We start from the raw sequence: 71,476 nt of genomic DNA, 5'->3' as shown, positions 1-71,476 counted from the left end.
ATGTGCTTGGCTTTAAACATGTCTACAAGTGTTTCCAGGATTGGGGATTAAATTGGCAATTGCCAGGCTGTAATTACGTATTAAAGAGAGGCTACCTTTGTCCTAAAATCAAATGGAATTGTGTCTTGCAAAAATCAGCAAGAAATGAATTTGCAGTTATTTTACTAGAAAGCCTTTTCAAGCTTGGTTAGCAAATTAAAGTCCATCTGGCCAATATAACTCCCTTTGAACTATTTGACTGCAGTCTATTCTCTGTATTAAAATCAAATCAAACCATATCTTGCAGCAGCAGTTGCTAAGTTTGTAAAACTCTAGAGATTGCAATTCAGCCTACTCTGGCGTGGCTGGTAAATTAAACTGTTGCTTGCCTTTCTGGCAAAGATAACTTCCTTTGAATTACGTGACTGTAGTTGAAAGGCTCATTTGAAAAACCTCCCCTCCCTAGTCACCACAGACCTTTGATCAGAGCAACAGACAATACATCCAAACTGAGGCCCAGCATCAGCTCCTTCTCGATGGCATTTTTTGTGTGGCTCACATCAAATAGGCCCACACAACCCTCCCTTCTAACATCCTCAGTTCTATTGCTATGCTTGGCCACTTCTCCTCCCACCTGTATCTAAGGCAGCTCAGTTCTCTTTGCAACTCCCACTCAACCCCTTTGGTCAGCCCTCCCCTGTGACTGGCAAATCAACGCTATAGTACCTGATGTCACACAGCCCTCCCTTAACCTCCACTGTACTTCTCACCTAGCAGGTAGGAAATCACACATTTACTTACCCAGGTAGCATGCCTACTCGTCACAGACTTCTGGGAAATAGGATTGTTTCCAACCTGTGAATGCCTCTTCTCATGAGACTCCCAGACCCAATTCTAGACCATGGGCTTTAGGCCTTGGCTACACTTGCAGATGTACAGCGCTGTGAGTTAAACCTGACTTCGTGCAGCTGAGTAGGGAAAGCGCTGCAGTCTGTCCACACTGACAGCTGCCCAGGGCACTGTCGTGGCCACATTTGCGGCAATTGCAGCGCTATTGGGAGCGGTGCATTATGGGCAGCTATCCCACAAAGCACCTTTTCCCATTCTGGCGCCGTGGGTTGTGGGAAGGGGACATGGGTGCGGGGCATTCTGGGTCCTGTCCCAACGCCCCATGATGCATCGCTTCGCATCCCAGAAATCCCTTTGTTTCCGTTCACCTTTGGCGCCATCTTTCAACGGTTTCTGTGCAGCGCGATCTGTCTGCGAGAAATGGAGCCTGAACTGCTGAGGCGTATGCTGACTTATCTCGCCAACACGTCACGTTTGTTTGTCTAACTATTCCTTAAGATCCAAAGTGACAGTGAGAGTGAGGGTGAGGAGTCCGACGATGCTATCGAGCCGCGTAACGCGTACGACACGAAATTGCTTGTGGCATTCACGGACATGCTCAGCACCATGGAACGCCGCTTTTGGGCTCGGGAAACAAGCACCGAGTGGTGGGATCACATCGTCATGGAAGTCTGGGATGATGAGCAGTGGCTGCAGAACTTTCGGATGAGAAAAGCCACTTCCTTGGGACTGTGTGAGGAGCTTGCCCCCACCCTGTGGCGCAAGGACACGAGATTGAGAGCTGCCCTGCCAGTGGAGAAGCGGGTGGCTATTGCAATCTGGAAGCTGGCAACTCCAGACAGCTACCGGTCGGTCACAAACCAGTTTGGAGTGGGAAAGTCGACCGTTGGAATCGTGTTGATGCAAGTTTGCAAGGCCATTAATCCCATCCTACTCAGAAGAACTGTGACTCTGGGTAACGTGCAGGAAATAGTGGATGGCTTTGCACAAATGGGGTTCCCTAACTGTGGAGGGGCGATAGATGGGACGCACATTCCTATTCTGGCACCACCCCACCTAGCATCCGAAGGGGTATTTAATCGGAAGGGGTATTTCTCTATGGTTCTCCAGGCGCTTGTGGATCACCGTGGGCGTTTCATTGACATTAACACAGGCTGGCCCGGAAAGGTGCATGACGCACGCATCTTTCGGAACACTTGGCTGTTCAGGAAGATGCAGGCCAGGACTTTTTTCCCAGAGCGGAAGATCACGGTAGGGGAAGTTGAAATTCCCATTGTGATCCTTGGAGATCCCGCTTACCCGTTAATGCCATGGCTCATGAAACCCTACACAGGGAGCCTTGACAGCAGCAAGGAACGGTTCAACTACAGGCTGAGCCGGTGCCGAATGACTGTGGAGTGTGCCTTTGGCCGTTTAAAGGCCCGCTGGCGATCTCTGTATGGGAAGCTGGACTTGACCAAAAACAGCATCCCCGCGGTTATATCCGCGTGTTGTGCCCTCCATAATATTTGTGAAGGGAAGGGTGAAAGCTTCACTCAGGCATGGACCTCTGAGGTTCAACACCTGGAGGATGAATTTGCACAGCCAGAGAGCAGGGCTATTACAGGGGCCCAGCGCGGGGCTGCAAGGATTAGGGATGCCTTGAGGGAGCAATTTGAGGCTGAAAACCAGCAGTGATATCTGGTGCCCTGCACGGGAGTGAAGTGCAGTAGTTCCAATCTTTAGGAATCAGTGTTTGCTAAGCAGACAAGCAGACTTGCAGTGCCTGTTTATTTCCTGGGCTAAGGAGTCTTTTACTTTATGCAATAATAAAGAATGTTTTCAAAGCCAAAAAATCCATTTATTGAAAAGAAAAAAAAATTATTTATTGAAAAGAAACAAGGGGGTGGAGTAGGGAACAGTACAATCACCGATTCGCGTCTGTCCTGTCTGGTGTGCTGTGCAGTGAGTGCTGCACTTCAGGATAGCTATACTGCATGGTGATGGGGGTTGAGTGCAGAGGGTAAGGGTCGTGGTTTTCAGGGCTGGATGGTGAAGATGCTGGTGTTGGAGGCAGCGGGTGGCGTGAAGAACACGGAAGTTGCGGAAAGTGGGTTGGAGGTGACAGTGGGGCACAACGGAAAGAGTTTTGGGACAAGGGCTGTAGGGGGGGCTGGCGTTTGCGTTTGCGGTACTGCTCCTCTTTCTGCATGGCTACCAGCTCCTGGATAGCGTCTGCTTGGCACTCCAGGATGCTTATGAGTCGATCCGTGCTTTGCTGCCGGTGCGCGGTGCTTTGCCGCCTGTGCGCTGCGTTTTCCTGGTGGATCCTGCTTTCTCTCTCCCTCCAGTTCTGTGCTTTCTCATTCTCTTTAATAGATTGCCGCATCGCTTCTTGCAGCATGTCTTCTTTGCTTTTTCGCGGTCTCTTCCTGAGTCTTTGCAGTCTCTGAGCAGGCGATAAGAGGGACGGCTGAGGTCTCATGGTTGTTGCAGCTGTATAGGCAAAATGCAACATTTAACAGAGGCAGCATTGTTTATACCAGACAGAGTAATGATTCCCCCCACACTTAAGGAGTAGAAAACACACAGGGTCTACACAATAGCATAATTTTCCCGTCCGAAACAGAGCACACATATCCCACGGGAGCCTCAAAATGGTGAGTAAGGGGGACTGATTGTTTCAGGGCTGCACTGTCCTCTGGGTTTCTGTGCCTTGGGGAGAGCCAACAGCTTCAGGGGGCACCTACACTGAACACTGTCCCAACATTTTCCACAGGAGTTCGTCCTGGACAATATCTCGCTGCTGAGGGTGACCTGGGAAGCAAGGGAGGGTCTTCTACTGCAATGCGGCTTCCGCCCTGGCCCATATGCAGCTTGCCTGTGTGCAGCAATCGTCCCCCCGCCCCTCGCGGCACAGTGGCGCGGACACGTTAGCCTGGCTGGGACAAGGACCACGGTGGCTCTCCCGATAAACCTGCGCAAGCGCATTGCACACGTTATGGATGAGACATTCGAGGAGATTACCGAGGCCGATTACCGCGATGTGATAAACCACAACAATGCACTATTCCGCATCTAGGCATGTATACCTAACCCTCCTCTCCCAAAGAGCCCACACCGAAAAAATTCCTTCCCGAAAAAAAAAAACGCTTACCGGGAACCTGCTCTTCTGTTTGTCCTCCACCAAGTACCGGCCGCTGCGACTGGCTACCTTCCTCCTGGCTCGAGAAGAGCTCCTGGCTGCATGGCTCCAGGGATTCTGGGGTGTCTCCATCCGGCCCACCACCATCACTCCCGTTTTCCTCCTCCTCCTCTTCCTCCTCCCCCCCCCCACCAGCTCTGAAGTGTCCATGGTGGTGCTCGGAGTGGAAGTGGGGTTAACCCCAAGTATTGCATCCAGCTCTTAGTAGAATCAGCAGGTCGCGGGGGGAGCACCCGAGCGGCCGTTTGCGTCGCGGGCTTTGCGGTAGGCACTCCGCAGCTCCTTCACTTTAATCCTGCACTGCAGGGCGTCCCGGTCATGGCCCCTTTCCATCATGTCCTTTGATACCTTCCCGAAGGTATCGTAATTCCTACGGCTGGAGCGCAGCTGGGACTGGACAGCTTCCTCCCCCCAAACACTGATGAGGTCCAGCAACTCGCCATTGCTCCATGCTGGGGCTCGCTTGGCGCATGGAGGCATGGTCACCTGGAAAGATTCGCTGATAGCACTCCACGCCACTCCGGGCTGAGCAAACAGGAAGGGGATTTTTAAAATTCCCAGGGAATGTAAAGGGTGGGTCACATGGTTGGTTACCTGAGGCCAGGGCAGTAGAGTTTGAACTGATGACCAGAGTGGCTAGAACAGGCATTGTGGGATACTGCCGAATAATTCTGGAGGCCATTCACAGCGCATTGGGTGGCCACACTGGCGCCGCAGCGCTGCAGCGGCAGCACAATACACGCTATTACTATCGGGGACGTGGAGTACATGCAGCGCTGCAACCACGGAGATACAGCGCTGCAAATGCCTTGCCAGTGTGGACGGGGAGTGAGTTACAGCGCTGGGGGCGGCTTTACAGCGCTGTAACTCGCAAGTGTAGCCAAGGCCTTAGATTCACTTAGACAATCACACAAACTTTTATACGGAATCTTTTGAGATTCATCCATCACTAGTAGCAACCTTGTGAAATTAAGCTCAGCCTATACTTTTAAAGTGTAAACAATGCTATAGAATTGGTAGTAAATACTAACTCTGAAACAAGAGTCATAAGCATTCAGAATTTTAAAAAGCTTAAAAATGTTAACTGTAGATTCTACAACTTTATTCAAGAGATTTAATTTTGGGAATAGCTGTTAAGGGACAGCTTTGGTCCAATTATGGTCAGTAACATTTCAGACTTTCTGACTATAAGCCACAGAAGTCTGAAATGCTACCTGTGACACCCACAAACAATTCAGGAGAATGGGTTGCTTTTAGGAATCAAATAAAGAGTTTGGGTGCCATCTAGAGGCAGCTATTTATATAAAACGTTTTAAAACCTTTATTGTGCAGTCACTGTACACAATGACTATAGATAATACGTGCAACACAGCGAACAAAATCCATGACTCGAAATGCTTCATATCTAAAAGGAAGTTCAAAAGGATTTATTTCCCAAAGGTTCTTACTGCTGTACAAAACTGATATCCGGTTACGAAGAGATACCATAGTACAATTTAGTTGTTTAGATCAGTGGTCTCCAAACTTTTTTGATTGTGCACCCCATCAGTAAAAAAATTTTGAGCACGCACCCCCTGCTCCCGGCAAAAAAAAGCAAAAAATAAAGATAAAAAAGTTGCTCGGACTTCCGGCCGAACTGCCGAAGGGAAAAAAAAAAAAGTGGCGCTGCTCTGGCGGCGCTCCTCCTGCCACGCACCCTGAAGGATCCTCTTGCGCACCCCTTGGGGTGCGCGCACCCCACTTTGGAGACCACTGGTTTAGATGTATAGAGGTGATAACAAGGTGCCCATCCTTATCCTTGCCATAATATAAAAATAAAGCACAACAATTTAACAATCCACCACAAATTCCTTTCCCCTTTGAAGAATTCCCCACCCCTGCAATTTCAATTCCCCTTTCAAAAGCCTGTGGAGACTAAAATAAATATTGAGGTTCAGATCCTGGTCCCCTATTCTGCTCTGGCAGTGGGAAACAGGTGGAAAGTCAGATTAACTGGCTGGTTGGGGATTCCTCTGGCATACAGGGAATATTGAAGGCGTGTCCAGGAGAAAATGGCAGGGCTGGAGCATTACAGCACTCTAGTGATCCCCAGCTAACAGACTGTCCTCTGGGGACTGTTACCAGCCAGTGCAACTTCAAGCAGCCCTTAGCTGCTCTAAGTTGTTCTGGGAGCTGAACTGACCCCACCCTCATCAGCTATACCAACTGCAACTGATGATTCAGCCCTCTGACTATGGGAGTGTGGTGGGTTTTGCTTGTTTTGTTGTTTTGTCATTTATGTCAGTCTGTGGAATCTTAAGAGGATGTCACTAACCTTAAATTCCAAGACCTTCCTCACTATGGAAAGCCCAAGAAAACAAACATTGTGCAGGGGTTCTCCATGTGGTTTTGGATTGCAGAATCCTCATCCTCCCCACCACCCTCATGTTTTTGCACCACAACTGTGGGCCCTCCTGTGGGGGGTGGGAGGGATTTCCACATTGAATCCACAGTCGCAGATCCATCATACTTGTCTATGGCTTTACCCTGGCTCAGAACAACTCATTGTGGCACCACAGGTCGACCCATCACAAAGCACAACTATAAACAAATATCCATCCCACCCCTTCCCCCACCATGCTGACTCTCTACTCTTTAACAGAACACTAGTTCCTCTCCCTTTCTATCCCTACATGCTGGTGGAGTTGGGAGAAGGATTTGGCCCATATTTATTAAAATCTTTTTTTACATGGCTTTTCTAGCAGAAACCCCTTAGAGACTATGAGCTGGATTCTGATTCATGTGCACAGAATGGCAACAATATCATGCTCATGCACTGCAATGGAATGTGTGTGTGTACACTTTCCTTTCCACTCTGTAAAGGAAGCACATTTGATACATTGGAACTAACCCTATGGTAGTTTACTGACTTCAGTGAAAGCTGTGCATCTGCATCTGAGGCACTTAATGATTATGACAAAGTTAAAATGTGATACAAGTGAAACCCAGTTACTTAATTTTTATTCAGTAACAACCAGGCACTACCAGAGATTATAAAAAAATCATCAAAACATCTTAAGTATGTTTTCCCCCCCTTATATTTATGACAAACTTGATAAATCAGCTGATGGTTTTCTTCTTAACCTTATTTATTATTTATATTAAGGTAGCACTACTTATATTAAGGCCCTGATTGGGATCTAAGTCCCACTATGCTGGACACTGTACAAACATAGGCCCTGTTCCTGCAAAGTCAGTCCATAATTGGGGGGGCATGGATCAGCATTCACGTCACACTCCCCAGCAGTACCAAGCCTAGGCTGGGGAAGCTAATGATCCAAACAGCAACATACAAAGAATGGGTACAGGGAGACAATCGGATATATACATTTGCTATATTTCAAAGATCAGTAACTAAATATCAAAATACCTCAACTGCCCCTCAGTCTAGGTATTTAAATGTTGACTGATTTCTTGTAAGCATCATAACAGAAGTCTCAGAAGGATTCAGGTGAGGAGAAAGTAATAACCCTAAGGATCATTTGAGAGTGGGTATTCCATGTATAAGGAGAGACAGGGAAGAATGCATGAAGACATATTTTGGAGGCACAGTTAGGACAAAAACCTTGAACTTGGTACAATGAAGGAGGGGGAGCAGGTGGAGGGATTCAATGAGGTGGGTGAAATGGATAGCTTCAGGAAAAGAATGCTAATGTTAAACTTTTTGTTTAGAATAGAGAAGAAATGTGTGTACCAGCAAGGTCAGAGTGAAAGAGGTGTAAGTAACAAAGACAGGAGACGGTGACAACCTGGATAAGAGGTTTAGCTGTCTGGACAGAAAGAAAAGTGGAGCTTTTAGAAATGTTATGGAAGAAGAAGTTGCAAGTTTTGGAGGCAGCCTGGCCGTGCAGAATGAGACAGAGAGGAGTCAACAGAAAGAATGGTGGTAGTCAGCAGTGACAGAGAATTGTGGGGGAGTAGAAAGAGCTTGGGAGAGATCGGGGGTTCCATTTTAGTCAAATTCACGGGAGGGAAGCAGCAAACAAAACATAATGATTTAGATCTGCTGTGGAATTTAGCTTAGCTATGGCAAAAGAAATGTGATGCTGGCAAAAATAAACAACACAGTGGGCTCAATAACAATAAATAATTGCGGAAAATGAATGGAATTTCAACAGAAGTTGGAAATGGAATTCTTCAAAAACTTGAAACAAAATGTTGAGGAAAGCCCTATAAAACTTAATCTCAACAGATGAAACACAGTAAAGTAAACTAAAAACAAGTACAATGATATCATGCAAGTCTGATAAGATACCTCTTAGCATACTGAGGGTAGGTCTACACTTACCTGGTAGTTCGGCGGCGAGTGATCGAACTTCTGGGTTCGACTTATCGCATCTTGTCTGGACGCGATAAGTCGAACCCGGAAGTGCTCGCCGTCGACTGCGGTACTCCTGCTTGACGAGAGGAGTACCGCGGAGTCGACGGGGGAGCCTGCCTGCCGCGTGTGGACCGAGGTAAGTTCGAACTAAGGTACTTCGAACTTCAGCTACGTTATTCACGTAGCTGAAGTTGCGTACCTTAGTTCGAATTGGGGGGTTAGTGTAGACCTGGCCTTAGTTATACTCTAAAACATATGGCCCCAATTATAAAAAGATTTACATACATGCTTAACTTAATGCATATGAACACCCACAATGACTTCAACAAGGCTACTCAGAGGATAAAATTAAGCATATGCCTAAATCTTTGCAGGACTGGTGCCTAAGAGACCAATCTTGCTCCCACTGATGTCAATTGGAGTTTTGCCATTGACTTTAGTGTGAACAGCATCAAGCCCCGCAGAATATTATTTTAAAAAAAATAAGTTGCAACTACTAATATCTGTCTAGCTATCTTATGTTTTTATGTAGCAGTTATCACATGTATAAGGCCACTGTTCTGGTACCACCTACCATGTACTTAATTTTATGCCCATGGGTAAAGTTAAGCATGTGTGTGTTTGCAGGAACAGTTCCTAAATTAGGAAAACAAGGTAAAAATTTCCTTTCTCTATTGTTACCAGATCTGCCCGTTACTTTGGGGGTATGCTCATTTATTCGGGTTACTCTTTGGGGGGGGGGGGAGTCTGTAATTCTATCAATGTACTGCTTGTGTCACTTGTGTTTTCATATGGAGCTCTACTTCTCCCTTATGCAAGTCCCCTCCCAATGGAACTATCCTGCAGGACCTAGGTTCCCTAGGGCTGGGTTCCTCCAGCCCCGGACCTGGATGAACACACACACACACACACACACACACACACACACACACACACTAACAGAGCAAGTCTGAGCGGACCGGGTCAATCAACACTTTCAAGATGACCCCTTATCTGTCCCTGGACTCAATGGGCTGGATGAAGCAGCACTTTCAAGCTGCCCCCCGTTATGTGCCTCTGGGCTCAATGGACTGGGTCAAGCAGCACTTTCAAGCTGCCACCCTTATGTGTCCCAGATTCAGCATGTCCCTATCCCCACTCTCACATCACAATTGTACTGGTAGTAACATAGTAACTGGTTGATGAGCAAACCACACAGTCAGCGGCGCCAACTTTCTCCGGCGCCGGTGGATGCCCGCGCCCCCCCGGCCCTTTCCCTGCCCCTGGCCCTGCCCCGACTCCACCCCATCCCCGCCCCCATTCCAACCCCATCCCCAAAGTCCCTGCCCTAACTCCGCCCCCTCCCTGCCCCTACTGGATCCCTTCCCCAAATCCCCACCCCGGCCCCGCCTCTTCCCCCAGCGCACGGTGTTCCCCCTCCTCCCCCCTACCTCCCTGCCCCGTGAATCAGCTGTGTCGCGGTGCAAGGGCTGGGAGGAAGGAGAAGCAGGACGCGGCGGCGCACTCGCGGAGGAGGCGGAGGTGAGCTGAAGCAGGGGGGCAGGGCGGGGCCACAGGGAGCTGCCGGTGGGTGCTCAGTACCCACCAATTTTTTTCCATGGGTGCGGAGCACCACGGAGTCGGCGCCTATGCCACAGTATTTTGGGTGCTGCAGGGATCTTTAGCTTAGGTAAAAGAAGCGTTGCTGTAGAGTAAATGGGGAAAGCTAAAAACACAAAAGAGTAAAGTTCAGCAAGAGAGAGAGAAGCCACCAGCTTAACCATAAAAGTTATTTATTGAATAATAGTGATAACTAGACAAGGAGAGCCTAAACCAACATAATATACATTATTAAAGGTTAATACCTAAGGTAGAAAGGAAAACAAAGAGAGTAAGAAGGGGATCTCACCCACTCCATGAGGCTTGAACTGGTCGGGGTTCCCAGGTGATGGTGGCAGCTCAGGGTCCTGAGTGCTGGAGACAGGCAGAGCCCCCAGCACGATCAGTCAGGAGAAGATGGAGTCCCAGTGGAACTGATGCATAGTTTGGATCTAAGCATCAGAACACTTACTTGAACATAGGTAAGGGTTTTTGTAGAGAAACAACAGTGGTTCAAGGGAGAACACTAGATTTGTTTATGGGTAAACTGATGACTCAAGGGTTTTCTTTAGGCTAGACAATAGGAGCTGATCACTCTTGGCTATGGGTGGTGTTTTCTTCCAGGGAGCTCACAATGCAGCTAGGCTGCTTCAGTATTTTGGATATCAATCAAGGATTTATTACTAGAATTGGTCTGATAACTGCTGAGCTGGGTGTGGGCAGGTGTACGTTCATTAACATCTGGAGCAGAGATTCCCATGATGCAGTGCTTCCTTGCTTTTCTGGTCCCAGAGTTCAGTGCGGTTCTCTGTTCTTCATTCTGTATGCTAATCCTTGGCCTATCTTTCATGCAGATGAGGATAGGGAAGTTGTCTCTGCTCTCCATTCTGTATGCAAATGGAGATGTCTTAATCTTGTCACCCTTGTCAGGAGGGGTCTAGGTGTGTCTCCCAGCGCCCTTCACTGCTCTCTGATCGGTTTTGGTTCAAGCAGAGTCTGGTGGGTGTGTGTGTGTCTTTCATGAGTCAGACAGGCTAGATACTGCGCCCTGGTTCCCCAAGAAGACAGAGCTGACTGGTATCACTATCCTCAGCAACATATAATAATAACAACAACTAATGGGGAAATGTTATAGAATTATTTTAAATCTTAGAAAGGTAAATATCACCTGAATTATATTTTAATGAAGCACAGATGATAGGACAGATGTAATTTAGAATTCTGAGCTAAGATTCTAATAGTTCAAGTTTAACAGCAGACAGTGGGCATCACAGCAGGAATTAGCCCTAACAGAGCCAATCATATATCTCCCTGTATATTGTGCTTAATTTTTATTTTTTTAACTATTTTTTTAACTATGAAATTCCCACACTGGTGTATGACTCTTTCAACCTGAATTCCCAGGTAAACTGGATTGAGCCGCAAAGCTTTGTCAGCAAAAAGTTGCATGTACACAGATATAGGCTCTGATGATTATTATAAGATGTTATGGTGATATGCCCATTAAGATTCTGGTATATAAATTAGCAGAGAATATTTCAACCGCTATCTATACTAGGAAATGTTACCAAAATATTGCCACTAGTGCTACAAATGGTTCAGTTGCACATGTTCTAGTGTCAGCCCTAGTGTAGGCAAGGATCCAGTGGCTTCTGGCATTTTTACTGTCAATTAAACCTGCAGCAGGTAACATTAGTGCAGCTGAACTAGTGGCAACACTGTTTTTTTGGTAAATTTCTCCAGCGTGGACATGACCTAAAATGGTCTCCAGAAATTATATGCTGCAAGTTTGACACTATTATAAATGTGTGACTCTGGAAACCACTGGAGCATGACTTAGGCCCTAGTTCAGCAAAGTACTTAAGCCAATTTATAAAGCACAAGCCTTGTCTACACAAAAAAAGGTACTATATTATACTGGTATAGTTAAATGGTACAGCCCACTTAGCATGCACGTCATTATACTGGTATAAAACTGCTTACAACTGTATAGCTTAATCCTGTATGAGAAGATGAATAAGCTATACCATTTTAACCATTTTTATACTGGTATAACTAAGGGTTGTAGTGGCATAATTATATTAGTGAACAATCACACCACTAACCAAAGTGGTATTATGGGAACAAAAAACTGTATGTAGATCAGGCCTTAAGTCCTAATGAACTAGCTGACCTTGGGGAAGCTGGTTCCCTTTTCTTCTGCAGCTCCTAATCAGAGGGTTCCTGATTTTATGAAGGTTTGGGTGGCTTTGGAGACATTAATAAAATCAGAGTTCCACCATATTACAAAACTAGGGTTACCATATTTCAGCAAGCAAAAAAGAGGACGGGAGGAGCCCCGCCCCCGTCCTGGCCGCGCCCCATCCTGCCCTAGCCCCGCCCCTGCCCCTCCCACTTCCCCCCCTCAGAACCCCCAACCCTCCCCTGCTCCTTGTCCCCTGACTGCCCCCTCCTGGGACCCCTGCCCCTAACTGCCCCCTCAGGACTCCACCCCCTACCTAAGCCTCCCTGCCTCTTGTCCCCTGACTGCCCCCTCCTAAGACCCCCCCCAAATGCCCCCCAGGACTGTACCCCCTACCTGTACCCTGACTGCACCAACCCTTATCCACACCCCCACCCCCAGACAGACCCCCGGGACTCCCACGCCCCATCCAACCACTCTCCACCCCCTGACAGCCCCCCCCAGAACTCCCGACCCATCTAAACCCCTCTGCTCCCTGTCCCATTGACTGCTCCGATCCCTCTCCCCACCCCTGCCACCTGACAGCCCCCCCCAGAACTCCCAGCCCCCCCCCTCGCTCCTTGTCCCCTGACTGCCCCCTCCTGGGACCCCTGCTCCTAACTGCCCCCCAGGACTCCACCCCCTACCTAAGCCTCCCTGCCTCTTGTCCCTTGACTGCCCCCTCCTAAGACCCCCCCCAAATGTCCCCCAGGACCGTACCCCCTACCTGTACCCTGACTGCACCAACCCTTATCCACACCCCCACCCCCAGAAAGCCCCCCCCCGAACTCCCGACCCCCCCCGTCTCTTGACTGCCCCCTCCAGAACCTCCCTGCCCCTTCTCCGACCCCCTGGCCCCCTTGTTGTTGGCCTTCGCCTAATGTCTCTGTGAACTTGCTCAGGAACGGCCTGAGCCGCTCGTCCCGGCAGGCTGGCTGGCAGGGGAGGAGGAGCTCCAGACTGCCGGAGGCGATCTGCGAATGCAGGGAGGGAGGGAGGGAGTGATCTCTGCTGCAGGGGGGAGGAGGAGGGGCTCTCTCTGGCTGTCGGAGCCCCATGTAAGTGGCACCATCCGGCCGGCTGCCCTGTTAGCCGCGCGCGCTCTGGATGGGGGGGAAGTCCGGACATTTACAAATTCCCCCCGGACGCTATTTTTAGCTCAAAAAGCCGGACATGTCCGGGGGAATCCGGACGAATGGTAACCCTAACAAAACATTTTAAAAATATTTGAATGTTTCCCTGTGAATTCATTAACTAAACCATTAACTTCTGCATATGGGCCAGTGGCTAAGTTTGAAAATCCATTCAATATACCTTCAGTGGGACTGCTAAGTTATCCTTTAAACTTAATACAAAATAATAAAATCATTGCTTCCACCTGAGCTGGATCCCCACTGGTATAAAAAACGGGGAGGCTAGCAAGGCATTTTCCTCTGGACCCCAATTCTCTCTCTCTCTGGGTCGCTAGCATCTTGACTTTGTTGATTTTCAGGGCATGCTACAAAGACCACCTTTTATCCCTTACTGCAGTAGGTGATGGGAAGGGCTGCCACACTCTGTAGGAATCTGGGAGGAGACTAATTATTTTTATTATGTTTATGGTGTTCCTGGGTTTTCTGACTTGATCTTGGGGTAACTGATGGGTCTGTCTATTTATATGTAAATTTTTAAATGATTGCCAAGGGACCCAGAGTGTTGGATTGGCACTTTTTTATTGAACAGAAATAAAAATCTAAATAACTAAATACTGTTAAATATCAGCTCTGTGTTCTTGGGGAACCAGGGCACAGTACCCAGCCTGTCTGACTCACGAAAGACCTATCCTTCTGCTTGAACCAAACCTGATCAGAAGAAAGACTTACAAAAAGCAATGAAAAGGCAGTGGAAGATACACCTAAACCCCTCCGGACAAGGGTGACAGGTTTAAGGAAACTCCCCTAACCTCAGCTGTATCGAAGATGGGACAGGGAGGCATCCCTATTAGCATACAGAATGGAGAACAGAAATTCCAAGGCAAGAAACGCACGGAACTCTGGGACTGGAAAAGCAGGGGAGCACTGCATGATGGGGAATCTCTGCTCCAGATGTTAATGAACCCACGCCTGCGCACACCCAGCTCAGTAGTTATCAGACCAATTCTAGTAATAATCCTTTATTGGTATCCAAAATACTGAAGCTGCCTAATCACATTGTGAACTCCCCCGAAGGAACACCATCCATAGCCAGGAATGATCAGTTCCTATTGTCTAGCCTGAACAAAACAACTTTGGTATACTCCCTTGAGCCATCAGTTTACCGATAAACAAACCTAGTGTTCTCCCTTGAACCATTGTTCTTTCCCTACAAAAACCCCTTCCCATACTCAAGTAAGTGTTCTGATGCCTGGATCCAAACTCTGCATCAGTTCCATTGGGACTTCATCTTCTCCTTACTGATCATGCTGGGGGCTCTGCCTGTCTCCAGCACTCCGGACCCTCAGCTTCCCCCACCACCTGGGAACCCTGATTGATTCAAGCTTCACGGAGTGGTGAGAACCCATCTCTCTCTCTCGGTATAGTCTTCTGACCCTGACTTGTTTGATCAGTTATAGTTTTCTAAACCTGACTTTTATAATTAAATTTAAGTTAGATTTAATATTGTAACTGTTTTGTTTGTTTGGCTCCCCTCATATGGTTATTACCTGGCAATAAATAACTTTCATGGTTAAGCTGGTTGCTTTCTCTCTTTCTCTCTCTCTCTGCAGCAATGCTTCTCATACCTAAGCTAAAGAGCCCCGCAGCGCCCAAAAATCCTGTAGGGTTTGCTCATCAAGTGGGTTATTACCAGAACAATTGCAACGTGAAAGTGGGGATAGGGACGTGCTGAACTTGGAGCATATGAGGGTGGCAGCTTGGAAGTGCTGCTCGAACCAGCCTGCTCAGGCGTACTCTATTCCAGTGCAGTGCCCATGGCATATGAGGGTGACAGCTTGGAGATGCTGTTCGACCCAGGCTGCTGAGTCCAACGGCATATGAGGGTGACAGCTTGGAAGTGCTTCTTGACCCAGCCTATTGAGTCCAGGGATATATAAGGGGTCAGCTTGGGAGTGCTGATTAACTCGGTCTTCTCAGACGCGCTCTGTTAGTGTGTGTGTGTGTGTGTGTGTGTGTGTTCTTCTGATTCTGGGGCTGGAAGAACCCAGCCCTGGGGAACCTAGGTTCTGCAGGATAGCTCTATTGGGAGGGAATTTGCAGAAGGGAGAAGTAGAGCTCCATATGAGAATAAAAGGGACACAAGCAGTACATTGATAGAATTACAGACACCCCCCCCCGCCAGAAGAGTAATCCTAATAAATGAGCGTACCCTAAAGTAACAGGCAAATCTGGTAACAATACACAAAAAGAACAATGCAATTGACTATACATAAAGTACAGATAAATACATAACATAAAACAAACTGTAAATAGAGGGAAATATTTCTTCTGTAATCTTTTTATTATAATAATCATAGGTGTTACTTGTAACAGCAGAGGTAAAAGAAATCAGGTGAGTATGACACTTAAATTGTAAGTGTCCCTTTAACACTGAAGTGAAACATTTATTTTACAGTCCTCACAGAAAGACCTTTAACTCGAGAATTCCTGTGTGAAAGATGTATTGGTGTTTCCATTTATTTGCTCCTCTTTTTTATTCCATATATTTTAAGGCAAGAATTAAGCTCTCTGCACAGTTTGCTCACAAATGCACAGGCAATGGCTTTGCTGTACAGAACCGACACAGGCCGCGCCTCTGCTTGCCATCCTACAGGATGCTTCATTATATTAGCTATCAGAGGGGTAACCGGTTAGTCTGGATCTGTAAAAAGTAACAAAGAGTCCTGTGGCACCTTATAGACTAACAGACGTATTGGAACATAAGCTTTCATGGGTGAATACCCACTTCATCAGATGAATGTAGTGGAAATTTCCAGAGGCAGGTATAAATATGCAGGCAAGAATCAGTCGAGATAACAAGGTTAGTTCAATGGGGAGGATGAGGCCCTCTTCTAGTAGTTGAGGTATGAATACCAACAAGGGAGGAAAAACTGCTTTTGTAGTTGGCTAGCCATTCACAGTCTTTGTTTAATCCTGAGCTGATGGTGTCAAATTTGCAAATGAACTGGAGCTCAGCAGTTTCTCTTTAGCTTGTTTCCTTTTCAGCATTTTTGTTTTTAAGTGCCTTGGTACAAGGAAGCCTGGGAAAGAGCAGAGGCGAAGAGGGGCAGCTTGGCAGTCCAGTGTTGGCGGGGGGCGGGGGGGAGGGGTTCAGTGGTGTCAGGGGAGGGAAGACAGACAGTATAAAGCAGGGGTCTCAAACTCAAATGACCACGAGGGCAACATGAGGGCTAGTTCATTGGCCCGAGGGCCACATCACTGACACACACCCCTCGCTGCCCCCGGCCCTGCCCCCACTCCAACCCCTTCCCCGAAGTTCCCCACCCCAACTCTGCCCCCTCCCTGCCCCCAGAGGGTGCATGAGGGGTGCGGCAGGGGCTCAGGGCAGGGAGTTGAGGTGAAGCAGGGGGTTGGGGTGCAGGCAGGGGGCTCAGGGTGCAGAAGGGGTGTGGGATGCAGCAGGGGGCTCAGGGCAGGGGGTTGAGGTGCAGGCAAGGGGCTCAGGGCAGGGAGTTGGGGTGCAGCAGGGGGTTGGGGTTCAGGCAGGGGGCTCAGGGCAGGGGATTGGGGTGCAGAAGGGGTGTGGGATGCAGCAGGGGGCTCAGGGCAGGGGGTTGGGGTGTGGGGTGCAGCAGGGGGCTCAGGGCAGGGAGTTGGGGGGCAGGGGGCAGGAGGGCTTCGGGCTCCGGGGTGGCAGCGGGGCACACCGGGGCCGGGGCCAGGGCAGGCTGCCAGCCCCAGCCCCGGGAAGTAGCTGGAACCATGTCCCTGCGGCCCCTGGGGAAGGGGGACGCAGGGCTCCACACGCTTCTTGCGGCTCCTCTATGTACCTCCCCCGAAACACCCATTGGCCGCGGTTCCCTGTTCCCGGCCAACGGGAGCTGGGGGGCGGGGGCGTGCCTGGAAGCCAGGGCAACACACGGACGGAGCAGGGACGTGATGCCAGGTGGCGCGGGGCTCGAGGGGTGCATTCCTGCAGGTGTAGTTTGCCCGCCCGCGGGCCGCGTGTTTGAGACGTAGGGTGACCAGATCGCAAGAGTGAAATATCAGGACACATTGGGCGAGCGGGGTGGGGGGAGGGGAGAGGACGACAATGACAGACACAGGTGCACAGAGCCATGAGAGGGGGCCCTAGGAAGCTGCGAGTAGGGGCCCTAGGAAGCTGCGAGAGGGGTTGTACGGCCCCTGCTGCAGCCCACACCACAAGCCACAGGGCAAGGACACCTATTGAATTCAATGAGAATTTTGCATGTGAATTGATGTACCTAGTTCTGAGATTATAAAGCCAGAAGGGATCCGGTGATCACCTGGTCTCACTGCCTGTATAGCACAGACATAGAACTTTCCCAAAATAATTCCTAGAGGATAGCTTTTAGAAAAAGCTTTTAGAAAAACACCATGACCCTTAGTATATTGTTAATCGTTAATTACTCTCACCATTGAAAAGGTATGCCTTCTATCCAGTCTGAATTTGTCTAGCTGCAACTTCCAACCGTTGGCTCATGCTCTATCTTTCTCAGCTAGACTGAAGTGCCCATTATTAACTATTTGTTCCCCAGGTAGATACTTACAGTCTATAACCAAGTCACTTCTTAACCTTCTTTTTGTTAAGCTAAATAGATTGAGGTCCTTCAGTTGATCACAATATGGCATGTTTTATAATCCTTTAATCGGTCTTGTGACTCTTCTTTGAACACTCTCCAATTTATCAATATCCTTCTTAAATTGTGCACCCCAGAACTGGACACAGTATTCCAGCAGTGGTTGCACCAGTGCCAAATACAGAGATAAAATAACCTCTCTACTCCTGCTTGAGATTCCCCTATTTAGGCATCTGGTCACCCTATTTCTGTATGCATTTCCCCAGGTTTTTTTGTAAAAATCAAAACTGAACTGCCCCAGAAATTCTGTCATGTGGAATCATCGTGAAACTCTCATGGCTCCAACCCTGCCGATGAACCTTTAGATCCACTGCACACAGGGCCGGCTCCAGGCACCAGGCAACCAAGCTGGTGCTTGGGGCGGCACCTGGAGGGGGGCGGCGCGGCGCTCGGGCTGCCGGGGAGAGCGGGGCCACAGCCGGGCTCGCCGCCCTCCCCCCGGCGCTCTGGCCGCCCTCCCCCCCGCGCCCTCCCCCCGGCTGCCGGGGGGAGAGCCGAGCCCCCGCCGGGGCTCACCGCCCTGCCCCCACCGGGGCTCGCCGCCCTCCTCCCAGGGCTCCGGCCGCCCTCCCCCCCGGCGCCCTGCCCCCGGCCGCCGGGGGGAGAGCGGAGCCCCCGCCGGGGCTCGCCACCCTCGCCCCGGGGCTCCGGCCGCCCTCCCCCCGGCGGGAGAGCGGAGCCCCCGCCGGGGCTCGCCGCCCCCCCCCGTGGGGGGGGGGGCAGCGGAGGCTTTTTTGCCTGGGGCGGCAAAAAAGCCAGAGCCGGCCCTGACTGCACAGACTTCTGCCACTTGAGCTAATGGAGTACGTGATGGCAGAGGCAGTAGGTTGTCATCCTATATGTGATAGATCAGCTCTATAGGGGGATGAGACACTTTTTTTGCCACTGGGTTTCACAGATATCTGCTGACAGAAGAGGAACTGTGAAACTCAGGAATCCTGGGTCTATTCCAGGCTCCTGAATGGAGTGGTCTCTAGTAGTCAAGGACTCTTCTTCCCCATCCCCTCCAATCTATGTCTATCCTATTGCTGTCTAACCCGCCCCAGCTCCTCATCTGATTTCAACTGCCCCGCACTACCGCTCTGGATTCCTTGTCCCAGTTTCCTGGTCCTGTCTCACTCTCCTCTCTCCCCGCCCCCATCCCTCAGATGGGATGTTCATTCCAGACTGGCAAAATTATAAGGCTTCCCAACATTTCAACACTTCCCATTCTAAACTTTCGGTTGCTTAACTATAGGCTAGCTCTGCCTACAACAAAGCGTATTCAGAACCTCTGATTAAAGGGATTATAAGGGTAGCAACCTCCATCATAGCTAGTCACCAAAGATTGAACCCGAGCCATCCAGACTTAAAAGCATGAGCTTCTACTACTTGAGTTCAAGATATAACTCCCTTAGCTGGTAGCTATACAGTTATCCTCTAAAAATCCACCAGAGGAGGGCACAAAACACATGTTGGACAGTGAATTACAAAAGTGCCAAATATTATTATTAGACCTGCAATACTTTTCACAATGAACATCAGCGGGGGATAAACTGGGAGTTTAAGAATATTTGGAAAACAATTTTAGAATAACATTCAGTGCTGTGGTTTAAAAGAAAAAAAAACTGTTAAAACTCATAACTTAGCAGTATTCAGTGTTTGAAAAAAAAACAACTTCTAGGAGCTATGGGATACAAGTTAAGAATGTTGAAACAGGAAGATGTTATGCTTAGTTACCACCTGGGCAAGGTGGCGTGCTATGTAATACTTGCAAGATTTCACTGTAGTGTTTTACAATATATAGCAGCGCAATGCTGATTCCATTGATATTGTTGAGCAATTCATGCTGTTTTTATTTCAGCCCACATCTTAATAGTTTTGAATACAAGATCACAATTTTCAACTCAGTTGGTCTGAACATGCAGAGCTTTAAAACTGCTATGCTCTAAACTGTATATTAACTACAGTTTTATAAACCTGCATGTCAGAGAACTGTGTGCCACTACTACTAGACAGTGGCACAAGGCAATTCAGTGTGAATCACAGAAATGTAGGACTGGAAGGGACATCAACAGGTCATCTAGTCAAAACCCTGCACTGAGGCAGGACTGAGTCATAACACTAGACCATCCTTGACAGGTGTTTGTCTAACCTCTTAAAAAACTCCAATGACTGCTATTCCATAACCTCTCTAGGTAATTTGTCCAGTGCTTAACTACCTTTACAGTTAGGAAGTTTTTCCTAATGTCTAACCTAAATCTGCCTTGCTACAATTTAAGCCCATTGCTTCTTTTTCCTGCATGTCCTGAGTGGGAGGGGGGTGGGTCCAGACCCCTGGTTTAAAGGTATCAAGGCTGAGGGCACACAGGGTCACATGTGCCCAGCTGATGGGGGGGAGATTCTGGGCTCCACTCGCGCCTCCCAGTGGGGCGGGGAGACTGCCCGGGCCTCCCTCTCAGCTCGGATGTGGCTGGCCCCGCCTCCCTTTCCCCACAGCAATAACTCGGCTCCGCGGCTGGGGCGGTGCTCAGACCTGCGTGGTCCCTGTTGCGTAGGGGGCGGCTGGTGGGCCCAGTGCCGTGCCGTGTCCGTGAGCAGGGGAGACTCTGGGCCATGCCGTCCGTGCTCAGCGCCCTCTGGCTGCTGCTGGCCGCCGCCTTCCTCGCCGCGCTGTTGCTGGAGCTGCTGCAGGTCCGGCGTGGGGGGCCCCGACCCGGCCTCGTCCAGGATCTGCTCCGCTACGGGAAGACCAAGAGCGGCTGCGGGCAGCGCCCAGCCTGGCTGCGGCTTCTGGATTTGCCCAAGAGGTGAAGGGAGGTTGCCGGGTCTGTTAGCCCGGCACAGGGACACCCGCCTTCCCGGGCCCGCCCTAGCAGGGACTCTGTCCCCTTCCGCTCGGGCGGCGTGGCTCTGCTGGGAAGGCTGGTACTGGCTCTTCCCCATACCCCCGGCTATGGAGAGCTCCACGCTTGCCATGCAGCCCTTAGCCCTGAGAGTGGGGTGTGCTTGTGCAACAGATCCCTTCTTCAGCCGTGTAAAGGGCTGCAGGAGTGGTGCCAGTCCAGTCTGGCCTTGGAAAGTCGTGAGATTGGCTTGAAAATCTTATGGGTTTTTTAATGTTTGTTTGTTTGGATTAATGTTGGGTTATGTTTCTTTGTGGTCATCTAGTGGCTTCTGGGCTTTGATATAGACTCCTAATGTTTTCCAGTTTTTCCCTGTAATCATGGGAGCTGGAAATGTAGGGGGTTTTTTTGTTTGGTTTTTTTTATAATGAAAACAAAGGTTACCATGTAATCCCATGACTCCAGAAACTGGAGCTTTAAGAACCCACCAGATATTGTGAGACTGTGACATATATACATAGCTGTACATAGATTACATTTTTATATATATATTTGGGGCACTTAAGTTTTAATAGAACCCCCTTATGTTTTTTTTAGCAAATTTGACTACTAAATTGTTTATAGTTAAATGATTTTCATTAAATAGTTTCTTTGTTTGGATTATTTACAGACTTTTTTTGGAAAAGGGCCCATTTTGTCTTCAGAATAGCTGCAAAGAAACCAAGAATTTTTTTTTAATACTTTTATAATGTTTAACTGCTTAATTTTTGTAGCTTTTGCAAAGTTAACTTTTTACTTTTTTTTTTTAAATTACTTGCTTAATTTTTAAAATTACATTTTAATTAACTTAGATTTTATTATTTTAAGTATTGTTTTAGGGATTTAAATTCCCCATGTTTGCTCTTACTACTTTTTTTTTTTTTTTTTTTTTTTTTTACTTTTGCCATTACACCCCACCCTTAGGGTTTTTAACCGGTTTTCCAAAATCTTTGTCTGCTGCCTGTCTGCTTGGCTGGGCCCAATCCTGCTTTTTTGTTGAACCGTCCCTTTTCATGGGCACAGGCTTTGTTTCACTACCAATTTAGCAGCAAGGAGGGTGGGCTCCTTAACTAGCCCCCAGGGCCGGCTCTAGGCACCAGCAAAACAAGCTGGTGCTTGGGGCGGTACATTTTTAGGGGCGGCATGGCCGGCGCCAGAATGCTGCCCCTAAAAATGTGCCCCAGCCGCCCTAGCTCACCTCCGCTGCTGCGGGCCGCTGCTCCCCCTCCCTCCCAGGTTTGAGAGCCTGGGAGGGAGGGGGAGAGTCCGAGTGGCCGCGGTGCGGGCACCGCTTCTCCCCCTCCCTCCCTCCTAGGCTTGAGAGCCTGGGGGAAGGAGGCAGGGCTGGGGATTTGGGGAAGGGGCGGAGTTGAGGCGGGGCCGGGGGTGGGGTAATTAAAAAACGGGGGGGCGGCCAAAATTGTTTTTGCTTTGGGCGGCAAAAATCCTAGAGCCGGCCCTGCTAGCCCCCACCCTTCCTGGTCCCTTTCCTTTTTGTAATTACCCATGGGGTGCTCTTTTTGTAGTTGGGGGTGCCATACATATGACCACCTCCCCCGTCACCTGCTGGACCTCTCCTTGGTCATAATGAGGGTCGCTATAGGGGTGCAACAAGGTTCCGCCCAAAATTGAGGATCCTCACAAAGGGAGAGATCAAAGCCCTCATCCGGATCATCCCCCGTGAGGCTCGCCACCTCGACCGAACGCACGGCCAACTGACGTTTTAACTGTTCCTTTTTTTTTTTTATGGCGAGCACACTGCTGTTGCGGCGTCTGGCGAACACGAATCGGTAAATTTTTGACAAGTGTTTGAAGAACTGGTACTTGCTTAGCCAGTGCTTTCAGGCGGGTGCGTTTTGCTTTTTCCGCCTGAAAGTCCTGTCTTAAAGCCTGTAGCTTGTCCTGGGCGTAGGCTTGGGTTGCTGCCTGGTTAGTAATTTGTGCTTTTAGTTGCTCAATTTCCACTAGCAATCGGGCACACGCCTTGTCCCTTCTCCCCAACTCTTCTTTTTGTCCCGACAACATTTGATACCACATGGCTGCTGCAGTTGAAATTAATTCCACAGTTGCCCCTAGGTTCTTACCCTCCTGCTTTTTATACTTGGCATATAGGTTTAACAAATTCTGCCAAGTTTGCACCCTTCTCTGAAGCTCCGCCGCAGAACCCCAGGGATTGTATCCCACCTTGGTGAGAGCCTTTTCCAGCTGGGAGAGGCTTTCACCCCCCCCTTTGAAAGAGGCAGCAGGATTCCGTTCCTCTTTGCTGCCTCCCCCGTGGCTCGGGCATCAGGTTCACCTGCCTCCCGTGATGCCAGCTGACCGGGCAGCCGGACTACCATGTCCACGCTCCCTAATGCCCGTACGTCCGGCCACGAACCCATCGCTGATACCATTGCCCACGACTGCGGGACTCCCGAGTCCACAGCTGTATCCTTCTGTTTCCTGAACATGTTGTTACAATCCCTTAGTACAACTTTTAAGATTTTTTTTTTAAATTTTTTGAGATCTTACGTAGCCCACGCCAGCACCGGGGCTTCCACTGTTCCCCTGCTGGACCAGAGGCAGAGACGCTAAGCCTCCCTCCGTATTACTCAGCATACTACCACCGAGGGTTCATACACCAAATACAAAACCCCTCCCAGGAACAGAGTGAGAAACCCTAAGTTCTTCTTTTATGCTCAGTCATGCTATTGCTGAGGGTGTATGCACTGAGGATACCTGTCGTGTGGAGCAAGGGTCTCTAAGCCCACCTCCTGTTGCCTGGCAGTCGTACGACTGGGGGTTGACCCACCTGCACCCTTCCCCCGCCGACCAGGGTGGAGAGAGGAATGCTAAACCCCTCTCTGGTTTTGAGCCATGCTACGACTGAGGGTGGGGCACACCTGTAATTATAAAATCCTCAACATGAAATACCAACAGTGCCAAGTGTCTAAATTTTAAAGCTTTATTAATAAAATAATAAAATAAGAGCGGAGAGTGATGGCCAGGTATGAAAATCATCAGACTCGTACCTAGAGTAGGAAGACGCGATTAGGTTTATTTTGTTTATTTCTTATGGCTTGTGGATTCCTCTGTGCTAACCCCAGATGTTTTTGTTGCTTGTAACCTTTAAGCTGAACCCCCAAAAAACTATTTTGGGTGCTTAATTTTTGGAATTGCTCTTTTAAAAATCTAGCAATAGCCTGAGTTTTCAGATGTATTTTCTTTTTCTTGTTTTTTAATAAAATTTACCCTATTTTTTTTTTTTTTTTTTTTTTTTTTTTTTTTAAGAACAGGATTTGGATTTTTGTGTCTTAAGAGGTTTGTGCATGTTTTCTAATTAGCTGGTGGCAACAGCTGATTTCTTTGTTTTCCTTTCTCAGCTCTTCCCGGGGGAGGGGGGGTGAAAGGGCTTGAGGGTACTCCACAGGAAGGAATTCCCAAGTGCGCCTTTGTGGGTTCCAAGGGGTTTTGCATTTGGGTGATGGCAGCATCTACCCAGCCAAGGTCAGAGGAAAGAAAAACTGTAACCTTGGGAGTTGCAGGCCCCCACCTTCTGCACTCCAAGTGCCAGAGTGGGGAATCCGCCTTGACAAGAGCCATCTACGTGTCGTGCCCTGGTCTGAATCCTGATTGTGAGGCATCCAGGATGTTGGCTGATGTAACATGTTGTTGGAGCTTGGTGATTGCTGTTTCCTCAGTTGTTTTGCCCAGGAACAGAAGGTTAGAGATGAGACAGTAGTTGGAGAGCAATCTTCAGAATCAAGTAATGGGGCTTCTTGAGGATTGGGTAAACTATAGAATTTTTAGGTGTGTTTCTCTGAAGGTGGCCTTGACTATTTCCAGTGGCCGTGGTCATAGTAGTTCTTCATTGGCTTCTACCAACCACAAATGACACGGATTCATTTAATAGGTTGTAGCTGTAATATTTTTCAGGGATTCTTGAACATAGGCATATGTGATGAGGCCCAAACTTTGCCAGGGTACTAGGGCAGATAATAGTCGGGGGGAGGGGAATTTTCCTTTCCAGTTAGTCCCTCTATATTCAGTTGATCAGTGACATATGCTGACAGCTCTTTACAATGGTGGATGCTTGGGTCTGGTGTCTGGGCTATGCAAACTGGGTTGATTAGCTGGTTTTCTGTGTGAAATGTCTATGCTGGCCGTGATTCTGCCATACTGATTTGCGGAGTAAAAGGCTCATTTTGCCTCCTTTATTGCAGTGGCATAGTCCTGTAAGTGTTTGTGCTGCTGGCAGAGGAATTTAGAATGGTGGTTTTTTTTTTTGTTTTTTTTTTTTGGACCACTGATGTCCTGATTTTGCCTCTATATGTTATCTGTTGTAGTTCACCTGTGAACTGTGGTGGTGATCTTATTTGGTGTGAGTGAGGGCAAGTGGACAGTTGGCAGCCAAGGCATCAACAGTAGTGGGCCACAGGTGACCATACTGTTGTACTAACTAATTGGCACTTTAGCCTTGTATTTGAGTGGCTTGTTCTCCTAGGGCGAGTTGAAAACCTATAGAGTTTAGAGGTCTTCAGGGGCGGACCATCTCTGGTTGCTCACTATCCTGGTGGGAAGGAGGGAAAAGCTCTGATCTTTGCCTGGGTCAGACCATATTCATCAGAGTAGACAAATCCTGAGTTTCTTATCTTAGTTTTCCTCCCTGCTTCTTTTATCAGGCTTTCTTCATACATTATAAAGAAGCAAAGAGGCACAAATTACAAGTCACCTTTGAAGAAACAAAAACAACAACAAAAAGAGGGCTATACACTGACGTTTTAGGAACGTTTATGCTTAGGTTGTCTTTTTTTTTTTTTTTTTTTTTTCTTTCTTTCCCCAGACTTGTATATATATAATTTTTTTTTTTTTTGTAAAATTCATCTTGAAAACTCTGGCCTGCAAACATGCATGTGTGTAACTTTGTTACCACAAATAGTTCCACTGACTTCAGTGGGGCTACTCATGATAGTAGAGGTAAGCCCATAAATCAATATTTTTAAGATCCGGGCTTAGGTACAATAAAGCAATTGCATTTCAGGGTTGTGATTTAAGAGTCTCACTCTTGTTTTGAGAATTGAAATGTTGGTGTTATCAGGTTTTATAAAAAAATAAATAAATGGAGCTTAAATTCATCATTGGGTGTAATTTTGCTGAGTGTGGAATTACACCGGGATTGATTGGCCCATTAAGATTTCTGTTAATGTTAGGTGTTTGAAAATGATCTTTCATATGAGTCAGAAAACATGTTTGGGTCAAACATTCTCCTGCAGTATTTACAACCCAACATAGGAGCATTGTGCTAGTGTGGGAGAAAGTGAGGTAAAGCATAGGACTGGGAGTCAGACCAGAATTTAATCTGTCTTGTCTGGCTTGCTGCATGACTATGAGCAAGTCAATTAAACGGTGTGGTTTTTACCTCTGTGAAACGGGATAATATTCAAAATAACCTACATTACAGAAGCATTGCCTTGCTTACTTCATTAATATCTGTAATGTGCTTCTGATTCATAGCACTTCTGTAGGGCCATTCAATTATTATTATTTCAGTAGAAACAAATCTATTTTATTGTCCAAACTAAGGAAAATGCAGAAAGTAAGAAAACCACATAGTGAAAAGTAAATTAGATAAAAACTTGAATTTAAAAAAAAATCCTAATGTATTACTAAAAACACACACAAGTAATTTGTGTCTTCTTCAGACCTGGGAAGCTACCTAGTCTAAAATTACCTTGTTGATAAGTAAAAGATTCTTATTAGATGTGGTAGTTTTCTGCTTGGCCCTCAAAATTGCTTACTGTAGAGACAGTCAGTTGATACAAGTAGCACATTGTACAAGTGCACAAGTTTTGCAAATCACTCTCAGCTCAAACAAATATAATACATTGCTTCAAATAAGACCTAACATAAGAATGGCTATACTGGGTCAGACCAAAGGTCCATTTAGCCCAGTATCCTGTCTTCCAATAGTGGTCAATGCCAGGAGCTTCAGAGGGAATGAACAGAACAGGTAATCATCAAATGATCCATCCCCTGTCGCTCATTCCCAGACTCTGGCAAACAGAGGCTAGGGACACATCGCTGCCCATCCTGGCTAACAGCCATCGATGGACCTAGCCTCCATGAATTTATCTAGTTCTTTTTTCAACCCTGTTACAGTCTTGGCCTTCACAACATCTTCTGGCAAGGAGTTCGACAGGTTGACTGTGCGTTGTGTGAAGAAATACTTCCTTTTGTTTGTTTTAAACCTGCTGCCAATTAACTTCATTTGGTGACCCCTAGTTCTTGTGTTATGAGAAGGAGTAAATAACACTTCCTTGTTTACTTTCTCCACACCAGTCATGATTTTATAGACCTCTGTCATAACCCCCCTTAGTCTTCTCTTTTTCAAGCTGAAAAGTCCCATTCTTATTAATCTCTCCTTAAGACTCACTGCAATTCTCCAGAATGACCTGAATGATTTTGAAGATGTTATCTAAGGCTACCTGGCTGTCTGTCTAGACATGCAATGGCCTTCACCACCATGATTTCTAAGTGCATCATACTTATTTATGGGTTTTATTCTCTGAAATCCTCTGGGAAATATCACATTTTTCTGGATGGGGAACTAAGGCAGAGAGATCACATGACTTGCCAAAGTTCACAAAGGAAATCTGTGTCTGAATTGGGAATTGAACCTGGATCTCTTGAGTGTGCTGTCAACTAGAGAATCCTTCCCACAAGGTTAGAGAAGAGGATTGGGACCCTAGGCTTCTGGCTTTTAGTCCCAGCCCTGCAACTGGGCATAGCTACTACTACTGCACAGTATTGTGAGGCCAAATTAATCCTTTATGCACGCTACTCCCCCATAATGGTAATGAAACTCAGTGAATTTGCGCTAATAGAATTTTCCAATGCATTTTCCATTGTGAAAGTGTGATTTACGTCACAGGAAAGTAGCCATCGATTTGGCTCCAAAACTGGCAGACCGTTGGGTACGTGGACCTTGACACTGTTCCAGACCTTTAAGGGAAGTTCCACATCACAAAAGGTGCAAATGTATGCTAACAGGGTTGTCATTAACTTGCCCAATAAAGTCCTGTGGAATTGGAGGATGTGACTCGGAGGAAAGCATTCTTTGTCTCCCTTATCTTTTCCCTCCTCCTCCTCCTCCTCCTCTCCATGGAGTTCATTGAGTTTCAATGAAGAGGCTTCTTTTGCAGGGTTGTGTGAAAGGCGGTACGATGTCATAAGTGGTGAATGCCATGTCTTTGTACCCCTGCCTAGGAGTAGGCATTCTCTAATCTTTTATCTTCTCTGCATGTGGAGGCAGGAGGGAAGATTTGGTCCTGAATGTCCCAGAGCATTTTGGAGGCAAGGTTGCCTATAGTATACTGTAATAGCACTAGGACATCTTAAATTAATTGGCTTTGCAGTGCTATCTGCAGCAGAGCCAGCACGCTGTAATTGAGAATTCAGTCCCCTTTGCCTCTGCGACAGTAGTTAAGCAACTGTTTTAAGTAGCATTAGTAGTAGTTGCACTCTACTCTTTACATTAAAAAGATAAATGTTTTTGAACCAGTACACCTGGCCAGTTTTTTTTAAATATTAGCATTTGATAGACCTGTCTGGGCTATTAAATGTGTACATAGAGATTTCACTCAATTTAATAAAATGACTAGAAAGAACACAGGGGTTGTAATGATGCTCACTCTGTAATACGGTAACACCTTGTTAAATAGAACCTTCTAATGACTATATTCCCATGTAAACGAAAGCTAACTGTTGTAATGATTGTTTTGTTTCTGATATTTATAGATGTGTTAAAAACTTCCTAAACAAATAAATAGTTTAAAATACACATGCACCTGCACACACGTACATGTGTTTGGGCTGTTGTTTATGGGAATATAGTCATAACACTGAACCAACCAGCTATTAAAATAACTCTAGTGAAAAACCCTTGGGAGGGGCTTAGAGAAGAGAGGGAAGAGTGTGTCCATTATCTACCTCTTCAGCCTCTGTTCCATCCCTTTCCCCACACAAACTTTCCACTGCTGGGGGCCTCCCCAAGAGTCTAAGATGCCCATATCAAACAAGACTTGAGTTTGACTTGAATATGGGCTAAGTGGAGACCTGGTTTGCAGAAAAACTCATAGCAGTTTGAGTTCTGTTTGTCCCTAAGCCAAAAGTGCTACTTTACTATAACAACCCCTACTGTGTGGCTATGTTGTTTGCTCAGAGACTGGAGTACAAAGAGTGTTTTCAGATAAATTAAATCTGTACCTGCTTGGTCTGCCCGCTGTAAGCGAGCAAATGGTTTATTCTGTTGGCAGATATTGCCAGATGTCCTGATTTTATTCATAGATTTTTATGAGCAGAAGAAGCCATAAGATCATCTAGAATTACCTCCTGTATATCACAGGCTATTACATTTAATCCAGTTACCCCTTCATTGAGCCAAATAACTTGTGTTTATCTAAAACATATGCTCCAGAAAGGCATCCAGTCTTGCCTTAAAGATATCAAGGGAGATGAATAATCCATAGGTCTGCAAGACAATTTAAAGACTCATGGATTTGTGTGGTGACAAAACACACTGTCCAGCTGTGTAATGGTGTCTGGGTGATTTTGTACAAAAGACCAATGCAGAACAGTAGTAATTTTTCCATGCTCTGCATAGTCTGTCCAGAAGAGGTGAAGAAAATGAAAATACTGTTGGAGGCAACAGCATGGAAATGCCCAGAAAAGAATTCCAGGCAGGATGGCTGGGGTATTAAAACATGTCATTGTCAGACTTTTAACTGTGTAAGTTCTAACCAAAGGATTTTATATTTTCAAAATTTCATTTTACATTCATGTATTGCTGTGTGGTTTGTATTTATGTATTTATTTATTTGAAGCCTTGAGTCTTGCACTTGTTTTGTGTGGTCTCCACTCACTCTTCTAGTTTTCCAGTCCAGCCACCTGAAGGGTCTAAAAACACGGAAAAAAAAATACAGTGAGTGGGAGGTTTAGTATTCTGAGCAGCATATAACTGGGAAAGACAGTGTTGGAATGAGGCTATGGTAGGCATCTGGTAGTTCCATAAAAGGCCCCATCGTCTCTTATTGTGGGAGTTTAGGCCAAATGAAAATGAGCCGTTCCCCTTTGACCTGGTCACTGAATTCCAACACTGAAGAAAGGAGTGGTAAGAAAAAAATGATTGAAAAATCCAGAAAGTTAATACTGATGCTTCTTTCTTCCACAGGTGGTTTTCTCACTTCTATATTCTTTCTGTGGTCTGGAATGGTTTCCTGCTCCTATTGCTTATTCAAGCTTTGTTCCTAGCAAGACCTTTCCCGATATGGCTTCAGGATTTGCTCAGTGCTCTTGGTGGAGCTTCGCAAAACCAGGATGTGGGCAAGTACTCCACATGTTATGGACAGATGCACAGATGTTGTAACGCAGAACTGGTATACTCTCCTGACCTCCCTTCGAGAATGCATTAGCTACTCATCCCTAATTTATACTAGGGCTGTCAATCGCAGTTAACTCATGCAATTAACTAAAAAAAAATTAATCACGATTTTAAAAATTTCTGTTTTAATAACACTGTTAAACAATAATAGAATACTAATTTAAATTTTATTAAATATTTTGGATGTTTTTCTACATTTTCAAATGTATTGATTTCAATTACAACACAGAATACAAAGTGTACAGTGCTCACTTTATATTATTTTTATACAAATATTTGCACTGTAAAAATAATAAAGAAAAGAAATAGTATTTTTCAATTTACCTCATACAAATACTGTAGTGCAGTCTCTTTATCATGAAAGGGCAACTTATAAATGTAGATTATTTTTTTGGTTACATAACTGCACTCAAAACCAAAACAATGTAAAACTTTAGAGCCTACAAGTCCACTCAGTTCTTCTTGTTCAGCCAATCGTTAAGACAAACAAGTTGTTTTACGTTTACATTTGATAATGCTGCCCGCTTCTTATTTACAGTGTCACCTGAAAATGAGAACAGGCATTCGCATCACACTTTTGTAGCCAGAGTTGCAAGATATATATAATACATGCCAGATGTGCTAAACATTCATATGCCCCTTCATGCTTCAGCCACCATTCCAGAGGACATGCTTCCACGCTGATGGCACTCGTTTTAAAAAAGAAAAAAAAATGTTAATTAACTTTGTGACTGAACTCCTTGGGGGAGAATTGTATGTCTCCTGCTGTTTTACCCGCGTTCTGCCATATATTTCATGTTATAGCAGTCTCAGATGATGACCCAGCACATGTTGTTCATTTTAAGAATACTTTAATTGCAGATTTGACAAAACGCAAAGAAGGTACCAATGTGAGCTATCTAAAGATAGCTACAGCACTAGACCCAAGGTGTAAGAATCTGAAGTGCCTTCCAAAATCTGCGAGGGACGAGGTGTGGAACATGCTTTCAGATGTCTTAAAAGAGCAACTCTCCAATGCAGAAACTACAGAATCCAAACCACCAAAAAAGAAAATCAACCTGTTCGTGGCATCTGACTCAGATAATGAAAATGAACATACGTCGGTCTGCACTGCTTTGGATCATTATTGAGCAGAACCCGTCATCAGCATGGACGCATGTCCTTGGAATGGTGGTCGAAGCATGAAGGGACATATAGACATGCCAGATGTGCTAAAGATTCATATCTTGCAACGCTGGCTACAACAGTGCCGTATGAACGCCTGTTCTCACTTTCACTGACATAAGCCTTACGCCTTTCGTGGAGGTGGAGTTATGATGTCAGTGTAGTAGAGCACTTACGGTGGCGGGAGCAAGGCTGTAGTGTAGACACGACATAGTTAGGTCGACATAAGCTGCCTTATGTCGACCTAGCTATAGTGTAAACCAGAGGTGGGCAAACTACGGCCCGTGGGCCATATCTGGCCCGCGGGACCCTCCTGCCCGGCCCCTGAGCTCCTGGCCCAGGAGGCTAGCCCCCGGCCCCTCCCCCGCAGCCTCAGCCTGCCCCGCTGCCGGCGCAATGCTCTGTGCGGCGGGGCTGCGAGCTCCTGGGGCAGCGCAGATGCAGAGCCGCGGCCTGACCCAGTGCTCTGTGCTGCGCAGTGGTGTGGCTGGCTCCCACCAGACGGCGCAGCTGCCTGTCCTGCTCTGGGCGGCGTAGCTGTAGTGCCGCCAGCCACCGATGCTCCAGGCAGTGCGGTAAGGGGGCAGGGAGCGGGGGGGTTGGATAGAGGGCAGGGGAGTTCGGGGTGGTGGTGCTCAGGGGGTGGGGTTGTGGATGGGGTTGGGGTGGTCAGAGGGCAGGAAACGGGGGGGTTGAATGGGGGTAGTGGTCCCGGGGGGGATGGGACAGTCAGGAAGGGGGGGGGTTGGATGAGGAGGCGGGGGGGCAGTCAGGGGCAGGGGTTCCAGGGGCAGTCGGAGGACAGGGAGAAGGGGTGGTTGGATGGGGCAGGAATGAGAGGAGGGGTTGGATGGGTGGCGGGGGGGCAGTTAGGAGCGGGGGGTCAGGGGGCAGGGAACGGGTGGTGATGGGGGCGGGGGGGCAGCGGTCCCAGGTGGATTGTAAGGGGGTGAGAAGCAGGGAGGGTCAGATAGTGGGCGGGGCCGGGCCACACCTGGCTGTTTGGGGAGGCACAGCCTCCCCTAACCAGCCCTCCATACAATTTCAGAAACCTGATGCGGCCCTCAGACCAAAAAGTTTGCCTGCCCTGGTGTAGACCAAGCCTAAATCACTAGCCAAATCCTCCATCCATCAGAGGCTCAGGGTTAAATGTGCCTCCTAACCCTACAGTTAGCAGGATTCTCAATACCTGCAAGTGGTTCCTAATTAGACTGGCTGCACCTGCCACTTCTCTCTAACTCCCTACTGTTTGCACTTGCAATGGGTACAAGCTGGTCCCACACTCCCATCCCAGCCAGGAACATCGCTCCTTGGGTCTTGGAGATGGGGAAATTGTTGACTTGAAGGGAGGAGGGTGGGGGAATTCATTCCTTCATAATAAAATGCTTGTACTGCAGCTGGGACTCAGTGTGTCAGGAGATATTGGTTCTGCAACTTTCACTAAGCACCTTCTGTGATGGGTTCTCCCCTGCGAGGTGCCACCTGTAACTGGGGTACTAATGAACTCTCTGACCCACCAGCCTGAGCTCCCTCTCTCACGGTGCTGCTGTGACAAGCTGCAGACCCACTCCTGGCCCTACACTTCCACCAGCATTCACACAGGTAGGGACACACCCAGCTGCAATTACATGCAGGCTCTCTGACCAGCCACTGCATATGCACCAACAATAGAGAAGCTACAGCCAAAATAACCACCAGCTTCCCAGCCTAGGACCCCAAAGCGGTACCGTCCTGCCCTGGTCCAAACCCCAACCAGTATGAATTTATTATCCAGTTCAGCTTTCCCCTCAATGTGGAGAGGAAATGCAACAGCCCCTCTGAGCTAAGATTCCCATGCACTTCACTCCAAACTCACTGGTTTAAATAAAGCAAAAACAAGTTTACAAAAGAGAGATTTTTTAAGTGATGGCAAACGGATCAAAGCAGGTTACCTAGTAAATAAACAAAAACGCAAACGAAGTCTAACACACTAGCAGTTTCCCACCCTGAGAGATGGTACAAGCAGGCTGCAGATTCTTAAGGCACAAGCTACACTTGCTTTGCAGCTTGGAATTCCCAAGTATTTCATATGCAGGCTAGAAATCCCTTTAGCCTGGTTCCAGCATTTCCCCCAGGTCAGTCTTTGTTTCTTGGGTCTTTCCAGGAGTCTTCTTGTGTGGGGAGTGAAGAACAACAGATGATGTCACTCCCTGCCTTGTATAGCTTTAGCATAGGGCAGGAACCCTTTGTTTCAAAACTTGGTTGCCAGACCGGTTTGTGGAAAAATACTGACATCCCAAGATGGAGGCCAGAGACATGTGGTCTGGGCACATGCCCTTGCAGTGTTATAGCAACCATTGCTTACAGGCTGGCGAAAACGCCCACAGGAAGGTTAGCTATTCCACAGTCCATGGTCTTTACTGATGAGCCATCAGCCCCGTCTGGCTTCTTCATTGTTGTACCTGAAAGACGAGTTGTGGGTGTTTTCCAGAGTAAGCCCATTTGATATACAGATCCCTAGTCAATATTCATAGTTTCAGATACAAAAATGATACATGCATACAAATAGGATAATCATATTCAGCAAATCATAACTTTTCCAATGACACCTCACATGACTTACCTTGTACAAAATACAAAAATACATCAGAATTATGCCATAATCAGATAATCATAATATCACTGTGAAGAATATGGGGTGCAATGTCCCCTTCCCAGCCCCTGCCTTCATCAGAAAGTTAGAATAGATCTGAAAGAAGCAAATTTGATCTCCCATTAGATTGGTAAGGAAATACTTTATTTGAAAAATTCTAGATTAGGGTGTAACGATGTAAAGAGTTTATAGATTCGGGAAGGCTGTAAACAAAGAATCCCATGATACCCACACATTAATCTTTGCAGTACCACCGTAAGAAGTACAGGTCAGGAAACCAAGGCAGCGGTGGCCTTGTTCAAGGCTTTGACCATTATTCAATTATCCTTTTCTAGAAGTAATCCTTCCTTTATTTAGACAGAAGAAACTAATGGAAAGGATGTTCCAGAATAATCTCTTGGTTTAATTGATTTAAAAGTGGACAGCAAAGCAAAACTATTTTTGTCCTGTACAATTGTTTTTAGGATATATAAAGAGTATTTCATAAATTTTAAAAATATATTCCTTTGTTTTTTCTCACTGTAAATATCTGGCCTTTCTTTTATTTTACCTTAGCAAGAAAAATGGGGAGGACCTGTGTGGCTCTCCCTTCCCCCAACTCAGAGGGGGGGGGGATGCTGATTCTCAGCCTTAATTAAAAAAAAAAAAAAAGACACCCCCCCCCTTTTATCTTAATACAGCATCAAAATGCAATAAAAGCAACAACAACAAAAAGTATTTTGCTTTACAATTCACCTTTAGCACATTCAGTCAACTGAAAAAAAATACTTCTGCCTGAAAAATGAGTCAGTAAATCTTGGAACAGCTCAGAGGTCCTAGCCAAAACTCGAAAAAACCAAATTCCAGTTTTATTGGATGTTTTCACATTTTGGATATCTGAGATTTTTCTGTGCAACTGAAAGAGATTAAAAATCTCTCTTAAAAGTTTGTTTACATCATGCATTTGACAATTTATGTGTGTAGTCCATTTCACTATAGTCTGTTTTCTCTTTTTGTGTGGTTCTTTCAGACACCAACAGAGGAAAGAGAAGCAGTTGTTGTTGTTTTTTAAATAGGCAAATTGGGGAATTTGGAGGTAGTTTTTACAACTGCCTTCACTTTTAACTTTTTTTTTTTTAATTTAATTTACCATCCTTCAAGTTGTCAGTGTTCCTTTTGCAACACTAATAATAAGACAAACGCTAAATGTGCTCATCAGTGCAACGTGCGGGTGCCATATACACAAATTAAAAAGCATCCTTTCTGTCCAAAAGGACTTACTCTCCATCTTTCAAGGCAGTCATCTTAAAAATACACACACTGATTTTTTTTTTCTCTCGTTCCTGCTGTTCAGGTTCCATAGCTGATGTCCCTCTAGATAATTTTAAAATTAATGCAAATTCAATTATAGTGGAAACTGTTTTCCAGAGGGAATTCAGAGAAGAGAAAGAGTTTGAGATTGTCACTTCTGTTTGACTTGTAGGTGACAAACACCTGTCAGTCCTCTTGGTTCTCATGCTCCTGTGGCTCCACAGCTTTCGAAGGCTCATAGAGTGCCTCTGCATCAGTGTCTTCTCCAGTGGTGTCATTCACGTCGTACAGTACTGCTTTGCACTTGGGTACTATATTGTTATTGGCTTAACGGTGCTGTGTCAAGTGCCAGCTAATGTCAGCAATGGTGAGTGCCTCTTTAGTGCTAACCATAGTTGCAGCTTCTTTTTAATTTGTTTCTAGTATCACAAGATGGTTTGGTGAGGGTGGGAGTAGGGGGATGGGTGAGCGAGAGATTAGTAGTATGCCTAATCTTTTCACCTTCTAAAGTTCTATCTACAGAGTGTTTTTGTGTACAGGTGTATGTGAGATAGGTATTTGATGAGATCTATAAAAGTACTTACTGCAGTTACTTAAAGTCAGACTTATTAGCCAGCACATGACATCACATGCACGCCTGTAGTATGTATCCTAGTTCTGCTCTACATGTGGTTTCTCCTTATAGCTCAGTACCATTGTTTGCTGTATGCCACCATGTCCCTTAGACTCCCAGGCCCAACACATCATGTCTTTGTCAATGAGGTGCTTCCACTTTATGAAGGAACCTTCAGCTCAGCAGAGGTCAGGATCTCCCTGGTTACATGGCTATTATAGTCTGAAGTTTCTCTTTGCTATGGACCCTCCTTTAAATATGAGCCTGCCCCATGGCCAGCAGCTTTGTCTGTCTACTTAGTTCTTGGCCTCCAGTCACCCATCTAATATCAGATCGTCTTCTTTCTCTTTGCTACTTGGGCCAGTTAAGTATCCACAAATCCTGTAGAGCTCTTTGAATGATGTGACTTGTTTCTGCCAACATGTTGCACCAAGTCCTACAGTTGAGCTGTTGTTTGCTCTGCTGCATAGGTACATGATGAACCAAAATGCCCAAACTGCCTGGTGTGCTTTTCACATGACTAATTTTTCTTATGTGGTCAGCACTAGATACAGAATTTAAGCTATCTTAGAGGTAGCTTTTGTCCTCCACGCTGATTTTACAGCACTTTTAGAATGATTTTGGTGCAAACAAAGCCTTTTCTAGGTGGCACTGTCTGGGTGCATTTTCTATCTTCCTAATCATGGCATTCCACAGAGATGGTGCATTGGCATAAGCACTGGGGCCCATCCATAGTGCAAATTTCTTACAAATCAGAGTAATCTGTTCTAACCATTTTTTTTTTATTGCTAGTATAGATCAGGCAACACAGTTCTGTAATGATATCTTGACCTGAGCTATGGCACTGTCTTCTAACATGGTGATAAGAATACATTTTTATAAATACTGCCACAGTCAAAAATATGTTAGAATATGGAGGCCTGAACCAAATGGTGACCCTTTCTGCTTGTAGTATGCACCATCCCTTATTCCTACAGCTACTGATTAAAAACAAAACTGACTAATTATAACTTGCAGTAGCAGGCAGTTAAGAATAAAGGTCTGCAGCAATTCAGAACTAGGGTGTGGTTCACTGTCTGTATAAGTTGTGTTTAAAAGTCCCCTTCACCATTATTCAAGAAGAGGGGAGTACACTGGGAAAAGCTGCAAGGTTAAATATATATAAGCTGAACTTTTTTTGAGATGGTGTTGGTGAGGGTTCAATGCAGACTTTTTTCTAATCTTGTATTAATAGGCATACTATTTTCATTTTTAATTCAGGAAAAGACCTCTTCATGCAGATCTCCTGGTACCACATCCTAGGAATTATGATGTACATTTGGGCCTCTGTTCACCAACATAGATGCCATGTGATTCTAGCTAATCTTAGAAAAAGTAAATCAGGTGAGATGTTTCACTTCTTGGAGCTGTTTGTAATAATTTTTTCCATTAAAAACTGTGTGTCACAATGAATCTCTGTAGAGCCTTAGAACACTGGTATTTTCCAAAAACTCAGTGAAATGAATGCTGATGTGAATATGTATCTATGTAGATCATTTTCCAAGGGATTAAATTAGTCTATCTGGAAGAGACATGAGCTGGTGAGATATAGTTATTCACAGTATGCAAGGTTTAAAACAAAGTTCATAGTTGTATCACCCTGAATAGAAATGTCTAAAATGTGTTAGGAACACTTAAACACTTATCAGGTAATTGTGATTATTAGTTATCATCTGTCATTTATAAATGGAGAGATTGATACGCAGAGGCTACAGAAGAAATTACTTTCCTGAGCCATGATTAGAAATTCTCACTCAATGCTTAGACCTCACTTCTTAAAGTAACATTAGACATTGTATTGGGAATGAGTTAAGGTGACATTCATAACATTAGACTTTGTATTGGGAGTGAGTTAAGGTCACCATTTTCAGACCTGAGTGGCTAAAATTAGGCTCCTTAATCCATATGTAGGCACTTAATAAAAGTGGTATGAGTCTTTTTCAGAAGTGCTTAGCACCCACAAATCTCACTGAAGTCAGTGGAAACTGCAGGTGCTCAGCATTACTCCGTAATTATACATAAATATGGATTAAGAGTTAAAGCTTGTTAAATACATGCTCTATCAACTGACTTTTTTCTTTCTTTAAATTGCAGGAAAGGTAGTAAACTTGAGCCACAGCATTCCTTTTGGAGACTGGTTTGAGAGAGTATCTTGCCCACATTATTTTGCTGAACTCCTAATATATGTATCCATGGCCATCACATTTGGATTTCAAAACTTAACATGGTGGCTTGTAGTGATGTTTGTGTTGTTTAACCAGGCATTGGCTGCAGTTCTGTGCCAGGAGTTCTATGTGAACAAATTCAGCTGCTACCCAACACATCGAAAAGCATTTATACCATTTCTTTTTTAGAACCTTTATTTTTGTTAAATATATCTTTAATGTAACCTGTGAAATGCTGTTTAAAAGGTAATGGCAGACTGAGGTTCTCAGGAGTATGTGTAATGCAACTGCTACAGAAGCTGTGGTGAAACAATACTGACTGTCTGATTCCAGCTCAAAGCTACACAGGATTTTAATGGGGAAAAAAAAGTTTCATTTTGATTTAATGATAAAGTATCTGTGACAGATTTTCGGTTACCAATTTGCCTGAGGCCACAGAATCTTTAGGGAGGAGATGACGAAACACACCAAGTGTCTAAATTTTAAAGCTTTATTAATAAAATAATAAAATAACAGCAGAGAGTGATGGGTGCTCCCCACGTCACTCAGAGGAAGTAAGAAAGCGTTAGTGCCACAAGCCCTAACCCACTTTCATACTCACACACGCTCTACCCAAGGCTGACCAAGCCTGGGGGTAACGTAAGAAGAAGGGAGGGGCAGGAGAGGGTGGATGGGAATTCTGTCCTGTGTGCACAGGTCGTCCAGGGTCCGCTGCGATCTCCGAATTGCTCCAGCTCTCAGGAGGGTTTTTAAGTCCAGGGTTCCTCTGGGGGTGTTTTTGTTCTGCGACCTCTGTTCCTGGTGTTCTTTGTACCAGTCCAAACCGGCTTTCTGTGGTCTCAACTTTCCCAAAACACACCAGCTCCAGGGACGCACATCTCTGCTCCCCCCCCCCCCCCCATTGTCTCGCCTGTGTTTTCCATCTCTGCAGCCCTGGTTCAATGTACTTTTTCTTTTCTCATGGCTGTCTGTGGCTGAGTGAGAGATAAACGCAGCTGCAGATTTCTTGTCTAGGGCTGTGACCTTGGACTGGGGCCAGTATAGCGTCTTATGGACTGAGCTAGCTAGCTACAGTGTTGAGTTAACCCGTTCTCTGCTCTCTTCCTCCTTTCCCTTTGGCCTTTTGCAACCTGCAACATTCCACACTCACACCTTTGACTCTTCCCAAAATGCCCTGCGATGCTTGCAACAGCTTTAGTAATATACAATGATGACCTACCTCCCCCAGGGGGACCCCTTGAGGGAGGGGGCCATTGGGGTGTGACAGATCTACAGTATGTACAATCTGAACTGTACGTGGTATTAAAGACCTCAGTTAAAATGCAAGAACTGCTGATGTTTAACATTTGTATATTTGACATTCATGTTTAATATTTAAACCACTTTCATTGCTGTTATGTAGCAAGCCAAAATGTGTGCCTGTATTTTATATGTAACACACACATGTATGTAGGGAAGGGAAATTGCCCAAAGTGAGGAGAAACCACTGTATTTCATGTTTTAACTAATATTTTAAAAGAAAACTATACTCCTCCCCCACACACCGTGACCATTAAATCTATTAAAAGAAGCGAACTGTTAAGGAATATGGTGCATTGCCTCTAAATATTTTCCTATGGATAATTTTGAAAGTAGTTGGTATTCTTAGAGGAGAGTGAGTATGGGATTAATGGGGAGAGGAAACCAGGATATTTTGAATATAAGGATAAGGGACCCCCACTTATGACTGTTTCATTTTTTGCTAATATATATTTATCTGTTTCAATTCACATCTTTCAGAAATACCAAATACAATAGAAGGTTGAGAAATCTCTTTGATGGGAAGGATGGGTATTCCACTGGCTGACGCTCATTCTCAGTAGCAGAAATAAATCTACTTTTTAGGCAATAGAAGTCAGTGGCTGTGTTTGACCAGCTTGTTGGGGAGCTTGTTGGAACAGGAATGTCTCCATGCTGATTCTTTGTATAAGCAGTCTGTACCTCAGGGTCTGAGGAAAGATTGGGTTACTGTTTTTTTAGAGCGGAACGGCCTTATGACTGAAACCACAAGGATGCAGGGGAGAACAGGCAAACTCTCACCCTTAGACACTTTGGATTTGTTTGGTATCTCTTTAAAACAGAATCCAGTCTCTGAGCTGGTGGTGGCGGCGGATCCACAAGCAAGCATGCAGGAGAGTGTGTAGATGTTCATAGCACAGAGGGGCTGCAGTTGGTGAACACACCTAGCCAGCAAAGGGATTCCTGTAAGCAGGGAGGTTCAGTTTTCAACCTTCTAGGAGAAAGGTCGGGAGAGGGGAAGGACCCAATCTGCTGAAGGGAAGAATGAGTGTACAGCCTTGAAATTGTTAGCAGATGAGAATTTGAAAGCTAGTGTCTGGGTTGATACAATCTACCTGGCTGACAAGGGAGGGGGAAGATTTGCTCCATAGCTGGTAGCAATGAGGACACACCTGGTCAGCCAAGGGATTCAGTGAGACAAGAGGCATGGTATGACCAAGATACTTATAAACACTGACTTGTAACAAATTTGGTGTTACTGTTAAGGTTTAACCTTCTAATGTATTTGATTTTGATGTCAACCCTGGTAAAAAGGTCAAAGTGTATGACTGATACAAAGCCTGTAAACATATTGGGAATAATACCTAAAATCACATTGTATGCTAGAGAGCTTTATGATAGTGAAATGTTACAACCGATACCTGTAAGCAATTGTGAAACTTGGCAATGCAGAGAAACCTTTATAAATGTAGTCTGCTGTATAGAGAAGGAAACTGAGGCACACTACCACATTGCTGTCATGGCTAAATGCCAAGGTAATTATACCCTTGAGAGCATTAATGTCTATATTGATGTAACAGAGAGAGAATACTTTCAGAAAATGAAGGTAGCTGTATATAAAGAGCCTGATTTAGTCAGACATGATTTTGATAAACTATTTCTGTTGTACACTAATACTTGTGATGGAAACTGAAAGTGCAGTAATATAGGTCCTAGAATGGAAAATTCTTGTGATGCATTCAGCGGTGTCGAGGAACACCCCTTTCTTCATCAATTTTGTGTGGGGTGTGTGACGCTGTATGGATTCTGGGAGACACTTGAGGATATTATGAATATTAATATTGTAAAACTGCAATGAGTTGTGCCAGATATGCCACGTAAGTTATCTGCAAAAATGTTATAGTTTGCCAAATACAATAATCTCATGTATGTGTTTGTATCACATTTGTATTTTGGGTTATAGATATGTATCTATGTCTGTATTACAAAACTTGTGCTATGCTTCTGGGTGACATCCCCAGACAGTTTGGGCATCAGCTCTGCCTAGCCTAGGAGTCCAACCCCTCACACAATGCACTCCTTTTAGATGGGCCTATTAAGGACCATCAGCTATACAATTGACCCATTGAGAGAAGTCAGAGGATACACCTTATGACTCAGCAAGGCATGCATAGGTATGCCTATGGCCAGAAAAGGCTTCCAGGCCATGTGCTGGGCAGTTTTTGTTTGAAACAAAGGAAGCACAAGCCACATGGCAAAAGACTATAAAAGGCAGCTGCATCTTCTCCATTTTGTCTTCAATCCTGCTTCTGACCTCTCGAGGAACTTTGCTACAAACCAAAGCTCTGAACAAAGGACTGAATGACCCATCCAAGCTGTGGATGTACTCCAGATACTTGACTTAAGCCAGCAGTTTATTCCATCACTGTTACAAGCCTGAACCAAGAACTTTGGGATCAGAAGAACCTATTATTTGATGAGTCTGGTTGTAAAGAACCACTCATCTCTGAATCCAGTGTTTTTGGTGGTGATATAAGAACTGGAATGCCTGAGGAAACTGCCTTTATGTTTTCTTGTTAGCCAGTGTGGTGAAACAAGTTTACTTTTGTTGCTGGTTTGGTATATCCTATAGGTGATTAGCCACCAGTCTTGGGGTGTATCTGCCCTATTTCTCAGCAGTTCGTCCTGATTTTGGTATCCTCATTTGTGACTCACTGAGGCACGATTACAACTGGACCCAGGCTGGAAGGGTGTCTGGCCTGTGAAGAAGATTATTAGAACCATATTTAGGGTGAGAACTTACATGCAACCACTTTCTTTAGTGTATTAAGCTTAGTTTGCGTGCTCTGTTTTATTTTCTTAGTAATCTGCCTCGTTCTGTCTGCTATCTCCTTAACTACTTAAAATATACTTGTTATAGTTAATAAATTTATTTCTGGTTTACAATATAACCCAGTTTATGTGATTTCTAACTGGGGGGCAAGAAGTTGTGTATACCCTCTTCCACATTGAGAGAAGAGGTGAATTTCATATAATTTTGGGGTTGTACTCCAAGGGGGGGTGTGTGGACATCTGGGTGCTGTGGCAAGCCCTTAAACTGAGCCTTTTCAGAGGGGATTTCTGTCTCTCTGTGCAGCTGGGTGTGGCCCTGCCTGTGTGCTTGGCTGGAAAAGGCTGGGGAGCCAAGACCAGCTAAAAGGGAGCCCAGGCTGGCAGAATTAAAAATTTTATTAAGATGATGTTCACTATTTTTTTTTTAACAGAGTTTGAGCATAGAAGTTTCTGGTTATCAGGGAATAACATACAGATTATAGAGGGTGCAAAGTTTGGTTTAAGATAAGGTGGCATGAGGAATACATAATCTGCAATATCCCCGATTGGGGGTAAAAGGTTGATGGGTCAAAGTACAGACATTGAGATATGAGGGTATGAAGTTCATAAAGTGGCTATGTTCGGGTGTGGATTATAATGAGTGGATATGATAATGAGGATGGATTGACCCTCATTTGGTGAGATTTAATGTTTAGGGAGTGTGACGTTGTGCAGTCTATATGGTTTTATAAAAACATGATAATAAGTGAATATAATGTAACTGGGATAGTTTTATAAAAATTTGATAATAAGTGACTATAATGCAAATGGGATATGCTTCGTGCAAAAGGTCTCTTGTAAGGTATCATTACAAAGCTTATAATCTACTGAGTATGATCATCTGATTTGTATAAATGTACCACTCTTGTATCTAAAACTAGAAATATAAAATCTAACTCTGAGGGCCTATTGTAATTATTTAAAGTGTGGGCCATTAATGATGGTTTGGAATCTTGATGACTCCCATTGTCTGCAGATGGCTGTTTACCTGTGAGTCTTCCTGTATATTTGTGTGCTGGCAAGTGAGTAATGAAGTCTTGCAGTGACATGTGATCATGTCACCTGAACTGGAATCCATCTTTAACCTGGTGCTTTTCCAGTGAGGGGGGGTGGAAACCCAGAGGGACAAAGGGTTCCCGCTTTATGCAAAAGATATATAAAGGGGTGGAACAGAAGAGAGAGAGAGAGAGAGAGGAGCCATCATGAAGAATCCCCTAGCTATCACCTGAACTGGAACAAGAGCTGTACCAGGGGAAAGAATTGTGCCCAGGCCTGGAAGGTGTCCAGTCTGAGAAAAACTTACTGAAGCATCTCTGAGGGTGAGATTATCTGTATTTAGTTTGATTAGACGTAGATTTGCGCATTTTATTTTATTTTGCTTGTGACTTACTTTGTTCTGTCTGTTACTACCTGGAACCACTTAAATCCTACTGTCTGTATTTAATAAAATCACTTTTTATTTAGTAATTTACTCAGAGTATGTATTAATACCTGGGGGAGCAAACAACTGTGCATATCTCTCTATCAGTGTTATAGAGGGCGAACAATTTATGAGTTTACTCTGCATAAGCTTTATGCAGGGTAAAACGGATTTATCTGGGTTTAGACCCCATTGGGAGTTGAGCATCTGAGTGCTAAAGATAAGCACACTACTGTGAGCTGTTTTCAGGTAAACTTGCAGCTTTGGGACAAGTGATTCAGACCCTGGGTCTTCGTTGAAGCGGACTGGAGTGTCTAATTCAGCAAGACAGGGTGCTGGAGTCCTGAGCTGGCAGGGAAAACAGGAGCAGGGGTAGTCTTGGTACATCGGGTGGCAGCTCCCAAGGGGGTTTCTGTGATCCAACCCGTCACAGGGAGTTTATGGTTCCAGTTCATATGATCCAACGGAGAAGGTCACTTGGTCCCTTTCTCGTAGTGGGAGAATGATGTCACTCTGGCTCACGCCTCCTGGTACTGTCGGTGGCCGGTGATGTGCTCGATGTAGATGTCCCTGGACCATCGGATGGCGTCTGAGACCATGAGGCGCCGCATGAGACGTGCGTAGCGTCGACCGATCCCACAGGTCCGCAGCACACGCTCGTGGTATCGCAGCACACCAGGTGACTCTCCCGGGGGTCCAACCCCTCACATAGTGCACTCCTTTTAGAAGAATCACATCCGTCCTGGATGATTTGATTCTTATAAGCGTTTGATTCTTACATGTGGAATTGCAAAGAATGGATGAAATTGACTGTTATTTTTTAAACTAGCTTTTTTTATTCAATTGAGAAACATCTCATTTACTGTAATTAAATGATTTAGACTTTAAACATACTCAACGGGGAACAAAACCATACCAACATTCTAACTGAACAACAGGCTATTAATCATTTTATTATCCAATTATTTAGCTGGTGTTTTTATTCAAGGCAATTATTAATACTGTACAGCATGTTACAACTTTACACAAAGTGTGAGTTAGTGAAGCTATATAACCTCTTAAGGTAAAGATACAAAGATACAAATTTTAAAATCTCACATATAAACTGCAACAAACATAACATATGAAAGTTCATTACACAGACTTTTGTAGCATAAATATAAATTGTTTAACAGTATTGACTCACATTAATATTTATTTTAGTGTCACCATCTGTCACCGGAGTGGTACATCTGGCACAATGCAGTGGCGTGGTCACTGATTACAAACTTGTCCAGTGTTCCCTGGATCACTGCACAACCCACAACATTGTTAACTTCCTTTTCAATGCAATGTAGGTTAAAATCATCGAAGCCCCTGTATAATAGGCCATTTGTCAAAGTTTTCATCACATCCTTCATCTGGGTCAAGGATGGAACGATTACCTTGTCACCATGAGTCCGCTTCTGCATTGTTTTCGGGTTTCACTTCAAACTGATCTCTGATCTCAGTCACAATGTCCTCTTCAGAGACAGGTTGTATAACAAAAGCATTGTCATTGATGTCTATCCACTCTTGGTGGTTCAACAACAATTGCTTCCTCTATGGGTGCTATGACCAGACTTCCTTTTTTCCAGCAATTGCGGATTGTTTAAGCATCAATGTCAGTCTAAGCATTTGCAAGCACTAGAATGGCATCTAAAACAGTGGTTTTCAAACTTTTTTTCTGGTGACCCAGTTGAAGAGAATTGTTGATGCCCGTGACCCAATGGAGCTGGGGATGAGAGGTTTCGGGTGTGGGAGGGGCTCAGGGCTGGGGCAGAGGATTGGGGCACAGACTTACCTCGGGTGGCTCCAGGTCAGCGGCGCAGCAGGGGTGCTAAGGCAGGCTTCCTGCCTGTCCTGGCACCGTGGACCACGTTGTGCCCCAGAAGCGGCAAGCAGCAGGTCCAGCTCCTAGGCGGAGGCGTGCAAGTGGCTCTGCGTGGGTCTCACCTAACCCTAACCCCCCCCCATCCCCAGCTCTCATTGGCTGGAAACCGGCCAATGGGAGTGCGGAGCCAGTGCTCGGGGCAGGGGCAGTGCACAGAGCTCCGTGGCAACCCCGCCTAGGAGCCGGACCTGCTGCTGGTCGCTTCTGGGGCGCAGCGCGGTGTTGTAACAGGTAGAGATTAGCCTGCCTTAGCCGGGCAGCACTGCCGACGGGACTTTTAATGGCTTGGTCAGCAGTGCTGACCAGCTCTGCCATGACCCAGTGCCTTACATTCCGTGACCCAGTACTGGGTCGCGACCCACAGTTTGAAAACCACTGATCTAAAAGACTGATCTTCCTGGCAATTTCCACAGAAGTGGCTTTGCTGTTCTCATCATCGATATGGTATAACACCCTGTGCAGGGGCGGCGAGTTGTATGAGCCCGTGGTGCCCGGGCTCTATCAAATTCAGGGCCCGGGCGGCCCAGCTCCACCAATGTTCGGGGCCGGGTCTCTCCCCTGGCCCCACCTGCCACCCCCGCGCACCTCCCCCGAGCATCCCCCGGCCCCGCCTGCCGCCACCAAGCGTCCCTGCCTGCCCTGGGCAGCGGGCGGCTGCCCCCTGCAGCTTCGTGCTGTGCTCCCTCGCTGGCTGCTGCTGGCTACAAGGGAGTAGTGCCGAGGGCAGGCTTGCTGCACCTGCGGAGGGAGGAGGCACATAGCAGCTCTCCCCCCCCCACCCCCAGCAGGCGACTCTGAGTTGGGGGGGGGCGGGGCTTATCCTGGCTGGACCTCCTGAGCAACAGCCTGGGGGGCTTTGGTGAGTGTCGTGCGGGGGGAACAGGGAGGGGCCCCTCTCCCCCGGAGCTCGCTGCTGCCGGCGGGGAGGGCTGAGGGGAATCCTCCTCTCTGGCCCCCTGCCCCAGGCTTGGGGCAGCCTGCCTGCTGCACCCCAAACTCCTCATCCCTGGCCCAGCCCCATGCCCTGCATCCCCTCCCGCACCCCAACCCTCTGTCCCAGCCCAGAGCCCACACCCAGCACCCAAACTCCTTCCCAGAGCCCGCACCCAAACTCTCTCCCAGAGCCTGCACCCCAAACCCCCTCCTGCACCCAAACTCCTTCCCAGAGCCCACACCCCTCCTGGACCAAACTCTCTCCCAAAGCCTGCAACCCAAACCTCCTCCTGCACTCCAACCCCCTGCCCCAGCCCAGAGCCTGCGCCCAGCATCCAAACTTCCTCCCAGAGCCTGCACCCCAAACCCCCTCCCGCACCCAAACTCCCTCCCAGAGCTTTAGGCAGGTGTGTGTGGGGGGGGGAGGGGCGGAACTTGGATCCATTCTGGACACCACCAAAAATTATACAAACCTGCCATCCCTGACCCTGTGAGCCATTTGCTTGCGAAAGTACATCTTGGCAGTTCTGATAATTCCCTGATCACATGGCTGAAGGATAGAAGTTGTGTTCTTTGGGAGGAATTCAAGTCGGATATTCCTCAGTGCTACATCTTTCGTCACATGGGCTGTGCAGTTGTCCACTCCACAAGTAGCAAAATCTTTCTCCTTTCCAGGCCCAACTTTTGATCCCAGTCGTTCAGCCACTCACTGAATAGATAGCCTGTCATCCAAGCAGATGCATTGGCAGCAGAGTGGCTGCAAGATGTCTCACATTTTTCAAACACTGGATTTTGACTTTTCCTGATGATGAGGTCCTTTTTCTTACCAATCATGGAACAGATGAACAGAGCAGTAATTATTTCTTTAGACTTCTTTCCTCCTTTTTTATTGTCTGATTTAAAGATAAAAGTGCCATCAGGCAGGGCTTGAAAGTAAATTCTACTTTCATCTGCATTCCAAATGTCTTCTTCAGCAGAGTCCTGTCTTGTTTCAATCCGCTCATTTTCTAACCATTCTTTGTGTACCCTAATGTCTGCATCTTTGGCTTCTCCAGGCATTTTCTTAAAAACAATCCCCTGTTGTTTTTTAAAGAGCTCAAATCAGCCAGTGTTGGCCTTGAAGTCAGTAACACCCAGGGCTGCTGCCAGTTCTACTTTTTGCATCACCAATGGTCCACTTAGCGGGCATTTCTCTCTCTGGAATTTCTGATCCGCTTTATAAGCGCCACCTCAACCATAGGTGCCCTTGCCTGACCTCATTCTTTTTCTGTCTCCTTCATTTTGTATGATGCTCTCCCTGGCTTTGAGAATCTTAGACAATGTAGGTTGTGGACTGCCCAATTTCTGAGCTGCTTCTCTTTGGCTGGTTTTGGGAAGACTATGGTGGGACTCTAGAAGGTGGCATTTTCCATCTGCAGAAAGTATCTTTCTTTTTCCTGCCACGTTGACTCACACATAATGGACATAGGAGATGGAAGTGTTGAGAGTCTCTGGGTTAGGCTAAAAGGGGTAAAAAACAAGACTCATGCTAGGAGTCTACTACAGGCCACCTAACCAGGTGGAAGAGGTGGATGAGGCTTTTTTTAAACAACTAACAAAATCATCTAAAGCCCAAGATTTGGTGGTGATGGGGGACTTCAACTATCCGGATATATGTTGGGAAAATAACACAGCAGGGCACAGACTATCCAACAAATTCTTGGACTGCATTGCAGACAACTTTTTATTTCAGAAGGTTGAAAAAGCTACTAGGAGGGAAGCTGTTCTAGACTTGATTTTAACAAATAGGGAGGAACTCGTTGAGAATTTGAAAGTAGAAGGCAGCTTGGGTGAAAGTGATCATGAAATCATAGAGTTTGCAATTCTAAGGAAGAGTAGAAGGGAGAACAGCAGAATAGAGACAATGGATTTCAGGAAGGCAGATTTTGGTAAGCTCAGAGAGCTGATAGGTAAGGTCCCATGGGAATCAAGACTGAGGGGAAAAACAACTGAGGAGAGTTGGCAGTTTTTCAAAGGGACACTATTAAGGGCCCGAAAGCAAGCTATTCCGCTGGTTAGGAAGGATAGAAAATGTGGCAAAAGACCACCTTGGCTTAACCACGAGATCTTGCATCATCTAAAAAATAAAAAGGAGTCATATAAAAAATGGAAACTAGGACAAATTACAAAGGATGAATATAGGCAAACAACACAGGAATGCAGGGGCAAGATTAGAAAGGCAAAGGCACAAAATGAGCTCAAACTAGCTACAGGAATAAAGGGAAACAAGAAGACTTTTTATCAATACATTAGAAGCAAGAGGAAGACCAAAGACAGGGTAGGCCCACTGCTTAGTGAAGAGGGAGAAACAGTAATAGGAAACTTGGAAATGGCAGAGATGCTTAACGACTTCTTTGTTTCGGTCTTCACCGAGAAGTCTGAAGGAATGCCTAACATAGTGAATGCTAATGGGAAGGGGGTAGGTTTAGCAGATAAAATAAAAAAAGAACAAGTTAAAAATCCCTTAGAAAAGTTAGATGCCTGCAAGTCACCAGGGCCTGATGAAATGCATCCTAGAATACTCAAGGAGCTAATAGAGGAGGTATCTGAGCCTCTAGCTATTATCTTTGGAAAATCATGGGAGACGGGAGAGATTCCAGAAGATTGGAAAAGGGCAAATATAGTGCCCATCTATAAAAAGGGAAATAAAAACAACCCAGGAAACTACAGACCAGTTAGTTTAACTTCTGTGCCAGGGAAGATAATGGAGCAAGTAATTAAGGAAATCATCTGCAAACACTTGGAAGGTGGTAAGGTGATAGGGAACAGCCAGCATGGATTTGTAAAGAACAAATCATGTCAAACCAATCTGATAGCTTTCTTCAATAGGATAACGAGTCTTGTGGATAAGGGAGAAGCTGTGGATGTGGTATACCTAGACTTTAGTAAGGCATTTGATACGGTATCGCATGATATTCTTATCGATAAACTAGGCAAATACAATTTAGATGGGGCTACTATAAGGTGGGTGCATAACTGGCTGGATAACCGTACTCAGAGAGTTGTTATTAATGGTTCCCAATCCTGCTGGAAAGGCATAATGAGTGGGGTTCCGCAGGGGTCTGTTTTGGGACCGGCTCTGTTCAATATCTTCATTAACGACTTAGATATTGGCATAGAAAGTACGCTTATTAAGTTTGCGGATGATACCAAACTGGGAGGGATTGCAACTGCTTTGGAGGACAGGGTCATAATTCAAAATGATCTGGACAAATTGGAGAAATGGTCTGAGTTAAACAGGATGAAGTTTAACAAAGACAAATGCAAAGTGCTCCACTTAGGAAGAAAAAAATCAGTTTCACACATACAGAATGGGAAGAGACTGTCTAGGAAGGAGTACGGCAGAAAGGGATCTAGGGGTTATAGTGGACCACAAGCTAAATATGAGTCAACAGTGTGATGCTGTTGCAAAAAAAGTAAACGTGATTCTGGGATGTATTAACAGGTGTGTTGTGAGCAAGACACGAGAAGTCATTCTTCCGCTCTACTCTGCTCTGGTTAGGCCTCAGCTGGAGTATTGCGTCCAGTTCTGGGCACCGCATTTCAAAAAAGATGTGGAGAAATTGGAAAGGGTCCAGAGAAGAGCAACAAGAATGATTAAAGGTCTTGAGAACATGACCTATGAAGGAAGGCTGAAAAAATTGGGTTTGTTTAGTTTGGAAAAGAGAAGACTGAGAGGGGACATGATAGCAGTTTTCAGGTATCTAAAAGGGTGTCATAAGGAGGAGGGAGAAAACTTGTTCACCTTAGCCTCTAAGGATAGAACAAGAAGCAATGGGCTTAAACTGCAGCAAGGGAGGTCTAAGTTGGACATTAGGAAAAAGTTCCTAACTGTCAGGGTGGTTAAACACTGGAATAAATTGCCTAGGGAGGTTGTGGAATCTCCGTCTCTGGAGATATTTAAGAGTAGGTTAGATAAATGTCTATCAGGGATGGTCTAGACAGTATTTGGTCCTGCCATGCGGGCAGGGGACTGGACTCGATGACCTCTCAAGGTCCCTTCCAGTCCTAGAATCTATGAATAAATGGCACATCTTGTTTCTACACTGGGATTATACTTCAGACACGCTACGTGCCTAGTAATGTGAGATGTCATCAAATTGAAAACAGGTTTACTGGCTTTTTATGTGTCCTTGCACTTGATTATTGTATTACAAATAGTCAGTTTGCCCCCAAATGATCCTTATATGTGGACTGCTTGATTCTTAAAATTGGAGTATTTTAGCAGGGTTAATATAGGAATGGTTTTGTCCCAGTGGCTGATTCTTATATCAGTAATTCTTATAAATGGAGTGCATTTGTACTTGGTTTTCTGGGATGCTGCTAACACTAAGGCCCCTGCCAGCTCCTGGCTGGTCCCTTGAATGCTCTTGGTGGTTCCAATGGCACTGGCTGCAGCTGCTGGGCCCTGTGCACCTATTGCCTCCCCCTCCCCCCCCGCCCCCCAATCTTAAAGGCGTCTCTCCCAGCCTAAGGACCCAGATCTCAGGCAATTCTAGGGAGCAACAAATGAGGAAACAGGGATGGGCGCGAGGGTCAGGCAGGTAGCCACTAAGAGGCCCATCCAGAAACTGCTGCTAAGGCAGCTTGGCCTTGTGAACCCTGGTTTATGAAGCCAATATCCTAACCCCTGAGCTCTGGAGCCAGCTCGCCCTAGCCACGTGGAGCGGCACCTGCAGCGGGGCCATGAGCTGCCTTGACCTGGGGCGTCTCACTCCCTCCCGCGCTGGGATTCAAAACTCTCTACAAAGCCGGCTTCTTCCCTCGGCCTCTCGCTGCCCGCCCCCGCCGGGATGACTCCCGCAGGGCCCGCATTGCTCTCTGAGACGGGGCCAGTGCCGCGGGCCCCGAGCGAGGGGCTGTAACGCGCCTGGCTGCGGATGCCCGCACTCGGGAGCCTTGATCTTTCGCCCCTCTCCCTCCCCCTCCCCCTCCCTTCGCACGGGGAACAGGGGCTGGGCAGCGCGTTGCTAGGCAGCAGGATCATGGGAAGGACACGTAAAGCTTCCACAGGAGGAAGGGGGCGGGGCATCGGGGGTCACAAGATTTCACGTCTCAGACAACGCCGGTTCCTCCTTAGCCTGGAGGGGAGCAGCGTGGCTCAGCCTAACCTGTCAGCTCCGCGCCCTCTCGCCTGCACGTTGTGGTGGCGATCGCAGCCAATCAGGGGCGCGGCGGCGGGAAGCAGGGCGGGCTGGTCGGGGCGGGTTCGGTTGCTCAGCGCGCTGGAGGCGGCGCTTCTGAGTGAGCGCTTCCTGCCCTCCCTCAGCACCGGGACTCGGTGGCGGCCGGTGCAGGAGACGGTTGTGGCGGCTGCGGGGATCGGCCCGTCCTCACCCGGGAGCGGCCATGGCGCGGCGCCGCTAGGTTTCCCTGCGGGGTCGGGTCGAGCCGGGGCTGCTCCGCGAGTCGCAGGCCGGGATGGGGCCGGGGGGCGGCCGGCAGGGCCCGGAGGCAGCGGGAGGCCGAGCGTCCTGCCGGGCCGCCGCGCTGCTGCTCCTGCTGCTCCTGGCCGCGCCCGCCGGGCTGCGCGCCGCCCTGGAGGAAGAGACCGGCAGGAACAAGGAGCCGCCGGCGCCGCCACAGCAGCAGCAGCCGCAGCCCGCGGTGCAGGGGCTAGATCCGGCCCGGGCCGAGGTGAGGCGGGGGCCGTGTGTGTGTGTGTGGTGCTGGGGTGTGTCCCCCGCTCCTTCTCCTCTGTCCCCCCGGGTGCACAGGGGCCGCAGCCCGGAGCCCCCGGGCAGCGTCCTGGGCGGGGCGGGCCCGCCTGTCGCACAGCACCCGGCACGGGGCGGATGAGGTCGGGGTGGGCGGGCTGCGGCGGGGGCAGACACCCAGCCTGGGGGTGAGTGTCGGGTGTCTCCTCCCCCGCCTGTTGAGCGCTCCTGGGTATGTGACCTAGGGTGGGTCTGCAGAATCCAAGCTTTAATCTAAAAGAAAAGGTGTTTAGCCCACATGGCTGCCAAGTTAACCTTGATTTATATAATACCTAACTAATAACACGTAATTAAACTTAATTGCAGCGTAAAAGGCTGTATTCCCTTGGCCTTTCTGCAAACCTCCCATTGACACAGTGGGGAGTCCAGCAGTGGATAGAGAGGCATGTGCAATCTTAAATTGATACCCTGTGCACAGAACTGAATTAAAAGTGGATTTTGTTCCTCTCTGAATAAAGAATGACCGTGGCTCACCTTCCTGAGGGGATAGGCTGGTTAACTAGATCCCAGCATGTATGTTGAAGCAAAACTCTAATGACTACAAATGAACAACAAAGGGGAAGTCATTCATGCAAACATACTAGTGTCTTATACTTTAACTATTGAAATGTGTCATGTTTTTTCCAAGTGTTCTGGATCATTTAATACCGGCCATCAATGAATCAAGCACATTAATCCTTAGTGGGTTCCCATGTTAGGGAATGCTGCTGCAACACTTTGACCATAAGCTTTAGGAGGAACTGTAGAAGCCCTTTAGTATTTCCATACTTGACACTGTGAGGGCAGAAGAAGAAGGGAAGCAGAGAGAACATGAGCAGTGTAGGCTAAAATGTAGAGCTGAAGGCATGGAGCAAGACCAAACTGCAAGAGGAAAACAGTTGACGCAGCAAAGTGGATAGAGGAGATGAGATTGGGAAGACAGGGATAAGTGCTAGTGAGGAATGAAACATGAATGGAAAAATACTGTCTTTATTGTATTCCTAGCTTAATAGAAGTTTAAAGCCAACCCCCTCCCCCAACTATTTAACTTTGCCCAAAGGCCTGCAAGAGCTAATGAAGCTTTCACCTAGAGCTTGTTGAGGAGTCACTTTAGACCCAGACCTCTGGTCATGGCTTGTTATCTCAATCATCTGTCCTCTTATTCTTTCCCAGACTTATCAAGTCTCTCTGACTATACAGTAGTGCTTTCAGAAATGGAAAGGTAATCATTTCCATCTGGCGGAACAGCAGTGGTTTTTTTTTTTTTTTTTTTTTTTTTAAAGCAACTCTTATGGGAATCTTGGAGCCTAGGAAGGAATAGGTTATTGAGGTAAAGTTAATCTGTCATTAGGAAAAACCTGAATCTGTACAGGGATATCAGTTGTTAGGTTTGTCAACATTTACTTCTGAAAGGGGAGACTTTCAATGGCACAAAGAGCAGTTAGGCACCTAACTCCCATTTGTGCCTCCGAAAATCTCCCTAAGTACCTTGTACTGGACTGTCTTGAGGGCACAGAATAGGATGGTGTTTAGGAGGTGTCTAGTATATTTTGGACATTATAGCAATCTAAATAATGCTAAGTATGTTGCTGGTAAACATTTTCCTTAACTCCAGAAAAATTTCACTTTGCTCCTTGTCTCCACCTCCAGTTGTTGACTTCATATTCATTGGTATGTGGGGCTGACAGGCAGAGGCACGTACAGTATGCTAAGAAAGAAACAGTATGCAAGAAACTAGAACCTTTAGCCTACAAAACTTGACTCCTTAATCTTGATTTTTCAAGTTAAATCTGTTAATGCATCTCTCTAAAGAATTAGGTACTTTATGTTCACCATAATTCACTTGAGAGTTGAGACTATTTCTGCTATAGCTCTTTCTGTAAGAATTGACAAGTGATGGATGATCATGGGATGCAACAAAGGAGCCTGCAGGCTGGGGCGGAGGGATAAATATAGTGTGAAATTTTATTTGCTAGAAATTGGTCTACCGAAAATGGGACATTAAGCTGGGGATTTGGCAATTGATAAAATGAACAGCAAAACTTGGCCACGAAAAGTAAGATGACAGTCTGAAAGCATTAATCTGATGACAGCGTGTTTGTTTCATGCTAATGAATCTGCATCCGATGAAGTGGGTTTTAGCCCACAAAAGCTTATGCTCAAATAAATTTGTTAGTCTCTAAGGTGCCACAAGTACTCCCATTCTTTTTTTTTTAGATGTAATACAGTAACCCGAAAACTGCTTGCTTCACTGATCTGCCAAAATAATAGAAAGAGCCATGTATTGTAAATTGCAGTATTGCAGTGACTTGAATGTACCTTCCATTTACTGTGATAGTGATCGTTATACCCAAGTAATATCTGTACAAAGATATTTCATTATTAATCATAGCAGGATATCATAGGTTAATGATTGATCACTATAGTCCCAGATGGGTGGCAGTCAGTAGTAGTTAAAAGATTCTGATTGAAGGAAAACTTCAATAATCCTGCTTGAAAATATTCTAATAAAAAGTATTAGACCGTAATGGTTTGCAATAAGAGAAAAATGTTCAACCTTAAGCAATCATTTTCTTCTTTTACAGAAATGGCCCACGCCAGTTCCTCCAGTTCATCTTATCAGTGAAGAATCTGCTGATAAAACTAATTTGGGGTTTATTCATGCTTTTGTGGCTGCCATATCAGTCATCATTGTGTCAGAACTGGGGGATAAGACCTTCTTTATTGCAGCCATCATGGCAATGCGTTATAATCGTTTGACTGTAATGGCTGGTGCCATGCTTGCCTTAGGACTGATGACATGCTTATCAGGTTAGAACTCTTTGCTGCCTTTCTCAGAATTCACTGATTAAATGTATGCTTATAGTCTGTCATCCTTAAATCTTAACCAAAGTGAAAATGAATGCAGCAGTTATGCAGGATTTATTAGTGATTCTTTTCTATAGAGCTTTAAGGGCTACTAGCCTTTTTTTTTTTTTGTAGTCTCTTACATAAATTTTATGCCATTCAAAGTAAATGCAATGGGATCGTATAACTTCATTCATTAGTTGAAGACAGAGAGCACTCAGAGGTGACATGTATATTGATATATTGGACTGTCTTGGACTTTTGCTTACATACTGCTATGTAAGTGTAAATGAGATTAAGGGCCAGGTTCTGTGATGCTTTTTCTGTGCAGTACGCAGAAAAAGTAGCCAGGGTCTGGGAAGGGAAGGTAGCTTTAGACATCTCTGGGATTCTGGGGTGGCACTGCCCTCAGTATAAGTTAGAGCAGCTCCAAAGGCTGCTGTCACAGCAATTTACCATGGTGATGCTCTATAGCTCAGAATACAGGAAAACAAAGTGTTTGTTCTGTAATAGATCTCTGAACAGTGAACTTTGCTAAAGAGCAGCACTTACAAATAGTAATAATATCAGTGGTCATCTTGGTATTATTTAACATATAATGTAACTTATTTTCTTTCAGTTTTATTTGGCTATGCCACCACAGTTATCCCCCGAGTGTACACATACTATGTGTCAACTGCACTGTTTGCAATTTTTGGCATCAGAATGCTTCGGGAAGGCTTGAAGATGAGCCCAGATGAGGGTCAGGAGGAGCTGGAGGAAGTTCAAGCAGAAATCAAGAAAAAAGATGAAGAAGTAAGTCATAAAGTACTTAGAAGTGATGACTAATGAAACACTTCAGCCAGTTAGGTTGCACAATTAAGGAAGCGCGTGCATGCGGGTTGCTCAGCTGCATATATGTGTAATAAGAGTCTGATGCAAAAAAAATGTGTGGTTAACAATAACCTGAAAACAGACAGAAATGCCCCTCTTCACTATGGACCACATAACAGAATGCCCCCTCTGCTAATTTCCTGGAGACTGTTTTAACAGCTGGCTGTAATTCTCGGCTGTATAGCTGCATTTTGAGGTGGGAGAGAGAAGTGAACTGCCTCTTCATATTTCAAGCATTAATTCTATATATCTCTTTCACCTGGGGCTTTACCAGCCAGAATGTTGACAGCTACCATTGCTGCTGCTTTTATTTATAACATTTAGGTAGAGTAATACTGAAGCTAGTGTTGCTGCAGGTGTCCTTGTGGACATAACCTAAGCAAAATTCTGCAGCTATAAGGAATACAGTTAATACAATTTCTCTGGAGCATTAGTTTTATTTCATTTATTATTCTTGTCACTAATTTTACTGTCTTCCCCTCTCCCATCTCAAGAGCTACCACTGTTTATCACCATAATAATGCATTCAGTTTCTTCTCAGTATAATTAAAAATAGCATAACAGCTCATCATATATCATTTTCTAAAATAAACTTTTTCTTGCTTTAAAATGCTTATCCTACGTTTCTGCCTACTTTGCACATTTGTAGTAGGAGCTAAATATTTGGGTTGTCTAAATGTCCAATTGTACAGCTTTGAGGCAGACAGTTACTTGGAGGGAAAGGGTAAGTGTAGATATGTAAATTATAGGTAACCTTGGTGGTAGGCAGTACCTTAAATATTCAACAGCTAAGTTTATTGTTCAAAGTCTAACTGTCCTGGGTATTAAATTATTGGGTTTACATTTGAGCAGTATTTGCATTGGGATATTTGGATAATATTTCAGTTCTTTTGATGGGCTTCTTGTTTCCAGTTCCAGAGAACAAAACTATTAAATGGGCCAGGAGATGTGGAAACAGGGACAGGCACAAATATACCTCAGAAGAAGTGGCTGCATTTTATTTCTCCAATTTTTGTTCAAGCTTTTACTTTAACGTTCGTAGCAGAATGGGGTGATCGCTCTCAATTGACAACAATAGTCCTGGCAGCAAGAGAGGTGAGTGTGATCGATACAAAATGTCCTTCTTTTGTCCTGTTTTTGAATATTGGCAGCAGATGAGGTAGAGAGACAGATGGTATATCCTTTATCAACACATCAAATTCTCAGATTCTCCTTTGTAGTTTATTAGATATACCCAGTTAATGTTGGGAGCATATGGAGGCATGAATCTGAAGGCAGTGTGGTTATTTCTGTGCATCCTCAATACCTGAGGTGTTATTACTGTTACAGTCTCCCTCTAAAGATAGTTATATTGTTTACTGCATGGTTTGGGACTGCAAGTGTCATTTCTGGAAAAAGCTGTTTTCTTTCTTCAGCTGTACAGTATAAGAGATTTGTCACTTTGTTCCATGCAATAACCATCATTTAAGAAACCTTTTTGAAAATGTCAGGCTAAGCAGATATTGCTATTAAAACTATTTATAGCTTTAAAGAGGAACTTGTAATTTGATCAATCCTTAAAGCTGTTAAAAGCTGATTGTTTCTTAGAGTCCAAAATGCATTATCTTATTATATGTACCACTATTAATTGTGAGCTGCTCTGAAAAACAAGCATTAAAATACTATTTCTATTGATTCACATCAACATTGCTGCTAAAGCAAGGAAGACAATGAAAAGGGGAATCCACTTAAGCTTCTGGTCTGCTGGAAATGGAGGGGGGAAAGATAATCTTTCTAGATAGATGCATACATGCTGCATATCTCTTTTCTATTACATATTCATATTACACACACAAATATTATCCTTGCAAAATCAAGCACTCAGAAAGTAGGAACTGCCACAACAAAGGTTGTGTGTGCGCAACCTTAATTTGGCCTCTTTGTGCATATGCATTATGATAGTATTTAATTACATTACATACTATTTTTCCACAGGACTCTGGCCTTTCAGTGCACAGGATGGACCTGGCCTGGATATGAGTATTTCACAAACACTGACTATCTTTACAACACCCCTGTGAGACAAGGGGCTATGAGACAGAAAGTTTAAGATCAAAAGTATCCATGAATATTTGGTTTCCAATTTGAGACTCCCAAGACCTTCAAGCTTGTGTAGTGGAAGAAGCTGTTGTCTTGGGACCCTTGCTTCCTTTGTTGCAGAAGTTGGAAGATGTACAGTGAATGAGGCAGGGGACTGCCAGAAGAGAAAGGATGGTCTCCTGGTTAAGACAATTTAGTGATTTCTTGGAAAATTTGGTTCTATCCCTGCCTCTGCACAGAGTTCCTGTGTGATGCTGGGCATATTGCTTAAACAAAACTTTTCACAGGTGGTCACTAATTGTGTTTCTAACTTTCCAGGTACTCATCTTGAGACCTGGGGTCTGATTTGCAGAAGTGCTGAGTGCTCACAACTGCAACTAAAGTCAATGGGAGCTATGGTTTGAACATGTAAAGTGCTATATAATGCTAAGTTTAATCAGGTCTTGGGAAGTCTCAAGTTGGACACCCCAAATTAGTGGATACTTTTGACCTTGTACACACTCTGCTTTATAGTTCCTCACCTCACAGGGGTGTTGCAAGGGTAAGTCAGTTAATGTTTGTGAATGACTCAGATACCGTAGTGATGAGTACCATAGAAAAGCACATGAGAAAATTAATGATTCTGTCATCAGACCAGGGTTTGAATAGTGTGGAGTTTTCAAATAGTATTTGAACAATGAGGTGAAAACAAAATATTGAGTAACTGCTCATTAAGTGAACCCTATCTATCCCGGGCACTGAAAGAGGCATGCATCCTGTGATCGTGTAATTAGACTGATTATGTATGTAGTTACATAATAATGCATACGCACCAGGAAGCTGAATTAAGGTCTCTCAGGCAACCTGAAGTTTGGTATTCCTAACTTTTGAATGTTCAGCTCTGGAACTTTTAATGTATTGTAAATGTCAGGTTTGAGTTATTTATTTTGGTCTTTTTATTTTTGGGAGTTGCATTACATTGACACCCACATGAATCATCAGCAGGGTTGGAGCCTTTAGATTCTCCACACAAACCTCTGCCACTTGAGCTAGCAGAATAACTGATAGCAATAGTAGGTTGTCATCGTCTGTGTACCAGCACTAGCTGTGTATGAATCACATTTTGCCAGAGGGTTTCACAGATTTGCTGACAGCACAGGACTGATGAGACTCAGTAATTTTGGGTTCCATACCAGTCTGTGGAGGGGTGTGCTCTAGTGAGCACAGTCCCTTCTGCCCATTCCCTCCCCCCAAATGTGACCCCTTTTTGCCTTGTCCCCTCCAGCCTTTCCCTGTCTTCTTTCTTCTGCACCCATGGCTCCTCATCCCAATCCAGTTCTCCCTTGCCTAGCCAGTACCTGTCTCCCCTACCTTGGGCTCCCTGTCACATCAGTTGTTTTCTACAAGGATCGTTGTCCTAGTCTCCTTGCCCAGCCAGTCCCAATTTACTCCCCTTCTGGGTCTGATGTTTCCCTGAATAGACTTTTTCTTCTCTTTGCTTTCTAGAGACCCTCCTCCCCTTCCCCATGCATTCCTTGTAGTGAAGAAATACTGTCATTTCCTTTTCCTTCTGTTGAGAGTCTAAAATCTTTCCTTCCTAGAGGAAGTACAAAAGGTTTCAAAAATACAAATGACAATTAGGTACCCAGCTGCTACTTTTGCCTTTTGAAGATTTCCCCAAGTCATCTTTGGTGTTAACACAGGGTACGTCTTCACTTACATCCGGGTCCGGATGTAAGCAATCGATTTTCTGAGTTCGATTTATCGCGTCTGGTTAAGACGCGATAAATCGATCCCGGATCGATCCCGGAAGTGCCCCGGATCGATCCCGGAAGTGCTCGCCTTCGACGCTGGTACTCCAGCTCGGCGAGCGGAGTACGCAGCATCGACGGGGGAGCCTTCCTGCCGCGTCTGGACCGCGGTAACTTCGGACTAAGGTACTTCGAATTCAGCTACGTTATTAACGTAGCTGAATTTGCGTACCTTAGTCCGAAGTGGGGGGGTTAGTGTGGACCAGGCCACAGTCTAGGATTGTTAGTTATATCCCGACTACTGTAAGAAGGTAAGACAGAAGGAGAGGATACCTTGAGAAGCTGTGTAACACTTACCGCCGTGTTTGTTCTCTATAGCAGAGCAATTGTCTCTTGTCTTTTTATTTACCCTTCCAGTAACCTTTTTAACAAAAATAGCAACTCTAAAGCCTTCAACTTTGTAAAGTGGTTTGTAGGTAAATCTTAGATATCCATTTAAGTATTGGATAAGTAAATGTATGCAGTTGAAAACTTCATCCAGTGATGTTACAGTTGTGACTGCTGGTAAACCTAGAATAGAATAACAGTTGCCATCTAAAACTTGCCAGGCTAAAATTTGATACCTATATTTCCAGTCCTAGTCCCTCTGATTTCATACTTCTTTGGGTGACCTTTTTAGAGAAGGTGCATTGGCCTTATGAACCTTGACAGAATACTTCTGGTAACTAGCATGTGCTCTGGCTACCAAAAGTTCCTCTTTACGGTTTGTTTGACATTTCTTAACTTTTGAGTTAGTGTTCTTCTAATTGTGTAGTTTTGCTTTGCTTCTAGCCAGCTGTCAGCCTCCACCCTAGAGGTGGCTGCTTTTCAGTGGTAGGTAAACAAAGTGAATCCTGGGTCTGTGTTATGGCACTTTTCAACCATCTTTAAGTGGTTTAATAGGCTGCTCCTGATTTATCAGATTTTAAGTCTTTTTCTGTTGTGACTGTTCCTCAGTGTTGCAGGAAACAACTGCTATTAAGCCATGCAAAACCCCTCAGAGGGGTTGACGATATTCTCTGGGGATTACCTTGCCTTGCAGCAAACTAAGAAAGCATAATTTTTTCCTGGTAAACTGCTGTTTGAGCCTTGTAGGTTTTCAACTGTGCTAATGTTGATCTTGTGTGTTTGCATAGGATCCCTATGGTGTGGCAGTGGGAGGAACAGTAGGACACTGTCTTTGCACTGGGTTAGCAGTTATTGGCGGAAGGATGATAGCACAAAAAATTTCTGTTAGGACTGGTAAGTGAAATCTCATTCTAACTGAAAAAAGAAATACTCAATACATCTATAGCTGGCTTCAGGGACCATCAGAATGAAAATGATGGTATGTGCACTTGGGGTGCAGTTAAAGGCAGTGTTTTTAATGCTAATGAAGGTATGTGAAGGAGCTTAAAAGGGTGTGTTTAACTTAATTTTTGATTGTCACACTGCCAAACTCACTGGAGGCTTTTATAGCTGCCTTTAGCACTTGTCACTTCCACCTCACACCCTTCCTGTGAAGACTTAATCCTCTGCCTTTCACATGACTGCACCTCCTGCAGGTATAGCTACACCGCACACTTCTTCCAGTGGCAGGTAGAGTACATACCTGCGCTCCCCCTCCACCCTCCCAGCATGGGTATAAATAGCACTGTAGATGACAAAGCATGGCTTTAGGTGAGTAAAGGGAAGACACACTTGAGCCATGCGGTATGTACCCTGCATTGTTCTCTCCTTGCCCAAGCAGTGCCTCCCCCATCTACGTTGCTATTTTCACACTGCCTCCCTGTTGCCAGAGTCTATCCCCGACATGTGGAGCTACACACCACAGTGTGGACGCAGCCTGCTTTTCACTGTAGCATGTAGCGACGCATAGCCTACATGCCATCGCAAGTAGAACCAGCCAAGCTAAGATTGTGCGTTCCTTGCAACTTAGTGCTGGTTGGTGCTATGTCCAGGAGCTCAATCATAATCACGTTTGGTAATGTAGCAAGTCTTTTCTTTCTTCTTTTCTTACTGTGATTTGAGTTTCAGGTGGGTACTGAATTCCAATATCAGGGGTTTAAAAGTAAATTAAGATGAGGCACATAATTTGCTCCTGGGGTATGGAGGTGGAAGAAAATCTTAAGCATCTAAGAAACGCAAAGTATGCTGTCTGGCAAACAGCAGCAGAGATTCTACCCTCTAGGAGTTTAGGCTTGGTCTTTCAAAGGAGAGGAATTAAGGGGGTTAGAGAATCCCAGAGCTATTGTACATGTGGAACAACTGCTTTTCAGAGTATCTGCTGTGCATAGCAGGTGTTTTTATAATATTTTGACTAACAGGGATATGCCCATCTTGGAGGCAGGCCACAGCTTGTTCCAAATGTAATAGTCTTATTTTCTTGCCCCCAGAAAGGGTACAAGACATCAAGAAAATTCATTTCTGCAGCAATAGCGTGTACATATTTTAAAAGTAAATACAATTCATGAAACTTAGATAGTCCCCTGTTTACACTGGCCAAGGAAACATTAGTATCTCATCAGCAAATAATGACTTAAGATGCTGCTGAGAAGCATCATGATACAATTTCTCTGGTCACTGGGGGTGGAGTTGTAATGTTTCTAAAGTCAGATTTTCAATGCTGGTATAATCTGGAGAACTATGCTAGCAGTACTCCTCAACATTTGCTCTTTGTGACTGCACCTTTGCCTTAATGTAGAGTAAAGTAGGTTTTTTTCCCTACTCCTGTCAGCCAAAACTTCCCAATTCCAGGGGAGCAGGCTGCACTTTACTCTGGTTTATGTATAATAGAGTTAAAACCAGGTTTCATTTTAAGTGTCAAAATTTATCCTTATTTACATCTGTGCAGCTAGCCAGTAGGATGACAATAGACACACCTTGGCAGGGTGTTGCATGAGCCAGAAATAACTTCCAGTGCAGGCAGTTTAACCTCTGAACTGTGCATGTTGGTATGGAAGTCAAGTCCATGAAAATGGACCCCTCATGAGGCATGGTAGAAGTGCATTTAACTTGTTTTAAAACTATTTTTACCTGTACAACATCTAACTTTTTTTCTTTTTTGTCTTTCAGTGACAATCATAGGAGGCATTGTTTTCTTGGCATTTGCATTCTCTGCACTATTTATAAGCCCGGAGTCTGGTTTTTAACAAGCTTTTTTTCATTGTCTTTAAAGAGCAAGGATTGGGAGGAACAAGCTTGTCCTTGTGTGTTGCTGTATATAATGTACAGGTATTGTTGCTAAACAAGCACTGAAAATGGGATACTGCACTTCTATAGCAATGATTTATCAGTTTGGCACATTCATGGACCCTGTGCCATGAAGATCTGCTTCCTGTCTGGTTTGCAAGGTGTATTTAAGGGGTGGTTGGGTGCCTCACAGGATTTGAGTGGCTTTCTTGCTTGCTGAACCTGATCAGATGGCTTTTGAGGATCTGCATCCACAAACATGAGGCTTCCTTCCTCTGTTCCACATGATCACTATTGCTGTCTGTTCTAGAGCTTATCCATCTGGCTAAATGAGCAGCCGCCTTGCCAACAGGCATTATGATGTTACAAATTTCCCAATAGCAAGTATGAGGGAGAAAATCATTGACTCTCACACTTCACTTCCAGGATACCCTGGTAGCCTAAGAAACCTGAGGGCAGCTCCCATGCCATTAAGTGACTGAACCACCTATTGAAACGTTTAGAATTAATTTTAAAAAGCAAATATCTTAATCAGGGGCCTTTGGTATGAAGTCAACAAAAGTGCTGACTCACGATGTACTGTTTTCAACAACAGACAATCTGGCTAGATCTGATTTTCTTTACTTAACCAATTCTTTTTTGTATTAAGTTGAAAACTTATAATATACATCATAGTAATAAAATGGTAAATATTTGACAATGCTGCATTCCCAAATTTGAACAATAATGCAATGGGGGGAATTTAAATAAAACAGTGGTGTCTCCATTTTAGTTACTTTCAACTTCTTTTTTGATGGTGGTTCATTTAATTCCCTTAGCAGAGAGCGAGGTAATGGCTTCTTGCGTGCACTGAGGGAGAGGCTCGCTTCTTATCCAGGTACGGTTGAAAAGGGAAGCGATGTTGATTTTGTGGCTGGAGTGATAAGATGTCATGACAACTTTGCACAGCTTTATTACCGGAATATATCTGTAAGCACTCTGCCGTTTATACAATATGGAGTTGGCTTCTGAATTCACACCAGGTGCGTGGCGTATAATGCAGTGTTTTAAGCTGAAATACATGAAGTAGCAGACTTCTGTAAAGTGCAGTCCATGATGGTTGGCTTTAGCAGGTGCCCTAGGACCAGGGGTGAAAGTGTGAGCTGCACCGGCCCATACCCAGCCCACATTAAAGTGCTGCTGCGGCAGTGCTTTAATGTCCCTGCCCCTTTTGCCTCCCCTGTCGGCAGCCCTGCTGGTAGGGTCCATCCTGGCAGGGCCGCCAACGGGGGATGGGCAGCGACGTTAAAACACTGCCGTGGAAAAGGGCCCTACAGCGCCTTAATGTCCCTGCCCCGTTCCTTCCCCCACCCACCCTGCAGCCTCCGACAGGCGGGGCAAAGGGAGCAGTTGCCCTGGGGCTGGCGATTTAAAAGGGCCTGGGGCTCCGGACGCTGCTGCCGCTAGTGCAGCATCAGTGGCCGGAGCCCCAGGCCCTTTAAATCAACATGGAAGCTCCAGGTGGCGCAGGCCAGGCGGCCTGAAAGGGCTGGTTAGGGGATGCTGACCCCCCCCCAGCCCCATCCCTTCCGCCCGAGGCCCCGTCCCTTCCGGTGGCCAGAGCCGTCCCCCCGGCCCAGACCAGTAAGTGGCCTAACTTACTTTCACCCCTGCCTAGGACAAATATAAATACTGAGTCTGACAAAGTGAAGACTTGAATAGTTGTAGGCTTGAAGTGTAACTTTCACAAACACTTGAACTTGAAACTTCTTGGGGCAGGCAAAACTTGACCAAAAAAGCATTTGTCTAGAATACCCTCAGATTATATAGTATGTATGTACCAAAGGAACTGTACCTTTAACTGTAGTAATAGCCTTCCCACCCAGCACTGCATCCTAACTCAAAGATGTTCCTTCATATAACCCCCAACAACAAAAACCTAAATGCACCCCTCTAAAGTGCCTCTTAAAAAGATTAGTTGAACAACAAACTGCACGTATACTAAAGTAAATGTTAAAGTGGGTTACACCAGCATCAAACTTTCCAGAAAAATGAACCTGGGCATATTTTATTTGGATTAAGTTGCTTTTTAAGGTGTCTGAACATCTGTGTAAGGTTATGGAAATAAAGTGAATCAAACTACTGTCTTTTAGCCTCCCATTCTCAAACTCCTACTAATTGCACTAGAGTCTTCAGATCAAGATACCTATTGCTACTTCAGAAGGGTTCTGGTGGTGACTTCGGCATCACAAATGGGGAATCTGACTAGTCTAAATAGCTGGTGGCTCTTTAAGGCCTGAGGCTGCCCAACAACTGAGTCCCAGTATGACTTTCAACTAAGTGTTTCCTAGCCTACATGCCCACCAGGGTCTAGTAACAGTCCCACAGATGTGACCTGACCACACCTAGAGCTTGGGCCCCTGCACAAAAAGACAGCTGAGCTACCATTGGGGGAATTGTGAGTGCTCAGTAATTTAGAGGGGTTAGGCAGCCAGAGCAAGGGCTTGAAGCCAGCTCTCCCACAGCTAAAGTGAGTGCCCTACCTCATGGGCTGTTGCCTATAAGGGAGTGTGTCTCATTTTTCCTACCCTTGCACGGGCAGCTAATTGCAGGAGAAGAATGTTCATGGCTGAAAAGCCAGAGCACCATGTGACATTTCCCTTTGGGCCCTCAGTGAAGTGCCTAGGGGTGCAACTCCCATTAAACTAAGTGCCTAAATACCTTTGAAGAGCTGGCCCTGCCCCTTTGCTCTGCATTTTGCTCCTATTCAGCTGGCTGGCTTCTGAGAATCCCTTTCTTAGGGCTTGCCTTCATGTACAGTGCTATAGCTGCACCTGTGTAGCTGTCGTGAAGACACTTCTCCTGTCAGCGTAGTTAGCTACTACCTCTAGGGAGGTGGATTGGGTCCATGGGAGAAGCTCTACCATCAACATAGTACTGCCTACAGTGGGGGTTAGGTTGGTATGATTGGGTCACTTGGGGGTGGATTTTTGCCATCCCGCGAGCAATGTAGTTATACTGAGGTAATTCTGTAGTATAGACCTGGCCTCATACAAGGGAGGGGGAACCTGAGTGCCTAAATTAGGACTGAGAACTCCCTTTGGCAGCAAGCTACTTAGGAGTTAGGTGATTTTAGTGTACTCTACACTAAGGGCTAGTGGCAGTGGTTGAGTTGGAGATAATTCACAATGGGAGAGGACCACCCACCCAGTCTCATCTACAACCGAGCCCATACCACCAGTTGTGAATTTTTTCCTGTATTTCATAACTGCGCCAAACTCTTAAGCCTCAGTGCAAAACCCCAAACTCAGACCTGAGGTAAGGGAGGGAGTAGTTTAAGCTATGTGTAAAGCAGACTGAGCAACATTTCAAAAAATGCCCAGGTTAAATTAGCTTTTTAGTTTCCAGCCCCAGCTGCAGGCTAGTGCGTGACATGCAGAACAGGGGTAAAAGCAACCACGTGCTGTGGAATTGCACCTTATCACTGCATGGACCTTTTTCCATGGTGGAGAACGGTCTGATACAGTGAGGAACAGGAACTGGAGGGAGCTGATGCTAGTGTAATGTTTGACTTACGAATAAGGCTATACTTTCATTTGCCATATAAAGCTAGGTCTGCGTACCATGCTGGGACTGTGCAGCAGGTGAAATATGCAAAAGGAATGTAAAGTTGCAAGGTTGACGTACCTTCCCCCATGGTAGAGAGACAAGGTGGATGAGACAAGGTTTCAATCTACAACAGAACTCATCAGGTTACCAACAGAAGTGGGTCCAATAAAAGCTAATACCTCACCCACCTTCTCTAATATCCTGGGACCCACACAGCTCTACCACTGCATTTCCCCATCTGTTCAAACTGCATAACACTACAACTCTTACGGAGTAGCTTACCTATATTATAAAACTGAGCCGCTGTTGTCAGTATGTGGTTCATCTGACCAGGGTAGTGGAACAGTGCTGCAGTGTGGAGGCACAGAACACGCTTTGGGCTAGATTCATAAAGGGACTTCAGACATTTAAAGCTGTGTCAACACACCTACAGTTTAGGTGCCTAGAAAAATCACTGGGATATAAGCCTTGGTTAGATGCATATACAATGACTGGGAAGAAATAGGATTCACAGAAGCCTGCTGAGCAGGGAGACACCTGAGCTAGGCCGTGGTGTAACCCACATGCTTGCTGGGTGTGGTGTTCTGTCCCACTGGGATCACTTAGAGATTAAGGACTCTGCTCTACAGCCTTAGATAAACAGCCATATGGCTTTTAGCTCATGCACTAAGTTCCAGAGGTCCTAGGTTCAATCCCACTCACCGATGACCAGGGTCTGTGGGTGTTACAATGGCAGACAATGATGAGAGGTGTGTGTCCTACAACCAACCCCTCTTCCACAGTCCAGACTGGAGGGAGGCACCTATCTCTGCTTGCAACCCTGAGCCAGGAACTTAAGCCATTTCTTGTAAGAACCACCAGAGTCAGAACAGGTGGTGGTGGCTAGGTCTCAGACCTTTTCTAACCCAGCCTGTTGGAGACCCACCTGCACTGTGGATAAATAATTAGAAAGTCACTGAGTTAGGGAAAAGTGAGTCGGTGGCTCATGTGGTGGGTACGGCACTCAAGTGGGAGGCCCAGATCTAGAGCTACTGCTCCAGCAACTATCTATACACCCTGGGAATAGTTTTTACTTCCATCCTAAAACCTCTGCTGAATGTTCTCATGGGATATCAGCCACCAGCTCAGCAGTTCTCAAACTGTGGGTCATGACCGCAAAGTGGATGACAACCCCATTTTAATCAGGGCTGGCCTTAGATTGGCTGGGGTCCAAGGACAAAGCTGAAGCCTCAGTGCCCTGGGCGGCGAGGCTCAGGCTTCGGCTTCAGCCCTGGGTTGTGGGGCTAAGGTGGGCTCAGGCCTCGGTCCCACTTCCTGGGGCTGTGTGGTTATTTTAGTTGTCAGAAGGAGGTTGCGGTGCAACGAAGTTTGAGAACGGAGTTATACCCTTCTCCATGCTTGACTGAGGCTACAGTGAAGACATTGGCACTTTATTAGGAAGCGTATGTAAAATCTGTATTGAGCAAAAGCTGGATGGTAAAAGAGTCAGTTCATAACACCTAATGCATATTGCTTGCTATTTCCCCCCACCGTTTATGAACACAATAGTATTGCTAATTGATGCGTTTACTCCCTCAGCTGTTTTCTTTTACAATTGTGGCTTTTAAGTATCTAATAAACTCTTCTTAAATTCCCAATTTTCATTTTCATCTTTCTAATTGCTTCCTCCCACTAATTGTGCATATAATTTTCCTCAGCCCTTTTGCAGCACCAAGGCTATACATTACTGGTTGGGATTGTCCTCCGTGCCCCTAGGGCATTGGTCACCATCTGGGGACTCCCCCGCCAGTCCCAGAAGCAGCCAGCATACCCCTGTGGGGAGATGGGGTGGCTAGGGGTCTCCACCCTGCTCCTGACTGCAAGCACCGCCCCCACAGCTTCCATTTGCCAGGAACAGGGAGCTGTGGGGCAGTGCCACATGCCCCCCCGCCCCCAGGTCCAGGAGCAGCGTGGCCACATAGTGCACTACTGGCTGGCAGGGGGGAGGGGGTAGGGGCAGGGCCCAGCTCATGATGGAAAGGAGGCGCCGATGTGCCGGAGTGGGGCAGGGGCAGGCAGGAAGCCTGCCTTAGCCCCGCTGCTCCGCCGACCAGAAGCTGCCGGCGGTGCGGGTGCCCCAACCTCCAGCCCTGAGCTCCCTTCCAGAGCCAGCACCCAAACTCCCTCCTGCACCCCAAGCCCCTGCCCTGACCCGTCCCAGAGGCAGCACCCCATACCCCCTCCTGCATCCCAACACTCTGCCCCAGCCCAGAACCCCCATCCTGCACCCCTGCCCCAGGCTCAGCCCAGAGCCCCCTCCCACACTGCAAACTCCTTGGCCCCAGCCCAGAGCCCCCCTTCCAAAAAACCCTGCCCCAGCCCGGTTAAACAATCTTGGGTGTAGAAAGGTTGGAGACCACTGCCCTAGGGCGTGTAATCAGATCACTGGGGAACCACTACTTACAGTGATTAATTCATCTTTATCCACCATGAGGTCTAAACGTTACCTCTCACTGGCTGCAGTATCTTGTGTTATAAACTTGTGTATATTTTTTAGAAATTCATATTTTACCTGTCTTCCCCCCAATTGAAGCCCCCACACCACAATTTTTCTTTCCATACAATTCAGCCAAGTACTTAAAGAGCAACTCTTCTGGTTCTCTGAGCCTCCTGGGTTAGCACATTGGTCTCTGGGCCTTTAAGAGCCTGCAGTTCTGAGTGATTAATAAATGTAAACCAGCTAATGGTGTCTCCCTTCCCCACACCTGTCACCTACTTTCTCCTTCATAAGTGGTAATAACTCTTGCTTTTAACATTGCAATCATACAGATCACCACAGCAGGTTTCAGTAATGGCAGTTGTATTCCTCCTTATCCAAAAGTATCCAGTTCCTCTTATTACCCAGGCTCCTAGTATTGGGTAATAAGCAATGAAATATCTCTTTGGATGGAAAATAAGAGCCTCCCAAGCCTGAGCTCTCAAGGTGATCTGTGCCTCCCATCTTCCCTTCCATGGTTACCACTCCTCCCCTCCCCCCCAAAATTATCCAGTTTCCAGCTAACCCTTTGATCTACTTACCTAATGATTAAGGCTACGATTTAATCACGGGTATTTTTAGTAAACATCATGGACAGATCACAGGCAAGAAACAAAAAATCACAGCCTGTGACCTGTCCATGACGTTTACTAAAAATACCCATGATTGAATCTTGGGAGGTGGCAGGGAGAGTAGCCTACAGCACCAACTGTGGGGTTGGGGGTGGGAGCCCCAGGGCCAGCTGCTCCTCCGGCCGCCTGGCACTGCCACCAGGAGCTGTCGAGCTGCGGCAACTCCCACCACCACCGGGACCGCTGCTCAGGTGGTCCCCAGGGCCAGGTGCCCGGGACTGCCAGAGCAGCGACCAGTGCGGCTGTCCCCAGGGCTGCCTGAGCAGCTGGCCTCTGCAGAAGTCACTTAGGTCACAGGAAGTCACAGAATCAGTGACTTCCGCAACCTCCGTGACAAACACGGAGCCCTACTACTGATTAACATGTAAAGGTGGTATTGAGCCTTTCCAGTGACCTTAAATAGCTCTTCTGTAGAAAGCCTGAGTAACACTGATGGTCCCTATGAGTGGCTGTAACATACATTAAGTTGTGTTCTGGCTTTGGCAACTGACATCTGAAACACTTTAGGAAAGAGCAAGTGATGATTTTTTTTCCCCCACTTGTTCTAGCCTTGTCCCACTGCTTGCCATATGTTTTCCTGGCTCCAGACTGATGCTTGTACTATATGAATACATAGTCCTAAATGAGAGTTCTGTAGTCCTCTGCCCTCATTGAACGGATATTATAAGCAGTTATCTGGAGAAGGCCCATGGGTCTTGCAGATAAATGCTACTTTAAGAACATAATCAATGACAGGTTTCTACGTAACACGGTTAATAGGATCTCCTCCTGGGTTCATGGGAAGGAAACAGATGTAGATGTAATATTGGGGCCAAGTGAATGTAAACAAATGTGAAGCTGCATCACTGACTAAGCAACTCACTTAATAGCCAATTTGCCCATAAAACTACAGTGCAATGCTGAGGTGGTGAACAATGTATTCAGGCTTCAATGCAGGCAAAAACCAACCTGCAATATAAGTCACATGGAAAAATACGTGAGGTATGTTTTATTTCCAAGCTTTAATAATAGAAGCAAAAAAAGGCAGCCAAGAGGGTAGCTGCTACTGCTTGGCTCTGTTAGGATGAAATGTAAATTCTGGAGACATCAGTTATCCCAGTATTTCAAATGGGAAAAAGAACAGTATTTGTACAAGCTTGCTTATCTTTTTAAAGCTGTACAAAGATCAGCATAATTAAAGATAACTTGGTAAAACAAAATTCTGTCTCATTTAATTTCTCTATATGTTAAAGAATACTAAGGGGAGATTAAGCTACCACCAGACTTTTAAACATCAGGTTTGCTATGTTGCCAGTACAAAGTTTTCAATAGAAACTGGGCAAAAACAAAGTACAAGTACAATCTTCAACACTAATAAAACACAGTATCAGGAGAGCAACGTGAATGTGTTGGATATATTCCAGAAAAAGCCTGCTAATGGGCTTATAGTTGTGAAGCATGACTACTTTATGGCATTTAGATGTAAATTTTGTGGTCGTGAGAGTCAGTGATTGACTGCACAGGTTAGAACAATGTGTTGTACAAGCTGAACTGCCCTCCAATTATACCTGAAAACCAGCCAGTATCAACCTCAGAATCTATTCCTAAATGCAGCTCATGCTAGATTTTGCAGCAGTTTGAGGCCTAGATTCTGGATCCCTTACTCCCGTCAGTAATCAGTCCAGCTGAAGCCCCTCCTGTCAAAGTTCCAATATAGTCCCATC

The 71,476-nt window shown here is 45.8% G+C and overlaps 2 protein-coding genes across 2 annotated transcripts; both read left to right on the top strand.

The window, feature by feature from the left end:
* The first annotated feature begins 20,557 nt into the window (after positions 1–20,557).
* On the top strand, positions 20,558–38,407 carry SRD5A3 (steroid 5 alpha-reductase 3). The gene is made up of 6 exons (XM_065405297.1): positions 20,558–20,754; positions 30,038–30,185; position 32,376; positions 35,506–35,700; positions 37,207–37,329; positions 38,080–38,407. Exons 1-6 carry the CDS (start codon positions 20,561–20,563, stop codon positions 38,337–38,339), a joined length of 921 nt encoding a protein of 306 aa, XP_065261369.1. The 5' UTR covers positions 20,558–20,560; the 3' UTR covers positions 38,340–38,407.
* Positions 38,408–52,024: 13,617 nt separating this feature from the next.
* On the top strand, positions 52,025–63,732 carry TMEM165 (transmembrane protein 165). Its single transcript, XM_065405086.1, has 6 exons — positions 52,025–52,240; positions 54,885–55,110; positions 55,766–55,941; positions 56,932–57,114; positions 61,004–61,109; positions 62,922–63,732. Exons 1-6 carry the CDS (start codon positions 52,025–52,027, stop codon positions 62,996–62,998), a joined length of 984 nt encoding a protein of 327 aa, XP_065261158.1. The 3' UTR covers positions 62,999–63,732.
* Positions 63,733–71,476: the final 7,744 nt, after the last annotated feature.

Source organism: Emys orbicularis, chromosome 5 (assembly GCF_028017835.1).
Source record: "Emys orbicularis isolate rEmyOrb1 chromosome 5, rEmyOrb1.hap1, whole genome shotgun sequence".
Classification (NCBI taxonomy): domain Eukaryota; kingdom Metazoa; phylum Chordata; order Testudines; family Emydidae; genus Emys; species Emys orbicularis.
The sequence above is the reverse complement of the archived record's forward strand: the minus strand, read 5'-3'. Positions and strand labels throughout refer to the sequence as shown.

Excerpts from the sequence above, each read along its gene's own strand:
- SRD5A3 (XM_065405297.1), top strand. The coding sequence starts at position 20,561 with ATGCCGTCCGTGCTCAGCGCCCTCTGGCTGCTGCTGGCCGCCGCCTTC. Across the intron at positions 20,755-30,037 it reads CTTCTGGATTTGCCCAAGAG|GTGGTTTTCTCACTTCTATA; the intron begins GTGAAGGGAGGT and ends TTTCTTCCACAG. Across the intron at positions 35,701-37,206 it reads GCCAGCTAATGTCAGCAATG|GAAAAGACCTCTTCATGCAG; the intron begins GTGAGTGCCTCT and ends TTTTTAATTCAG.
- TMEM165 (XM_065405086.1), top strand. The coding sequence starts at position 52,025 with ATGGGGCCGGGGGGCGGCCGGCAGGGCCCGGAGGCAGCGGGAGGCCGA. Across the intron at positions 57,115-61,003 it reads TAGTCCTGGCAGCAAGAGAG|GATCCCTATGGTGTGGCAGT; the intron begins GTGAGTGTGATC and ends GTGTTTGCATAG. Across the intron at positions 61,110-62,921 it reads AAAAATTTCTGTTAGGACTG|TGACAATCATAGGAGGCATT; the intron begins GTAAGTGAAATC and ends TTTGTCTTTCAG.